The 64,904-nt window shown below is 45.9% G+C and overlaps 4 protein-coding genes and 1 long non-coding RNA gene across 6 annotated transcripts in view; 2 read left to right on the top strand and 3 right to left on the bottom strand.

Annotated features, from left to right (window-relative positions):
- Positions 1-4,488: 4,488 nt before the first annotated feature.
- LOC310713213 (ly6/PLAUR domain-containing protein 2-like) lies at positions 4,489-24,513 on the bottom strand. 2 transcript variants are annotated; one of them, XM_083517103.1, is made up of 3 exons: positions 24,297-24,513; positions 7,980-8,099; positions 4,489-5,914 (listed from the first exon to the last, which is right to left on the bottom strand). In XM_083517103.1, exons 1-3 carry the CDS (start codon positions 24,343-24,345, stop codon positions 5,703-5,705), a joined length of 381 nt encoding a protein of 126 aa, XP_083373229.1. In that variant the 5' UTR covers positions 24,346-24,513; the 3' UTR covers positions 4,489-5,702. The 2 variants fall into 2 exon arrangements, with proteins under 2 accessions (XP_083373229.1, XP_083373228.1); XM_083517102.1 differs by lacking the exon at positions 24,297-24,513 and adding an exon at positions 11,912-12,218.
- Positions 22,823-23,340, top strand: LOC310713752 (small nuclear ribonucleoprotein Sm D2-like). Its single transcript, XM_083518244.1, has one exon. It carries the CDS (start codon positions 22,913-22,915, stop codon positions 23,267-23,269), a length of 357 nt encoding a protein of 118 aa, XP_083374370.1. The 5' UTR covers positions 22,823-22,912; the 3' UTR covers positions 23,270-23,340.
- Positions 24,514-29,190: 4,677 nt separating the features above from the next.
- LOC310713235 lies at positions 29,191-35,543 on the top strand. Its single transcript, XR_014529126.1, has 3 exons — positions 29,191-29,589; positions 29,836-30,057; positions 33,434-35,543. It is a non-coding gene; the product is annotated as an uncharacterized lncRNA (long non-coding RNA).
- Positions 35,024-44,733, bottom strand: LOC310713217 (lymphocyte antigen 6E-like). Its single transcript, XM_083517107.1, has 3 exons — positions 44,457-44,733; positions 38,115-38,234; positions 35,024-35,937 (listed from the first exon to the last, which is right to left on the bottom strand). Exons 1-3 carry the CDS (start codon positions 44,506-44,508, stop codon positions 35,729-35,731), a joined length of 381 nt encoding a protein of 126 aa, XP_083373233.1. The 5' UTR covers positions 44,509-44,733; the 3' UTR covers positions 35,024-35,728.
- A 17,323-nt stretch (positions 44,734-62,056) lies between these two features.
- LOC310713215 (lymphocyte antigen 6E-like) overlaps positions 62,057-64,904 on the bottom strand; it is a 14,979-nt gene continuing 12,131 nt past the window's right edge. Inside the window, exon 3 of the mRNA XM_083517105.1 lies at positions 62,057-63,294. Within this exon, the coding sequence (XP_083373231.1) occupies positions 63,086-63,294 (209 nt within the window). The 3' untranslated portion in view covers positions 62,057-63,085. The remainder of the gene's footprint in view (positions 63,295-64,904) is intronic.

Genomic DNA, 64,904 nt, shown 5'->3' with positions numbered 1-64,904 from the left:
CCAAGGAGTGTGGTGGAGTCTCCTACTTTGGAGGTCTTTAAGCAGAGGCTTGACAACCATATGTCAGGAGTGCTCTGATGGTGTTTCCTGCTTGGCAGGGGGTTGGACTCGATGGCCCTTGTGGTCTCTTCCAACTCTATGATTCTATGATTCTATGATTCTATGAACTGCTGTAATAAACAAAAATCTGCCCTTATTCCCTTATGGGGGACACAAGAGCCCTTATAGAGTCCTTTGCAGGTTCTCCATCGGTCGGAGAAAATAAGAGAGGCCAACCAGAGAATATTGAGAAGCAAAGCAGCTAGTAAGCCTGATCTTTATTAAACTGTTGCAACAGGGTGCCCCCTTCACACGCAGGAGGAGGACAACCCCGAACAAAGGTGTGCCAGCCCTTATATAGACATTTTAAATTGCCAGCCCTGGAGTCCAAGACCACCCCCAGAAATATCAAACATACATCACAGAAAGGGCGGTCTACAACAGAAATCTGAGTGCGTTGTTTACCTCCTGTCTGGCAGGTTACCTGTTAATGCTTACTTGATTGGATACCCTGGGGAGCCTGGGTAAATACTTAGTTCCTGAGCCAGGTCACAGGCTCACCCTATTCATACACAGACATACCCTTAAGACAGGATTTGTGAATGAAAATGAAAAGACAATGGGGAGGCTTTTCCATTTTCCTTGACCTTGCAGAGAAATCATTTGGTCAGTTTGAGTGACAAAATGGTTTCAGGGCTGCTTCAGACATGTGGTTTATATATTTAAGTACGTGTTTGCTTGGTACATTTATGAACATTATATATATATATATAACCTTAATTTTTTTATTTCACTGCAAAGTGCAAAGATCATTCTATTGTAAAGTTGGAAGGGACCTTGAGGGACAATTCAAATTGTGGGTGCTAAGCTTTTCTGCTTAGACACTGAGGTCCAGCTCCAAAGGCCTTCTGGTGGTTCCCTCCCTGCGAGAAGCGAGGTTACAGGGAACCAAGCAGAGGGCCTTCTCGGTGGTGGCGCCCTCCCTGCGGAACACCCTCCCATCAGATGTCAAGGAAATAAACAACTATCTGGCTTTTAGAAGACATCTGAAGGCAGCCCTGTTTAGGGAAGTTTTTAATGTTTGATATTTTTTCACTTTTAAAAATTATTAATAATATTTTGTTGGGAGCCGCCCAGAGTGGTAGGGGAAACCCAGCCAGAAGGGCGGGGTATAAATAAATTATTATTACTATTATTATTATTATTATTATTATTATTATTATTATTATTATTGTTATTATTATACTCCCTGCAATGCAGGAATCTTTTGCCCAACACAGGAATTGAACCCACAACCCTGTGATTAAGAGTCTTATGCTCTACCGACTGAGCTGTCCCAGGTCATCAGTTCTTCGGTGCAAAGCAGACAGTGGCATCTTGTCAGAGCTGAACAGCAGTTTACAGGCAACTAACCTATTGAATTAAAGAATTGTAAAAGGGACCCTAAAGGGTCATCCAGTCCAACCCACTGCCATGATACCTTCTTTATCACAACTCTGGCTCACGTTAGCCTTATGGAGATGCAACATAGGATTAAATAGAATAAGTTCCCTTATACCAAGTCAAAGTACTTCTCCATCTAACTCAGAACTGACTGGCAGCTGCTCTCCAGGATTACAGACAGCGGACATTCCCAGTGGATCTATTACAAAGGAAATCTCATCTCCAACTATGTACAGATATCTAATTTCAGGCTTTCTTGGTAATCCTGCTGTCTTGGACTTCATTCAAACCAAATAACAGCTTTCTCAATGGCCAGGAAGTAACTTCAGCGTTTTTGTGGGAGATTAGAAGCCAAATCTAACAATGCATATTTTTGCTAGTTAGCATGAGAAGGGGTTAAGACAAAAGATCTGTGTTGCTGATAGGCAGGCACTCTGACCATAGAAATGTTGGTAGAGAGGGCTCTGTGTGATGTCATTTCCCCTCCTATCTTGAGCGGGAGGAATCAGATAAGAAATTACTGTTCTTCTTTCCTCGCTCTCTTTTACCAGCCAGACACCTGCTCCAGTCTCAGGCACATACCTGAACAGCTTATACTGTAAATATAAGTATTTTGTCTCCATTTAATTTTCTGCTGTTGCTGTTAATAATAATAATAAATTTTATTTATACCCCGCCCTCCCTGGCCAGAGCCGGGCTCTGGGCGGCTAACACCAATAAAATCACAGTAAAAAACATGGGGGGGGGAGCCCCAATTTAAAATACAGGTTAAAATGCAATTTAAAATGCAACCTCACTTTAAAAGTAACCGATAAATCAAAACCGTAAGGGGAGGGAAACATAAGGGTCAGACTGAGTCCAAACCAAAGGCCAGGCGGAACAGCTCTGTCTTGCAGGCCCTGCGGGAAGATGTCAAGTCCCGCAGGGCCCTAGTTTCTTGTGACAGAGCGTTCCACCAAGTTGGGGCCAGTACTGAAAAGGCCCTGGCCCTGGCTCTAGCCACCTTGTGACTTGGGACCTCCAAAATGTTGTCATTTGTGGACCATAAGGTCCTCCGCGGGGTATACCAGGAGAGGCGGTCCCGTAGGTATGTGGGTCCTAGGCCAATGCATGAGAACCAATGCATGATTATGAGTAAGTAAATCATAATTTAAACTTACTTCGCAGTCTGTTGCCTGATTCTTTGTTAAGCGAGGCAAGAAAAGAGGGAGCCAGCATGCTTTGCAGCTGGGGTTACCGGTACTTTAAGGAAAGCTACACAGCCTATTTCTATATACTTTCCATTTTTCTGCTAAGGATGGGAATTTAAACTCTGCTCTGTTTATGTTCAACCCACACACGGGTGCCTGGAGGGATTAATTGCAATTAATATATCCTTTCAAACCTATTAAACCCATCTCACAATTTTAAGGCGCAACGTTTTATTGCTGCTAACTTTGGGGTTTTTGCCAGAGCAGGGCGGTGGCTGTCAAAGGGATCAGGGCACGACCCATGAATGAGATCTTCTGTACCTCAAAGTACATGTGTTTGGAAGTTCATCTCCGCAGATACCCAAATAAACACAGATGATTTCAAAGTGATTTAAGTCCCACAACCCCACTGAACACCACTCAAGGCAGCTGCTTTGACCACCTTGTGATGTGTCTTCAATACGTCCCCCCAAAAACACAGAGATTATTTGCAAGGCTCCGAACTTAAAAATGGAAAGCGTAGTGCTGGTGGTCAACAAAAGAGGTTTAAAGACTCAAGACAAATCTAAAAAAATGTAGTATAAACACAAACAATTGGGAAACACTGGCCTGCGAGTGCTCCAGTTGGAGAACAGCCTTTGCCAAAGGTGTCATGGGCTTTGAAGACACTCGAACTCAGGACTCAAGGGAGAAATGTGCTAAGAGGAAGGCTTGGCAAACCCTCACCAGGATCAACTCCCACCCAGAAACCAATGTCCCCACTGTGGAAGGACGTGAAGATCCAGAATCAGCCTCGACAGTCTCTTATGGACTCATTGTTAAAACTGTGTTTATGGAAGACAATCTTACTCGGCTACGAGGGATCGCCAAAGAAGAAGAAGATTTGCAAGGCACTAAGCCATGAGTAGGCAAACTAAGGCCCAATCAACTTCTCAATCTGGCCTGCAGACAGTCCAGGAATCAGCGTGTTTTTACATGAGTAGAATGTGCCCTTTTATTTAAAATGCATCTCAGGGTCATTTGTGGGGCCTGCCTGGTGTTTTTACATGAGTAGAATATGTGCTTTTATTTAAAATGCATCTCTGGGTTATTTGTGGGGCATAAGAATTCGTTCATTCTCCCCCCCCCAAAAAAAATATAGTCCGGCCCCCGAAAAGGTCTGAGGGACAGTGGCCTGGCCCCCTGCTGAAAAAGTTTGCTGACCCCTGGGATAGGCTCAGTAGGGAAAGCTCAGAGGGCAACAACTGAGCCGTGGAGAAAGTGAAAACTGCGAAGGACATGACAAAACACGAAACTTAGATCGCCTATGGACTGTCAGTGTTTTGCGCGATGGATCAAGTCTCAATCTGGGAATGAAGTTCTCTGCAATTAAGGTGGAGTATTGTGCTCTGATGCAACAAATCCATCAATACGCCAGCCATCTTCAAATATCTCAAGGGCTGTCCCGTGGAAGATGGAGCAAGCTGGTTTTCTCCTGCTCTGGAGGGTAGGACTCGAACCCATAGCTTCAAGTGAAAGGAGATTCTGACTAAACATACGGAAAAGCTTTCTGACAGCAAGAGCTGTTTGACAGCGGAACGGTCTCCCTTGGGAGGCTGTGGACTCTCCTTCCTTGGAGGTTTCTAAACAGAGGTTGGGTGGCCATGTGTCCTGGATGCTCTAGCTGAGATTGCCAGGGTTGGACTAGACGGCCCTCAGAGGTCCCTCTATTACAATTCTATTAAATTCTCTACAATTCTATCCAGTCCACTTTTACATATAAAAAAAGATTTTGTCGTTAGGAAACTGATGAAATCACGCACAAAACAGTGTGGGATAATTTACTGATCAATGGGAATTTTTTATTATTTATTCGGTTTCCATCCTGCCCTACCTCCCAAAGGAGACATATAATCTATCTACACAAGTAAATCAGGATGGATTGCTCATTGTTGTATAAGCTGCCTGCAAACAGATAGTGGTAGGCGTTCGACAAAAACGGGGGCATCGTGTAATTTCAGCATAAGCTTCGTGCAACAAGTTAGGATAAATGATTGATAAAGACGAGAGGGTTTCTGGAAGGGTACTTCATGCATAAAAAGAGAATCATGCAAAGCCCGTCCCCAGTGTATCTACATGCAACAGATCCATTTCGGACAGCCTCACGTTGAGAAGGAAGATTTTAAGGGGATTTTAAGAGGAGTTCTGGTGACTGCTCTCGGAATCCTGCCTGGCTATTGGGAGCCGTGATCAGGTGTGCATAAGGGAACATCTTTAAGACTAAGTGTACAGCCACATTTCCGCTTGACCTGCATTTTTATTGCATTCTGTAGCGATTCCTTTCCCCAGGTCCGGGAGATTTTCTCGTTGCTCCACAGCTGGGCCTTGCGAAACTCCGATCCTCGGATTCACAGGAAATCTGAAGAAGGGTTTTGCTGCTAAAGGAGCTTCAGTGCAGCAGGCAAGATAGCGTTTTCACAAGGCACAGTCGTGGAACAATGAGAAAAACTCTCAGACCCGGGAGGAATTAACTAGAAAACAATATGATAAAAATACAAGTCATGTGAAAGTCTCGCTGCCTTTCCCTGGGGAAAACTGCTCTTTAGTCCTCAATCGGAAACAACAGCCATTTGGGTTTTCCATGAATTGCTGTTTGTTCTGATTTAGAGCTAAAGAGCAGGTTTTCCCTGGGAAAGGAGTGGGACAAGGGCGAAACTGCTTGGAACTGTTTTCTAAACATGGGATGAGCCACGAAAGGCAGAATCAGAGACAATGAGCTGAGCAAAGGTCTGATTGGCACCCCCAAAATACTGAAGCATCAGGTCTCTGATTCTCTTTTCGGCCAGGAGGAGCAGGCCAGCCAGCATTTTTCATAGCGCAAAGCATTTTCACCCCCCGTTTTCTTCGCCTGATGAGAAGAGGAGTCTACAATTGCAGGAGGAGAGAGAAACTGAGATAGCGAAGCCAAGCTGGGGCTTGATCAAGGAGTTGTTGTCATTTCCACACACACACACCCACACACCCCAAGATCTTCTGCCTTTGCCTTCTGAATCACAGTCCAGGCCGGAGGAGGATGAAGAAGGAAGCAGCTGAGGTCCCCACCGTGATGTAGCTGATCTGCACGCTGGCTGCCCCATCGTGGTTGCAGAGATCCGTGTTGCAGCAGGTCACCGGGCGAGTCAAGCCAATCCCATCCACATCGGACGGAATGCACCTCGAAGAACAAGACCGTGTGACGGTTGAATCGCCCTGGAATGGGTACACTGCAAATGCAAGTGGCAAGACAGATCAGTCCCTGTCGTCCACCCCTCTCCGAAATCCACCATGGTGCAGCAGGTACACGGTCCTCTATGCCTCCCCGGTGCAGTTGTGAATTTTTGCACAACTGGGAAGTCGAGGCTGTGGATACCCTGCCAATGGGGTAAGGGAACAAGGAGGTTCAGAATCTCCAAATCATGCATTGCAGGGGATCGGGGCCCTTCCAACTCTGCAGTGCTAGGCTTCTCCGCAGTTGGGGAAAGACCTTGGAGATCTAACCCGACTCTTGCAGAGATAATAAAGCACCTCTTCAGAGGAGGTGGTTTGGAGGCTGGGTGGGTATGTTGGGAATTAGAAGACTGTATGTATGAGAAACCCACCTGAGCACAGCAGCAATGCAGACCCCCCACCCTCATTCCTCACAGCTGGTAATACTGGCTCCAACAGTCAAGGTAGGCCATTGTGGCTAGTAGCTACTGATATCCTGCACCAGATGATTGTAGGTCCACCACATCCTTCTCCGCCGATAGTCTTATGACTAGACCATTTATATAGGAAGAAAGCTCCCCCCCCCCAGTCCAGCACAGCTGAATGTTGGAAGATTCAGGGCAGATAAGAGAAGGTCATTCTGCACACAGCACAAACTATGGAACTCATTTCCACAGGAGGCAGTGATGGTCACCAAGCTAGATGGCTTTAAAAAAGGATTCGGCAAATTCATGGAGGTTAAGGTAAAGGTAAGGGACCCCTGGACGGTTAAGTCCAGTCAAAGGCGACTATGGGGTTGTGGCGCTCATCTCGCTTTCAGGCCAAGGGAGCCGGCGTTTGTCCACAGACAGCTTTCCGGGTCATGTGGCCAGCGTGACGAAACTGCTTCTGGCGCAATGGAACACCATGACGGAAACCAGAGCGCATGGAAAGACTGTTTACCTTCCCGCCACAGCGGTACCTATCTATCTACTTGCACTGGTGTGCTTTTGAACTTCTAGGTTGGCAGAAGCTGGGGCAGAGCAACGGGAGCTCACTCCGTCATGGGGATTCGAACCACCAACCTTCCGATTGGCAAGCCCAAGAGGCTCAGTGGTTTAGACCACAGCGCCAACTGCATCATGGAGGAGAAGGTTGTTGATGACTACTAACCATGATGCCAATGTCCTGCCTTCACAGCTGGAGGCAGCAATGATTCTGAATACCCCTTGCTGGGAACTGAAGGAAGGTAGATTACTCATGTATGGCTCAGGGCCCTCTTATTTACAGGACCGCCTCTCCTGGTCTGCCCTGCAGAGGACCTTAAGGTCCACAAATAATCATAGTTTAGAGGTCCCGGGCCCTAAGGAAGTCAGATTATCCTCCCCCAGGGCCAGGGCCTTCTCAGTGATGGCTCTGACATGGTGGAATGCTTTGTCCCACGAGACCAGGGCCCTTTAGGATTTAACCTCCTTCCGTCGGTCCTGTAAGACAGAGCTATTCCGCCTCAATTTGAATTTAGCCTGATCTTTTATTCCCCTTCCTTCCCTCCCCCTCCCCTTTTTATGAAGATTACCCGCTCTGGGATCCCACAGCTAATTCTCCCCTGGTCTCCTCGCTGGCCCAAATAGGACTAATTTAGCCAGCTAGCCCTGGTGATCATCTAATGTTTATTGGGTGGATTCCCCCCCCCCCAATTGATTTTTTAATTCTGAATTTATTGTTATTCATGTTTTATACGGTTTTTTGTTGCATCAATTAAGTGTTTTAAATTTGTTGTTAGCCGCCCTGAGCCCGGTTTTCTGAACCGGGAAGGGCGGGGTATAAATAAAAAAATATTTATATTTATTTATGTGTTCGAATCCTGCTTACAGGTTTCTCACGGGCAACTGCTCAGCCCCTGTGAAAACAAGGATGCTGGACTGAGTGAGCCATTGCCCTGGTCTATCAGACTCTTCTTATGTTTTTAGCCAAATGCCAACATGAGAACTCCACAAACAGGACTTGAGATCAACCACACTCTCCCGTTTGGGGATCCCAGCCCAGGTGTTCAGAGGCAGGTTCTCTCAGAGAGTGGAAGGAGAACGCAGCCAAGTCTCTCACCTTCTTCACGCGAGTACATGGTAGTCTTGCACATGGTCTCATTCTGCAAGCAGTTGTCCACCTTCATGCATTTTACAGCCGTTATCGGCTCCGGGCAAGAATAACACCGCAAAGCCTGGGCTGTAGGGGAAAGGGTGACAGAAAAATCTTTACTAACACGAGTTGCCCGCAGGTCTACTTTCTTGCTCAATGCTCAAACCTGTTTCCAATTTTGAAAAGCTGAGAGCCAGCTTAGAGGTCCCTTTAATTGTGCGGTTTTCTTCTATTTAAAGATAAGCCTTTGGGAAGGGGGTGCGTGAGAACCAAGGTAAGACAAGGTAAAGGACCCCTGAACGGTTAAGTCCAGTCAAAGGCGACTATGGGGTTGCGGCGCTCATCTCACTTTCAGGCCAAGGGAGCCGGCGTTTGTCCACAGACAGCTTTCCGGGTCATGTGGCCAACAGGACTAAACCACTTCTGGTGCAATGCCGTGAAGGAAACCAGAGCGCATGGAAATATCATTTACCTTCCTGCCGAAGCGGTACCTATTTATCTACTTGCACTGGCGTGCTTTGGAACTGCTAGGTTGGCAGGAACTGGGACAGAGCAACGGGAGCTCACCCCGCCGCAGGGATTCGAACCGCCAACCTTCTGATCAGCAAGCCCAAGAGGCTTGGTGGTTTAGACCACAGGACCACAGAGCATGAGGAGAAGATATTTAGCTCTTCCCTCTCCAGCCACGTTTCCAAGGAAGACTCCCAACTTCCACTTCTACCTGTGCTGTGTTTAGCCTTAGGGGAGGAAATTCCCATTGGAGCAGAAGTGAATGCCCATTTCAGGATATTAGGCAAAGAAGACATGGCAGTCAACGTAGGATGTTACCCTTTCCAAAAGACAAAATAAAAGACAAGAAGAAACGCTGGGTTTTGGGGTGTTACCAAAAAGAAAGAAAAAAACCTCCAAAGCTTACAAATTTATGTGCATTTTCAGCATTTCAACTCCTAACTTCATAGGAACATACGAGCCTGCCTTACACAGTCAGGTTAGTGATGGTGTATCTAGTTCTGTATCATCAACAGGCCAGGAAAAGGGAACCTGCGGCTCTCTACCAGATTTGTGGGACTACAACTCCCATCATCCCTTGCTGGCCAGGCCTGATGGGAGCGTTCGCTACATAGCTGTCAACTGTCCCTTATTTGGCGGGAAACTCCCTTATCCCAGCGCCGTTTCCCACTGCTGTCCCGGATTGATGATGTCCCTTAAATTTCCCTGGTTTCAAAGGAAGCAGCTCCTCTCCCTCCCTCCCTGCCGGCCCGGGAGGAGGGAGGCTCCAACTGTGTTGCTTGGCTGCGTTGCTCACCCAATAAGGAGTCTAAGAACGACTGGGGGGTGGAGCTTGCATGCCTTATGCCAATCAAATCGCCGCATTGCCTGGGGACTCGCCTTTGCTCAGCGCTTCCTAGTGGAGAGGTGACGGTGGTTTTCCTTGCTGCATCCCCTTTGCCGGGTTGCTGCGCTGTGGAAACCACCGCTTGAGGCTTCATTTGGCTGCTGGCTGAGCTTTCTGCCTTTGGCTCGGAGGGGCTCAGAAGTTGAACATACCTGTGCCTGGAAAATCCCTTATTTTGGCTGCTGATTCCTTATTTTTGAGGCTGCTGGTGCCTTATTTTGAAATCTGTAAGTTGACAGCTATGGTTCGCTAATGAAATGCACGTTTTATGCACACCTGTTGCGTAAGATGCTCTTTTTGTGCATGCTTTTTGAGCACTGTACATGCACTGCAAAATCCAGAGAAATGCGTAACTTGACTTCAAGTTGCATTCTAGTCCACAAGCACATTTCGGAGCATTGGATTGGACCAAATGAATCCCTCCCTTGTTCTGAACACCAAGACCCCGTAAGGTGGACACAGATGAAACTTAGCTTAACTGGGGCCGGGTATGGTTTGGATATTGTTAAAAACAAACTTTCTTTTAGCATTCCGTAGCATCTAAAGGTAATTGCGGAGAGATCAGGTGTTTCTTGGCCGCCTTAGTGAGGATTTCCAGCTGGCCAACTCTGTCCACAGCACCTGTGCAACCCAATGGTTCCTTGCAGATTTACGTAACAGCTGACACCCAGCAGAAAATCTGTGTGCCAAGCTCTGAATCAGATCCTTAGAGCTGCTTAGTTTGTGGTTTGTGTGGACAGGATTTTATTACTCTGCTGGTTTTTATTGTTCCGTAAGCTGCCTTGCACACTGGATGAACCAGAGACTCCTAAGAACGTCAAAGGAAAACGCTACCCAAATCTCACACAAAATGCAGCATAAAACAATTTAGTGCTAAGGAGGAGGGGGAAGTTGCATTTCAGTTCACATTTACAGACCCTCCTAGTGCCCCTATTTTCCGGGGACAGTCCCAGATTCACAGAGTTTCTGATTTGAGGCAAAAAATAAAAATAAAAATAAAGGGCTGTATCTGAGGGGCAAGGAGAGCATCTTCCTCAAATACAGAAGGGTCCCACGTTCAAAATCACCAATAGTCTGCTCTGCCTACTAAAACAATCTCAGCAGCGTAGATGCAATCTCCGTTCAGAGCAGCAGCAGAAAGATATTGTCCGGCCTCTATGAAAACACTAAGGGATCTGCAGGGCCAGATCAAGACATTTTGCTGCCAGAGGTGAACCAGAAAAGGCTTTCCTCCTCTTAGCCGAGGGTTCCCATATTCCAAAAAGTGAATATCCAGGCGCAAAAGTTGTTGTTGTTGTTGTTGTTGCCCAAAGTGGTTGAGCTTTTTCTTGTTTTTTGCAAACTCTCAATCAAAAGCCATTGAAGTTTTTGACCTATTTTTAAGAAAATTCACCAAAATCTACACTTCTGACATTCCCCTAACCCAGAAATAATACCTCGGGTTAAGAACTTTGCTTCAGGATGAGAACAGAAATCGTGCAGCGGTGGCGCTGGGGCAGCAGCAGGAGGCCCCATTAGCTAAAGTGGTGCTTCAGGTTAAGAACAGTTTCAGGTTAAGAACAGACCTCCAGAACGAATTAAGTTCTTAACCCGAGGTACCACTGTATAGGATCGGTCTGCAAACCCTATTTAACTTAATGGGACTCTAAACCACTAAACAACAAAGTTCCAAGGGAATGCAGTCTGACTCTTCTTCCAAGGAGAGCCCACTGCCTTGTGAGGGAGTCCGTTCTGCAACTCTTACCCTCAGAAAACTCTTCCTGGTGTTTATTTATTTTTTTTAAATGATATTTATTAATTTCACAAACAATAAAAACAAATTCCAACATTTAAACATTTAAACTACAAAAACAAGACAAATAAAAATACACAGTAGAAAAACAGTTGATAGAAGAAAGAGAGGAAAAAAATAAAAAATAGAGAATAAAGAACAAAGAGAAGAGCCAAAAATCAAAACTAAAAATAGATTAATATTTTCAAATCTTATATTTCCTTCACTAGTTTCTTGACCTCCTCACACCTCCCATTTTGTATTCCAGTTCAAATATTAAATTCAGCAAATCCTTACCCTCTAACATTTATCCTTACTCCATATATTAACCTATTATTATAAATATCCATTTCCAATTATCAATCCCTATTTACATTTTCTTAAGCATCTCTTTACCAGTACCACTTATTTTCAATCAAACGTCATTTCAACATTCCTTAATTTTACAGTGCTTCTGCAGGTAATCTTTAAATTTCTTCCATGAAAACTCTTCCTGGTGTTTAGTCTGAGTCTCCTTTCCTACGATTCGAAGCCATGGGTTCAGGTCCTGCCCTCCAGAACAAGAGAAAACAAGCTTTCTCCATCTTCCATGGGACAGCCCTTCAGATATTGGAAGATGGCTCTCCTAACACCTCTCGGTCTCCTCTTCTCCAGGGCTAAACATCCCTCAATTTAACTCTCAGCCAACTGAAACATCAAAAAATGGATCTGCGTAAATAAAAGGGGCCTTACCATACTCAGCACACCAAAGAGTAGCCAGCAATGCAGTAAGAAACACCTTCATTCTGCTTCTTGAGCAATGCCTCACTATCTCAGCATTCCAGTTTTGCCGGTCGACAGCCCAAGGTAGAATTTTGATTCTCTGCCTTTTACTCTCTCGGCAACGGTGGGTTGTTGTTTTTTCCCCAACCTATCATGTCCCTCCTCTCTGAAACAATATTGTGCCGAAAAAAACAAGTTCCCTTTCAGTCTGGAGAGGATTAAGCTACCTGAAACCAAAAGCAAACACACCTGCCTGGTTTATTCTGCCCCACATCTGCTAGGAATTTGCTACCTAACCCCCCCAGGGGTCTCTCTGAGTTCCTGCTCCGCCTTGGGACCTTGGTTTCTTTGCCTTTCGGTGATCCACACAGACATTTGTTTTATGCTTTGATCATCCCCCCCCATTTGCTTTATTAATTTTAAGAAGAAAATAAGGGAATTTGGGGATACAACAAACTCTCTTTTGTAAAAAACTGGAGCATCACTGCCTCCAATTGTGGAGAAAGAAGATATTGTTATAGATTGGGGGACTTCCCCCCCAAACCCTAGAAATTAATAAATGGTAGGATTTTGACTAGCTGGGAGATGGATGAATGTACAACCTGCAGAACTATGCCAAACAAGGAATCCCTAGGCTGGCTTCTGCAAACCAGCTAATCTGTTTTGTTTTGTTTTTTAAAATGATTTTTATTGATTTTCCAATAAAAACAGCCAATCAACATATCCGAATCATAATCCAATTAAAAATAATAAACTAATTTTTTTTGAAATGACCAATTATAGTCCAAATTGTAATTATTAATTTTTCTGGGCTCCCCATAGTCTGGACCTTTCAAGCATATCTCCAAATCTTCATTCCTGCCTCTTCTCATTGTTTTCATATTATCCGCTTTCTGATCTTAACGCTTTAAACTTCTCCGTCCCTGGCTCTACAATTCTCAGTAATGGCAGAAATCATATATCCTCTTGTCTGTCGAATACAGCTTTATTTGTGTATATATAGTTTTTCAACTGTCTATTTGCCAGCACAGCTTTCCCTGACTCCATTCCAATCTTCCAATCCAGGCTGTTGTCAAAGCTTTTCGTTTGAGATTTAATAACATAGTAGCTTCCACATTGTTAATAATAATAATAAATGTTTATTTATATCCCGCCCTCCCCAGCCGAAGCCGGGCTCAGGGCAGCTAACAACAATAAAATAATACAACATTCTAAAATCATTTATTATAAAATTAATTCAAATCAAGCCACTGGCAACCATTGGGCTAGAGTTCTGTGAAGATTGCCAAAGGAGGGGGTCAGACTGTGCCCTGACCAAAGGCCTGGTGGAACAGCTCTGTCTTGCAGACCCTGCGGAAAGATGTGAAGTCCCGCACGGTCCTAGTCTCTTGTGACAGAGCGTTCCACCAGATTGGGGCCACGGCCAAAAAAGCCCTGGATCTGGTTGAGGCCAGCCTAACCTCTCTGTGGCCTGGGACCTCCAAGATGTTTTTGTTTGAAGATCGTAAGGTCCTCCGTGGGACGTACCAGGAGAGGCAGTCCTGTAGGTACGAGGGTCCTAGGCCGTATAGGGCTTTAAAGGTCAAAACAGCACCTTGAACCTGACCCTGTACTCCACCAGGAGCCAGTGCAGCTGGTAGAGCACTGGGTGAATGTGATCCCGCAGCAAAGACCCCGTAAGGAGTCTCGCCGCGGCATTCTGCACCCGCTGGAGTTTCTGAGTCAGTCTCAAGGGCAGCCCCGCGTAGAGCGAGTTACAATAATCCAGTCTGGAGGTGACCATTGCGTGGATCACAGTGGTTAGGTCAGGGCGAGAGAGGTAAGGAGCATAGGCGCAGACTCCATGGGGCCTGAGGGGGCCCGAGCCCCCTCAAAAATTCGTTTGGGGGGGCTCTGCCCCCCCCAATAATTTAAGAAAATTATTAGGCACCTTGCCAAAAACCGCGCAGGGGACTCCGGTGCGCGCCTCCCAAAGTGACCGGGAGCACCTGAGAAGGAGCGGGCAGGTCGGTCAGTCAGAGGAAGACCCCCAGCGGCGGGACTTTAGAAAGGAATGGAGCCGCGGGGCCGAGGAACAGCGTATTCATCGCCGGCGAGGGACAGGGTGAGGGGAGAATGGAGGGGACGGGAGTTCCCGCCGCCGGAGCGGGGCTTTTTTTCTGGGTTCAGCTAAGGTGACGTTGGTAGGAGGGGGTGGCCGCCTCCCGGCGCGAAGCCTGGGGAGGGCAGGCCGGTTCTTGCATGCAAAAGCACCACTGCCATCCTGCCGCCAGTATGGACCCCGGTATGGGCCCCCCCCCAATATTTTTTATAAGTCGGCGCCCCTGGTAAGGAGCCAACTGCTTAGCTTGGCGGTGATGAAAAAATGCCGCCTTTGTTATAGCTGCAATCTGCGCCTCCATGGAAAGGGAGATTAAGTTATTACTGTAAATTGTTAAGCATGCTGTTTGCAATAATGCAATGAATATGAGCTGTATTCCACCGATATAAGTCATTTGGCAATCGTTCAGCCTCTCAGAGACCACACAATCCCCCCCTCCGGGCCCTAGAGAGCGGGCTGCTAGACATCCATTCAGCCTTCTCTCTTGCTCATAATGAAAAACATCTGCAAACAGCTGTGATATATGTGGTCCCAAATTGTTATCTCCAGTCACTGCAAAGTCAGCCAGCAAATATTCCCTGCTTCTCTCGAAAAGGGAGGAATTCTCATTTTTCCGTGCTGTGTCATATTAACAAGCGTGATCTTTGTTTCTTCTTTTATCTTTATCAAGTCTTTCAAGTCTAAGTAAACCTGCACAGTTGAATGCTTAATTATAAATAAAAGTCCATCTGTACTCTTTAAAAAAAAAAGTTCCTTAATGAGGCTTGGCATTGAAAACCAATTGTAGATGTTAAGAAGAGAAAAAAGACATACCAAACACCTCCATAATCCACACGCCATGATAAGAATCTCTTTGAAATCCGAGCTTAAACACCAGGAACTGTACAGTTCTGCAGGTTTTTGCTTAGTCTTCTTCGGTCCAGGCTGTGTCTGTTTATTGTCCAAATCCAATCATTTTAGCAAACAGATATTTCCGGCTATGAGAATGACATCAGAGAGTGCCAGCCGTGTCGTGCTCTGGGACCCAGTGTCCTGCCGCTTGCACCTTGATGCAAGCTGACAATCTCGGACAATCTGCGGATCTGCGAGACAGTCTTCCCCCACCCTGGGGAGTCTGCCAGGGCTAATTACCCCCATATCAGCCCTGAATTACCGGCATGGCTGGGATCCAATATTATGGGAGTCAGCCATTTCCCACCGCCAGAAACAGGAAGCCCCACCAGCTAATCTGTTGGTTGATGGGCCATCCAAGAGGAATCCGTTGGCCTGGGGAGACAGAGGTTTCCAAGGTGAAGGGGTGTTTCTTTAAAGTGACAGGAAAAGAGAGTTTTTAGCAAGGTGTTCTGGGAAGGAGGAGGAGGAAGAGAGACCAAGATCCATCTTGGGCAGGCTGGCTGAAGGCTGGCTGGGAGATATGCCTTTGACCCCAAGGACTGCACAAGCCCTTCTGGAAATGACCATGCTGTAAGATCTGGACTTCCTCCGTGCAACTGAAGGTGTAAATAGGGGAATAAATCATATTTCTTAAAGCCACGACGTCTCTGCCACATCTTCTGTTCTCCAAAAGAACACAGACCCTGGGTGAGTGCCTGGAACTCCCTTGGATATTGCAGAGTGTGGGGATGGCACCCGATTTTGTAACAATATTCATGGGGTTAGTTGATGATCTGACTCAGTCTGCAGCAGTTTCCTATGTGCCTAAAATTCTTACTGGTTTCTTTGAGAGGTTTTCGTGAGCATCCTCAGCACTGCAAAAGCAAACACCAAGCACTCGCTTTCCCTTTTTGATGTTTCTCGTGAAAAAGTGACTTTGTTTTAAATAGCCCTCGGTGGTCCAACTCACTTCCAGTTGCCCTCATTTGCGTTCAGTCGTCGTCATGTAGCCAAATCGGATTAAATATGTGTACTGAAATGTGGGGGCAGGGAGCCACACCATCAACTCAGGTATTTGAAATTCCACTACCTGCCTTTGAAGAAGGAATGGACGCTACTAGGGTTGAAAAGTCAAGAGCATCCCAGATTCTGAGATTTCAGGGCCAAAACCTGAGAACTAAGGATGCCCCAGGCAAGGGAGGTTAATTGAAAAAGAGGAGCGGTGGAGGGCAGATTTCAGAGTGCCTATACTATAATTTGTCCATGGAGTTTTCTTGGCAGGGATACTGGAGTGGCTTGCCGGTTCCTCCTCCAGGTGGATCACGTTTGGTCAAAACTCTCCACTATGACCTGTTCATCTTGGGTGCCCTGCTCGGCATAGTTCATAGCTTCTCTGAGTTATTCAAGCCCCTTCGCCACGGCAAGGCAGTGGAAGACAGAAGTGCCTGGCGTTCTCTGGTCCATGGGGTCATGAAGAGTCGGACACGACTAAACGACTAAACGACAACAACATACAATAATTTGCTGCTGGTTCTTCCTGGAATGATAATTCATATGTGGTGGGGTTGCAAGGAAATAAAGAGGTTTTGGGGAATATTACATGAGGAACTTAAGAAAATGCTTTAAAAACCCTTGATAAAAAATCCCGAAGCTTATCTGTTAGGGTTGGTGGGCAAAGACATACCACATATGAAAAAAAATCCAATCTTTTTATATGCAGCAATAGCTGCCAGGGTAGTGATTGCTACTAAATGGAAATCTCAGGACATACCAACAAAGGAAGAGTGGATTTGTAAATTAAGTGAGTATATAGAATTGGCTGGACTGCAAGAAGATCAAACCTATCCATTCATAAGGAAATCAGCCCTGAGTGCTCACTGGAAGGACAGATCCTGAAGCTGAGACTCCAATACTTTGACCACCTCATGAGAAGAGAAGACTCCCTGGAAAAGACCCTGACGTTGGGAAAGATGGAGGGCACAAGGAGAAGAGGACGACAGTGGACAAGATAGTTGGATAGTGTTCCTGAAGCTACCAGCATGAGTTTGACCAAACTGTGAGAGGCAGTGGAAGACAGGAGGGCCTGGCGTGCTCTGGTCCAGGGGGTCACGAAGAGTCGGACACAACTAAACAACTAAACAACAACAACATAGAATTGGCAAAATTAACTTCAATTATAAGATATCAATCAAATCAAAAGTTAAGAATGGAGTGGAAGTATTTCGAAGATTATATGTAAAAATATTGTTCTAAAAATGACATGTTAACAGGCTTAGAATAAAAAATGTAAGCAATAACAAAACAAATAAAGAAAGAAAAACCAGAATTTAACAAAAATGATTTATTATAGAATGCAAGGGAATAAAGGTAGAAAGAAATATACAGAAGTCAAATTGCTGTAGAGGGTGGGTGATGTGTTTTGTATTTAAGTGTATAGTTATGCAACTGTTTTAGTTTAGATATTATATTTTATGTGAGGGAATCATTGGGAATTTTGTTTATTATGTATATACGTTAAGTTTCAATAAAGATCTTTGAATATATATATATATATATATATATATATATGCAGGTTTTGGTGTCCTCGGGTGTCTTCCCGTGTAAAAGTTGGGGTGTCTAGGCGACGTTTCGACGAGGTCTCACTCGTCATCTTCAGGCTGGTGCTTTCGGCTTCTTGTTACTGGAACAGAGCGGGATCTCAGTGTTTGAGTTCCTATAAATACTGTAGAGGGGTGTGGTGTATTGCCTCAAAAGTTCTGGGCAGAGGGGAAGTTCCCAGGCTAGTGTTCTTTTCTTCTTTTGTTCCTTAATTACTTGAGGGATATCTTGAGTGATTTCTTGAGTGATATTCTGAGTACCACTTAGGTGGGTCATTAGGTGTGGATTAGTTGCTAAAGCCTTCGTGTCTTGACCTCTTGAATTTGTGAAGAGTTTTTCTGGGAAGATGGCTGTACTGCACTTAGTTGTGCTTTGGCTTGGCTTCGTGTATAGGGGCGAGCTGTGGTTTTGTGCCCTGTGCCAGCCAGATCTGTGTAGGGATTGCAGGGGGGTGCAGCATCCGGAGTTGCCACTATGGTTTGGTTACTGGATGGTGTCTGTAATTTATCTGTGGAGAGGGTCTGGGTTTGGGTCTGGTGTGGTTGATTGGTGGTGGCGTTCTGTGTGCCTCTGGATCTGGTGTCGGTTTTTGTGGGGAGGGCTAATTTCCAGATGTCTGGCAGGCGGGACGTGTCGTCACGCTTGTTCATGTTGTGAGGGTGTTTCTCTATCTCGATGGCTTCCATGATTATTCTCTTGTGGTGATGTTCCATGTTAAAGAGCAATTTGGAATCTGCAAAATTAATTTCGTGTCCTGTTTCTTTCATGTGTTGGAAAAGAGAGGAAGATTTTTCTTCTTTTTTGACGGCATTCTTGTGTTCTGCGATACGTGCATTTATTCGTCTGTTTGTTTGTCCAATGTACGTGGCTGGGCAGACTTTGCAGGGTATTTCATAGACCCCTTGGTTTTCCAACTGGATTTTATCTTTGGGGTTTCTGAGGATATTGGCTATTTTTTGGTTGGTGCAAAAGGCTGTTTTGATATTGTGTTTATGGAGGATTTTGCTAATTTTATCTGTAGTGCCCTTGATATAAGGAAGGAGGGCCATGCCATTGTTTTCTTCCGTGTCTTGGTTTTTGGGGGGTGTTTCTTTTTGGATTAGCTTCTTAACCCTGTTTTGCTGGTATCCATTGGCGATTAACACATTTGAGAGATTCTGTAACTCAGTTGTCAAGTGGTCTTTGTCAGCCAGGCGTTTGGTTCTGGAGATGAGGGTCTTGGCTACGGAGTTTATTTGTGCAGGGTGGTGGTGTGATTGAGCATGTAAGTAGCGGTTGGTGTGTGTTTTTTTCCGGTAGATAGTGTGTCCTAGGGAGCCATCAGGTTTTTTGTAGATTAGGACGTCAAGGAAGGGAAGCTGGTTGTTGGCTTCTATTTCCATAGTGAATTGTATTTTGGGGTGTAGGCTGTTGAGATGTGTGAGGAAGCTATCTAGTTTTTTCTTTCCCGTGTGGCCAAATTACAAAGGTGTCGTCAACATATCTGAGCCAAAGTTTGGGTTTGTGTTCTGACTTGTCTAAAGCATTGGTTTCAAAGTGTTCCATGTACAGATTTGCGATGACCGGTGAGAGGGGTGATCCCATAGGTGCTCCTTCTATCTGTTTGTATCTTTGTCCATTGTGGATGAAGTACGTGTTGGTTAGGCAGTGGTTGGTCAGGTCCAGGATGTATTCGGGGGGATTGTATTTGTTTTGAATGGCTGTCAAGGCTTCATTAATGGGCACTTGTGTGAAGAGAGATACAACATCGAAGCTCACAAGTAGGTCATCGGGATGTAGGTTTTGCTTCTTTATTGTTTCTATGAACTGGAAGGAGTTTGTAACGTGTGAAGAGATGGATTCTGCATAGGGCTGAAGTTGCTTAGCGAGAAATTTAGCGAGATTTTGTAGAGGTGAGCCTATGGAGCTGACTATTGGTCTGAGTGGTGTTCCTTCTTTGTGTATCTTGGGGAGGCCGTAGAGTTTGGGGCATATATATATAAAAATTTCTGCTGGTTCTTGCCAAACTAAAACTTGCAAGCTACATGCACAATCTTCTTGTTAAAATAAAAAAAATCCTTCCAGTAGCACCTTAAAGACCAAATAAATTAGTTCTTGGTATGAGCTTTCGTGTGCATGCACACTTCTTCAGATACACTGAAGTTGCCAGATCCTTCTATATAGTGAGAAGGTGGGGAGGGGTATTACTCAGAAGGGTGGTGGGAATGTTAACTGTTTTTATTGTTAAAGGCTGTCTTGCTCACCTGGATATTTAACCCTCCACTTGCCAGGAGGGAGCCAGGCAAAGATGGAGGCTTCAGTTCTTGACACTAGGCAATAATTTGATGCCAGCTCCTACCTGTCTGAAGCTTGAAAGCTTCGGGCACTGTCTTCTTATTTTTTTAAAAAAATAAAGAAATACAATGTGTTCTCTTCTACCTGGGGATTCAAGCCCTCCCGCTGCTACCTGGGGGCATCAGTTCGGCCCTAGAGGGGAGGTCTGGCAACCCTACTCTTTCAGGGTTGAAAAATGTTTCCTTCTGTGGCTGAGTCAGCCTAAATCTCCTGTGCCTTTACTAAGAATTTTCAGAGATTTGCCCTTTCTTGTTCTGCAACTGCCAAAGGGCAGCTTTTTGCTGCACCGTGATCATGGTTTCATAACATTTACCGGTAGCCTAAGGCTTTTATCCTGTGCACCCACGGTTTGGGAATAGCACCTTGCAGTGTAAAGCTACTTTGCTGCATCTCATGCCCAGCGATAGCTTCCTGGAATCCTGTTAGTGGATACGACGAATCATTTTTACTGAGGTGGTACGGAAAGATCAGAGCGGATCAGTGGCTTCCCAGTGCAAAGAGAGCTTCAAATTTTGCAGAGGGATTTATTGATCCCTGGTTTATTTATTGAGATTTGATGCAAAGCTTTGTGCCATACACTTTGGCTGTTTTCGTTGCTCTTTCTATCGAAATTGTTCTTTATTTGTTTATATTATTATTCATTTACTTAAATACTTATATTTTTGTGATGTAGTGGCATAGATCAAAGTGGTTTACAACAGGATCAGATAAAATAAACTGCAGCAGTTCTGTAACAAAGAAGGTCATGCAGTTTAAGAGGAACGTTAGAACCTGAGGAGAGCATTATAACCAGAGAAATTTACGCAATAATCCACAAGTCCATTCATAAGCACCAAGCCCGCCACCTCATAGACAATGTGGAATATCACAGAGAATCATAGAATTGCAGAGTTGGAAGGGACCCCAAGGGTCATCTAGTCCAACCCCCTGCAATGCAGGAATCATAACTGAAGCATCCCTGGCAAATGGTCATCCAACCTCTCTTTGAAAACCTCCAATGAAGGAGAGTCCACCACCTTCCAAGATTTCCAAGATTGTTTGTTCCACTGCCATTGAAGAGCTCTTGCTGTCAGAAAGTTCTTCCTAATGTTGCACTGGAATCTCCTTTCTTAGGATTTGAATCTGTTGGTTCAGGTCCTACCCTCTGGTACAGAAGAAGAAGAAGAAGAAGAAGAAGAAGAAGAAGAAGAAGAAGAAGAAGAAGAAGAGGAGGAGGAGGAGGAGGAGGAGTGCTCCATCTTCCATGTGACAGCCCTTCAGAGATTTGAAAATGGCTATCACGTCGCCTGGCTAAGCTGTCAGTGTTTGAAAAAGAAAAGGTTCTGACCTCCTTTTTACTCCTTTGCCTAGTCCTCAGACCTTAGTTGGCACAAAGGAGTCTTTTTGAAAGTGTATTTTTGCAGAGTATTGCTGCTTTTATCTTAAAAAGTCTTCTTCTCCAACCACGACCGACAGCTTTTACACACACCAAACACAACCAGCTTTCTACCATCCAACCAACCCACACCCAACACTAACATTGGTCACTCCATATATACAGGTACAATTTGGTGAAAGTTTGCATGAGTCATTGTAGGCCGCTGACTCATGCTGACTTACAGTAGTTCTTTTAGCATTACAGAAATAGTGGCCAATTTTTAGCCGTGACATAAGCATCCCCAATTCCCTCAACCATTCCTCATCAGGCTTGGTTTCCAGTCCCTTGACCATCTTGGTCACCTTCCCTGTGTGGGATGTGATACATAAGTAGCAGTCAAGTACAACATTCCTTGTTTTCCTAGAGTGGACATGCGGGGGAATGTTTGGTCCAGCCAGTCGAAAACTTCCTGTTTCCTCCTGGCTGGGATATACTTCTTCTGCATGTGACTAGAGGTGGGCGTGACCTTACCTGTCCAGGTAACAAAAGCACAAGGCATGTAGCTCCCTCTCTCTCTCTTTGACTTCCTCTATCATTGAAGCAGCTTTTTAGCTAGAGATGCTCTGTTGGCTTCTAACAGAGGACACTGAGATTATCTCCATATGGGATAGATCCACATTTATATCCTTTGTAACTGTCTGCCTTCAGGGATCCAAATGTGAACTGAATGTGAGTAAACTTCTTTTAGATACTTTAAACAAGATTGTGGAGTGTTTATTCTTTTAAGCAGGATAAAAAGGAACTTACCAGGAACCTAATAGTAAGAGGCTTACACAAGCCTGCAACCAGTTATTCGCTGTGCGTTTAAAGAAGAAGAGTTTGGATTTGATATCCCGCCTTTCACTCCCTTTAAGGAGTCTCAAAGCGGCTAACATTCTCCTTTCCCTTCCTCCCCCACAACAAACACTCTGAGGTGAGTGGGGCTGAGAGACTTCAGAGAAGTGTGACTGGCCCAAGGTCACCCAGCAGCTGCATGTGGAGGAGCGGGGGCGCGAACCCGGTTCCCCAGATTATGAGACTACCGCTCTTAACCACTACACCACACTGGCTCAGGGGAATGTGAAACTCTGCTAGGTAAAGGAACTTGCTAGCACAAGTTAAGAAGGATATTAATAAACAATATATCCTCTCCTGCCTCCCTGAACATTCCCACACCCTGCACAATTTCCAGCTTGTCAATATTTTTCTTAGACTGTGTTGCCCACAACCAGACACAGAACTCCAGGTGAGGTCTGACCAAGGCAGAATAGAGTAGTGCAATGAGTTCCCTTGACCTGGACACTGTACTTCTGTTGATGCAGGCTAGAACAGCATTCACTTTTTTTTTGCTGCTGCATCACTCTGCTGACTCCTGTTCAGTTTGTGGTCTGCTAAGACCCATAGATCCTTTTCACCTGTGCTACTAGTAAGCCAGTGTGAGGACCTCTTTGATTTGGGCTTTGTTTTCTTGCAATGAAAATCCAGATATTAGTCCGAGACACCATCTAGGATACGGTCCGTGTCAACTGTTCTTAACACGAAGGGCCGGCCAGGCAGGTTTGGAAATGCCCCGGAAGCGGAAGCCTGGGAAGGCGCTCACATTTGCAAACCCGTGACGGAGCAGTTCGCCGCGTGAGTCGACGGCTAGGAAGATGAGAAGGGCCCAGCCATGAGCCTCTTAAACAAGCCCAAGAGTGAGATGACCCCAGAGGAGCTGCAGAAGAGGGAGGAGGAGGAGTTCAACACGGGGCCCCTTTCTGTTCTCACCCAGTCTGTAAAAAACAATACTCAGGTGCTAATCAACTGTCGAAACAACAAGAAGCTGCTTGGCCGGGTCAAAGCCTTTGACAGGCACTGCAACATGGTGTTGGAAAACGTTAAGGAGATGTGGACAGAGGTGCCCAAGAGTGGGAAAGGCAAGAAGAAATCGAAACCTGTCAACAAGGACCGCTACATCTCCAAGATGTTCCTGCGTGGAGATTCAGCCATTGTGGTGCTGAGGAACCCCCTAATCGCTGGCAAATAATAGGCTGTCAGCAGGCTGTAGGTGCTCGAGAGCCTAGTCCAGCAAAGAGCTGTCTTCTGGGTAACCACCAAGAGGCCTGGAGTACTGTGTCCAGTTCTGCACACCACAATTCAAGAAGGACACTGACAAACTGGAACGTGTCCAGAGGAGGGCAACCAAAATGGTCAAAGGCCTGGAAACAATGCCTTATGAGGAACGGTTAAGGGAGCTGGGCATGTTTAGCCTGGAGAAGAGGAGGTTAAGGGGTGATATGGTAGCCATGTTCAAATATATAAAAGGATGTCACATAGAGGAGGGAGAAAGGTTGTTTTCTGCTGCTCCAGAGAAGCGGACACGGAGCAATGGATCCAAACTACAAGAAAGAAGATTCCACCTAAACATTAGGAAGAACTTCCTGACAGTAAGAGCTGTTCGACAGTGGACTTTGCTGCCAAGGAGTGTGGTGGAGTCTCCTACTTTGGAGGTCTTTAAGCAGAGGCTTGACAACCATATGTCAGGAGTGCTCTGATGGTGTTTCCTGCTTGGCAGGGGGTTGGACTCGATGGCTCTTGTGGTCTATTCCAACTCTATGATTCTATGATTCTAGGCCGTTATGGTGCGCTGATGGCTTTAGCCAATAGCATCTTCTTATCATTTACAAGTATTTTTGTCCTACGACTGCTCACTACCCCAATGAAGGAAAGTGCAAGGCTTCTTGCTATTCATAGAGCTGGCTGATGAATTTTCCAACCCTCAGTCACCTGGTTATGTTCATATATGTTGCCCGATGACCTTTTCTTTTGTAATAAACATTTTGTTAAAATCCTTAAAAAAAACACACAAAAAAACCTGTTCTGAACACACCTTTCCACAGACAGGCAAATTCGCCCGCAGAGAGCTTTAGAAGGCCCACAGAAACAGCATCTCTGCTGTCATTTTCTTTTACCAACAGTGCAAACTGACATGTGCGGTCAGGGTATTTTTCTCATATTGAATTGCCCAGAACAATACGATAATGGTAAGACTTGGGCGGTTTCATGCAACTTACCTGAAACTGGCTGAACGGTGAATTCCTTTTTCTTTCTTCTGCTTTGCATGCCTGTTGTTCTTTTCCTCTTCTGATTGACAGGAGCTTTACTCCTCTCGCTTGTGATTAAATACAATAAGCAAGGTGGAGACACCTGGGCAAAAAATGGACAATTCCCAGAGTTCCCTGTGATTTTAGAACCACTCCAAGAATGGTGCTTCCTTGAAGGGAATGGAAGTCCCCTAAGGACTCGGAACACCCTGAACAAACTACAGCTCCCAGAATTCTTTGGGGGAAGCCATGACAGTTTAAAGTGGTATAATGGTCAGGGCCAGATTGGGGTCTGATGAGGCCCTAAGCTCCTGAAGGTAATGGGGCCCTTTATATGTCCAGCTGTCCTATGTCAACAACAAATTGCCGCTTTTTGTGTTGAATATATGCTATATGGTAATTTATGGACCTGAAAGGTATCTAAAGTCATTTGCACATGCAGAATGTAGGCACCCTATATATAGAAATAAGCAAACTAGTGATATTTTAGGGAGCAGGCTAGCAGGTGGGGCCCATTACTTATATCATATACCATTGTGCAAATTAATTGAAACAAAGCATGTTTTCTCTCTTACTTGTCATCCTGTACTCAAAAGAAACACGAAAAGTTAGTTGATCATTATGGTGTCAGCAACCTGCACTCAATAGAAGGAATGATGCGCTCGCCACAATATATTGAGGTTATACGAAAGAGAGTTATTCCAGGGCTGGAAAAGAGGAATCTTGGCAGTGCTGGGATATTGCAGCAGGACCTAGCCCTCTGTCACACATCGAAAGTGATGAAGAAATTCATGACAGAGCAGCAGATACAGGTACTTGATTGGCCAGGGAATTTCCCGGACGTAAATCCCATTGAGAATTTGTGATCTATATGCAAAAGTCACTATAGACTGTACGACTATGGAGAAGCTCATTCAGGCGCTGATTCAAGTGTGGTACAGGGATCCAAAAATCAACAGTGACTGTTTGAAACCACGGTGGTACCTCAGGTTACATACGCTTCAGGTTACATACGCTTCAGGTTACAGACTCCGCTAACCCAGAAATAGTACCTCGGGTTAAGAACTTTGCTTCAGGATGAGAACAGAAATTGTGCTCCGGCAGCGCGGCAGCAGCAGGAGGCCCCGTTAGCTAAAGAGGTGCTTCAGGTTAAGAACAGTTTCAGGTTAAGAACGGATCTCCGGAACGAATTAAGTACTTAACCCAAGGTACCACCGTACTAATCCAGAATGTGGCAGCTAGACTGGTGACTGGGAGCGGCCGCCGGGACCACATAACACCAGTCCTGAGAGATCTGCATTGGTTCCCAGTCCGTTTCCGAGCACAATTCAAAGTGTTGGTGCTGACCTTTAAAGCCCTAAACGGCCTCGGTCCTATATACCTGAAAGAGTGTCTCCACCCCCATCGTTCAGCCCAGACACTGAGCTCCAGCACCGAGGGCCTTCTGGCAGTTCCCTCATTGCGAGAAGTGAGGTTACAGGGAACCAGACAGAGGGCCTTTTCGGTAGTGGCCCCCGCCCTGTGGAACGCCCTCCCTTCAGATGTGAAGGAAATAAGTAGCTACCTTATCTTTAAAAGACATCTGAAGGCAGCCCTATTTAGGGAAGTTTTTAATATTTAATGCTGTATTATTTTTAACACTCCATTGGAAGCCGCCAGAGTGGCTGGGGAAACTCAGCCAGATGGGCGGGGTATAAATTATTATTATTATTATTATTATTATTATTATTATTATTATTATTATTTCCGTAGCCGCAAGACCACTCAGAAATCAGAACTGGGAAGAAGCAAAAAGAAGCCCCTCAGATATATGTGACAAAAAGCTTTTATTAGCAGTTTCTGAAAAACTCACACATCATTTAAAAGTACAAAAAGGCGATGCTGGTTCCAGAAGAGTTTGCTGATATTTTGTGGCCATTCATTTCCCGAATGTCCAGCGATCCCCACAAAGCTCAGGTACTGAGCCATTTAACTTTGGCTTGGGGGTGTTTATCATTTATCTCTCCTTTCTTCTGAATAACGATTAAAATCTCCCTGGAAGGGTTTCAGTCTTTTCATTACTCTTTTTTCTTTTGGCATCTTTGAAAGTTCTCAATACGAAAAGTTAAAAATCGAAAGTAGCCATGAGCTATCAGACATGACTTGATGGCCACAAGCTAACCCAAGCCTCCAAACTGTCCGCAGAAGTCCAGCTTTTGGTACATCAGTCTGCCACTGGTGGTACTAGACTTTACTCCCTGAAACAGAGTGTCCAGAACGCAACACAGCAATAATAAAAAAATATAAGGTACAGGGCCTTTTTGGTGGTGGGATTACTCTGTGCGCCTTGGCTAAAACTGGCCGCCGAGATAGACGACTTGCTTTCTGGGCAGGGGCTTCGCCTTAGTTCCATTCTGCCCACCCGGGGTCTCAGTTCCTGGTCAAATCAAAGCTCTGATGACAACCAGCACCACCAGCATAAGCATGCCAAACCTTACATTCGCTGTGCCGTTGCACCTGTCCTCTTGACAGCAGGTGAAAGTATACAGCGCCGGCCAACTAATCCTGGCGATCAAGCAAGTGTTGGAGCAGCGTTGCTCCACAGCATAGCCGGCGGCAGAGGTTGTTTCTAAAAGGGAAAGGATGGGAAAGGGCCAAGGTTAAAGGTAAAGGGACCCCTGACCATTAGGTCCAGTCGCGGACGACCCTGGGGTTGCGGTGCTCATCTCACTTTATTGGCCGAGGGAGCCGGTGTACAGCTTTCGGGTCATGTGGCCAGCATGACTAAGCCCCTTCTGGCGAACCAGAGCAGCGCACAGAAACGCCGTTTACCTTCCCGCTGGAGCGGTACCTATTTATCTACTTGTACTTTGACATGCTTTCGAACTGCTAGGTTGGCAGGAGCAGGGACCGAGCAGCGGGAGCTCACCCCATCCCTGGGATTCGAACCACCAACCTTCTGATCGGCAAGTCCCAGGCTCTGTGGTTTAACCCACAGCGCCACCTGCGTGGGCCATGGTTAAAGGTAAAGGGACCCCTGACCATTAGGTCCAGTCGCGGACGACCCTGGGGTTGCGGCACTCATCTCGCTTAATTGGCCGAGGGAGCCGGCGTACAGCTTCCGGGTCATGTGGCCAGCATGACTAAGCCGCTTCTGGCGAACCAGAGCAGCACACGGAAACACCGTTTACCTTCCCACCAGAGCAATACCTATTTATCTACTTGCATTGGCATGCTCTCAAACTGATAGGTTGGCAGGAGCATGGACCGAGCAAGGGGAGCTTACCCCGTCACAGGGATTCAAACCGCTGACCTTCTGATCGGCAAGTCCTAGGCTCTGTGGTTTAACCCACAGAAAGCTATAATTTTATTGTTTCATTGACTTTCGAGGAAAGGCAAGCAAAAGGCAACATAATAATGCATAACCTGGAGAACGTGGAGAGAGACAGTTTTTCTCCCACTCTCCTAACCCTTGAATTCATGGGCATCCAGGAAAGATGAACGCTGGAAAACTAAGGACCAAATAAATAACATACTTTTTCATGCATCCATAGTTAAACTATGGAACTCACTTCCCCATGAAGCAGTGATGGCTACCAATTTAGATGGCTTTGAAAAAGAATTAGACAAATTCATGGAGGAGAGGGCTACTGATGGCTACTAGGCGCAATGGCTACACTCAGCCTCCCCATGCTTACCAGTGTAACGCGTGCAGAAGCGATCTGTTTCAGAACAGTTTACAACAGTTTCACAACCAGAATATTTCGTTACATTGCAGGTATAACATTCCAGGGAAGAAGCTGCAAGGAAGAAGCAACGTTTTAAAATAAAATAAAACACACACAGTAAAGATGGGGGAGAAATCTGTCTTTGCTAGGACTTTCAAATGAAACAGGCTAAGTACCAGAACAACCTACCGTATTTTTCGCTCCATAAGACGCACTTTTTTCTTCCTAAAAAGTAAGGGGAAATGTCTGCGTCTTATGGAGCGAATGCCTCCTTTCTTTTAGCAAATATTTTGTTACACTGGGGAAGTGGTAATTCTGTATTGATTTGTTTTGGATGTTGCATGTGATGCCAATAAAGGTTTTACGATACAATACAATGTTCATGGCTACAGCCTTCACCACAAAAATCACGTATCCACTGTTTCCTGGGGCTGCAATGGTGCAAAAATGTGGTTACAAAGCACAGATCCACGTGGATCCTCAGGATCTTTGCATTGGGTCACCCCAAATTCACCATCAAATCACATGTCTGTGGCCACAGCATGAACCACAAGAATCATACATCCACTGTTTCATTCAGAATATTTTTTTTCTTGTTTTCCTCCTCTAAAAAACTAGGTGTGTCTTATGATCAGGTGCGTCTTATGGAGCAAAAAATACGGTGACCAGGGATCCCCAGGTCTGTCCCCAGTAGGTCTCTTAAGAGGGCATCTGAGCAACCAACCATGGGTGGCTGGCTGCTGGGTCAAACCATGTCCATGTGCTCCTTTCCAAGATGCCCACAAGAATCACAGAATTGTAGAGTTGGAAGGGAACCCCCAAGAATCATCTAGTCCAACCTTCTGCAATGCAGGAATCGGGGCCAAAGAATTCTGGACCGAGACCACATAACACCGGTCTTGAAAGACCTACACTGGCTCCCAGTACATTTCCAAGCACAATTCAAAGTGTTGGTGCTGACCTTGAAAGCCCTAAATGGCCTCGGTCCAGTATACCTGAAGGAGCGTCTCCACCTCCATCGTTCTACCCGGACACTGAGGTCCAGTGCCAAGGACCTTCTGGCGGTTCCCTCCCTGCGAGAAGCCAAGTTACAGGGAACCAGACAGAGGGCCTTCTCGGTGGTGGCGCCCACCCTGTGGAATACCCTCCCGTCAGATGTCAATGAGATAAACAACTACCTGGCTTTTAGAAGACTTCTGAAGGCAGCCCTATATAGGGAGGTTTTTAACATTTGAAATTTTACTGTGTTTTTAAATGTGTTGTAAGCAACCCAGAATGGCTGGGGAAACCCAGCCAGATGGGTGGGGTATATATAAATTATTATTATTGTTATTGTTATTATTGACAGATGGCTTCTCCAACCTTAAAAACCTCCAATAATGGACAGTGCACCGCTTTCTGAGCTGGTCCATCCCACTATTGAATAGCTTGTACCCTCAGAAAGTTCTTCCCAATGCTTAGTTGGAATCTCCTCTCTTGTAATTTGAATCCATTGATTCAGGTCCTGCCCTCTGGAGCAGCAGAAAACAAGCTTGCTCCATCTGAGCCAGTGTGGTGTAGTGGTTAAGAGCGGTAGTCACGTAATCTGGTGTCTCCGCTCCTCCACATGCAGCTGCTGGGTGACCTTGGGCCAGTCACACTTCTGTGAAGTCTCTCAGCCCCACTCACCTCACAGAGTGTTTGTTGTGGGGGAGGAAGGGAAAGGAGAATGTTAGCCGCTTTGAGACTCCTGAAGGGGAGTGAAAGGCGGGATATCAAATCCAAACTCTTCTTCTTCTTCTTCTTCTTCCTCCATGGGACAGCCCTTCAGATACTTGAAGTTTGCCATCCTTTCACCTCTCAGTCTTCTCCTCTCCAAGCTAAGGAGGCTGTTCCAGGAGCAAATGACCGTCATGTCAAAGACTCACCCGTTTTAGTCCACAAGATGGTGGTCAACAGTAGGACAGGAAGAACCTTCATCATTTCGCTTCTCCCTCCGCCGCTAGGATGAAGCAGCCTGCCTTGAGGAGTCCCTGTTCCCTTTAGTGCACAAAACCATCGCATCAACAATTAAGCCAGGAAATACAGTGGTACCTCTGGTTGCGAACAGGATCCGTTCCAGAGCCCCGTTCGCAACATGAGCGGAATGCAACCCGCGTCTGTGCATGCACAGGTCGCAATTCGCTGCTTCTACGCATGCGCGTGACATCATTTTGAGTGTCTGCACATGCACGAGTGGCGAAACCCGGAAGTAACACTTTCTGGTACTTCTGGGTCGCCACGGGACGCAACCTGAAGCAAACGTAACAAGAGGTATGACTGTACAGTGGTACCTTTGAAGTCGAACGGAATCCGTTCCAGAAGTCTGTTCGACTTCCAAAAAGTTCGGAAACCAAGGTGCGGTTTCCGGTTGGCTGCGGGAAGCTACTGCAGCCAGTCGGAAGCAGGGCCAGACGTTTGGGTTCCAAAGAACGTTTGCAAACCAGAACACTCGCTTCCAGGTTTGCGCCGTTCAGGAGCCAAGGTGTTCGGGATCCAAGCTATGAGTGTACAGTGGTACCTCGCGTTACATACGCTTCAGGTTACAGACTCCGCTAACCCAGAAATAGTACCTCGGGTTAAGAGCTTTGCTTCAGGATGAGAACAGAAATCGTGCTCCGGTGGCACAGCGGCAGCAGGAGGCCCCATTAGCTAAAGTGGTGCTTCAGGTTAAGAACAGTTTCAGGTTAAGAACGGACCTGCGGAACGAATTAAGTACTTAACCCGAGGTACGACTGTACACAGTTCTCTCCTTTGTGATTCATGCAGCCAGGGCGGTTGGAATGTGAAAGGAGATGGTACCATTTAAAAACATTCTGCTGAGACCAGGATGCTGAGGCAGATGGGACCTGGGTCTAATTCTACCATCAGACCAAAGGCCTATCACGTCTCGCAGTGTCAGCTGGGGGCCCTTGGGAAACCCAACAATGCAAAAGTGCTCTTTCCCCACTTCTTCTCCACCCCCACCCTCCATCAACAGAGATTCAGAAGCTGTGGGATGTGATCCATGAGAGGCAGTCAAGTCCAACATTCCTTGTATTGCTAGAGAAGACATGCGAGGGAATATTTGGTCCAGCCATTCGAAACTTCCTGTTCCTCCTGGCTGGAGCATCCTTCCTTTTGCATGTGATAGATGGTGGGTGTGACCTAACCTGTCCAGGTAACCAAAGGACGAGTCACGCAGCACTCTCCCCCTCTTTTTGACTTCCTTCTTCGTTTGACCAGTTTTTAGCTAGGACTGCTCTGCTAGATCTCAGCTAGCAGAAGCACTGGGATTACATATTCCCCCACATGGAGTAGATCCACATGTACATATTTCTAACTAAATCTGCCTTCCGGAATCCAACTGTGAACTGATGTAAGTAAACTTCTTTTATTGACTTAGATTGTGATGTATTTATTCTTTTAAGAGGGATTCAAGGGAACTTACCAGGAACGTACAATTCAATCGGATACAGACTGAATTGTATAATTGCAAGAGGCTCACACAAGCCTGCAACCAACTATCTGCTGTGAATGTAAAAGGGGCTTGTAACTCTGCAAAGTAAAGGAACTTGCTAACGCAAGTTAGGAAGGATATTAATAAACAAGGTATCCTCTCCTGCCACCCTGAACATTCCCACAGAAGCGTTGCCTTCATCACCGCAGGTGAACGCTGTATCACGTTGCTGCTGCTTCGTTTTACCTGTCCTTATTACGCAGATTCAGTTTCTCAGCAATCCCCCTTTCCCTCTTTTAAAGGTAAAGGGACCCCTGACCATTAGGTACAGTCGTGACCGACTCTGGGGTTGTGGCACTCATCTCGCTTTACTGGCCAAGGGAGCCGGCGTACAGCTTCCAGGTCATGCGACCAGCATGACTAAGCCACTTCTGGCAAACCAGAGCAGCGCACGGAAACACCATTTACCTCCCCGCCGGAATGGTACCTATTTATCTACTTGCGCTGGTGTGCTTTCGAACTGCTAGGTGGGCAGGAGCAGGGACCGAGCAACGGGAGCTCACCCCGTCACGAGGATTTGAACCACCGACCTTCTGATGGGGAAGTCCTAGACTCTGTGATTTAACCCACAGTGCCACCCGCGTTCCCTCTTTTAGCACACCTTAACTTCCCTCGTCATTCAAAAGTCCAACCACCTCCCTGGCTGTTTTCCTGCTTCTCATGCATCACAATAATTTTTATTATTGGAGATTACCAGTTGCTGCAGACACCAAAAGGGGTGGATATTTCCATCAAGCTCCAAGTTTCCCTGCCAACCCCTGGACAGAGTCAGCGCATAAGAAGTGGGAACAGGCAATTGCATATTCTGAGTTAACAGTGGATGCCCGAAAACTACCTTTTAGTCAAACAACCACCCCACCTAGTGGTCCCTTTGATGAGTTCTTCACAGGGACAAATTCTGCTACAGAATATTTCTTTAAAGTTCAGAAGTATTCCTTTACAAAAATTACACAGAGTTTTATTCCTTTACAAAATTGCTCTCTTGTGGAAAGAGAAGAGTTCTTCTCGCTCTCTTGAAGACATCCAGTGAAGCTGCATGTTTAGAAGATTCAAGACAGGGAAAAGGGCTTAAGCTATGGAACTCCCTGCCACTGGAGCACAGCCACTAGGACAGCTTTCAAAGAGGATTGGTCAAAATTGTGGAAGAGAAGGCTTTCAATAGCCACCATCTAAGATAGCCATGCTGTGCCTCCAGTTTTAACAGAAATGCTCCAGGAAGCTTGAGTTCTAAGCTGCTGGGACAATTGGATTGAAGGTAGGCTACAAGTTCCAATAAAAAAAAAAGTTGGTATATAATATTATAATATTAAAAGTAGAGACATCACCTTGCCAACAAAGGTCCGTATAGTAAAAGCTATGGTTTTCCCAGTAGTGAAGTATGGAAGTGAGAGCTGGACCATCAAGAAGGCGGATCGCCGAGGAATGGATGCTTTTGAATTCTGGTGCTGGAGGAGACTCTTGAGAGTCCCCTGGACTGCCAGAAGATCAAACCTCTCCATTCTTAAGGAAATCAGCCCTGAGTGCTCACTGGAAGAACCGATCCTGAAGCTGAGGCTCCAAGACTTTGGCCACCTCATGAGAAGACTCCCTGGAAAAGACCCTGATGTTGGGAAAGATGGAGGGCACAAGGAGAAGGGGACGACAGAGGACGAGATGGTTGGATAGTGTTTGTGAAGCTACCAGCATGAGTTTGGCCAAACTGCGGGAGGCAGTGGAAGACAGAAGTGCCTGGCGTGCTCTGGTCCAGAGGGTCACAAAGAGTCGGACACAACTAAACAACAAATATAATATTAAAATGGGTAGCCAGAGATCAACCTACAGACAGGTTGAAATCTCCCAGGATTGCCTCTGCTCCCACCCCAGCCCTCTTACCGGTCAGTCAGCCGTGTCTTTTCTGAAGACAGCCACCGCCAACACGCCCTGGAACAGGACTCGGCAGCTAACGTCCTGCTGGAACCTGGGGGACGGTAAGAAAAGCTCTGCCTGTTCCAACTATGTGTGCGTTTTAGCATCCTGGACAATGAAAGCGCAAGGGGAATATTACCCTCCTGCCATCGTTGCAAGATGCTGAGGCACAGGGGGAGAAGTACAAGGGTGTCACAATGGAGACGGAACTATAGTTGGTGGAATGTTTGGAATGAATGTTGTCAGGAGGCAGCCTCAGTGGGGAAACGTCAGAGGAAAAGATCCTTGACAGATTCAGTTTTTATTTTGACAAATCATCATAAATAAAGAATAAAAATGTGCACCCCACCACTGAGACCATTCCATTGGAACTACCCAACCTCCCAAAATTTCAACACCTCTTGCGATGGTTTGACGCCTTTCCGTTTTTAACAGTACAAAATTCTACAAACATTCTCCATTATCTCCTCAAAATCACTTCTCCTGCATATTCCCCGTCTTACCTTAATGGCACATGTTAATTTATCATTAATAGCTATACCCCACACCTCTTTATGCCATTCTTCCATTTTATATTCTTCTTGCCCCTTCCAATTCCTGGCTTATAATACTTCGTGCAGCCGTCAATAAATTTGGGAGCAAGTCCTTCGTAGCCTGCGAACCTTCCACACCCATTGTAAATTGATACTAATACTACCTCTGGACTTTTGGTCAGCCTTAACCCAGTGATTTCTGTTACCTCCTCAAACACCGATAGGTTATATTTATTTACTTTTGTAGACAAGAGTGCCTGGCGTGCTCTGGTCCATGGGGTCACGAAGAGTCGGACACGACTAAGCGACTAAACAACAAAGGTTCTCTAAGCCGCTTCCTCATAAAGAAAACATCAAGAGAGTTCTCGGGAACTGTACATGAAAAAGTATAATAAAAAGCCATTATTTAAAATGGCCGCTACTGGCCAATGGGCCTTAGATTGCCAACCACTGTTCTACTCCCAAACTCAAAAAGTTGCAAGTGAGCACAAAACTAGCCCTGCTTCCTTCGTTGCACTACAGCTAAGACACATGTTTCTAGTACTCTTTTTTAAAGAATTGAAACAATCTGCTCTACAGTGGACAAATCTTAATTGTAAGGCTGACTTCAGCATGTAGCTTTCCCTCCCTTTCTCTCTCTCTCACAAACTGGACAAGGCAATAACTGGCAACTAAGTTGTGACATTTGGTTGGTCCTAAGATATTGCCAGACCGTGATTTTGAAGTTCTTCCCAACGATCTAGCTGAGATTCCTTCATGGCAAGGAGTTTGAACAGAGGATCATTGCTGCCTGCCTGTTCCAACTCTGCAATTCTGGTTATATGAAATGTGGGAGATAATGGCTTTTGACACTTGAGGTGTATTCTTTTTAGGACCCAACTTATTTTTGTGATGGTTTTCAAAACCGTACATTAATGTTGTAATCCACCCTGGAACCTAAAGGTGAGTAATTAATAATGTAAGTTATTTCAGGAAAACACACGACATGCAACTGGAGGCATGTTGTGACAGGAAAACAGAAGGGGGGAAATGAAGTAAGGTAAAAACCAAAATGTATTTATTAAAGTTCAGAAATCACAAGAGAACCGTGTGTTGAAAACCCACATAGCTTGCAAAATTGTCTAGACAGTGTTCAGTTTTTAATGTAAAATTTTAACAGGCAAAGCAAAAAAACATAACCAAATCCCTGCTCCAAATCCAAACACTTTGTGCATGTCACATTGCTCTTTATGTGAAATGTGGCAAGCAAAACACTGGATCTAAATTCAGAATATACAAAAAAAAATAATGATTTCATCCGAGGTGTTTTCCCGCCCCCGCCGCCAGTCGATTTTGCCTCCTGGTGAGCCATCAAGAGGAAAACACAGTTTAAGGCCCCCGTTTAAAGCCCCACCATAGGGATTAGGAATGTTTTGTTCAGCGGAGTTTTTGGCTTCTATTTCGTGCAAAATTATTTCCCCAACAAACTGCAGCGCCTCACCAGGGTGTGCAAAAATCCCAGCAGCCTCAAGGGGGCAGTGTTGCCATACAAAACATCTCATTCCCCCTCCCCCCACCCCAAAAAATGAGAAGTGGAAAAGGTCTCTCTTCTCTTCAAGACCAATACAAAGTGCAGAGACACAGATTCATTTGGGTTAAAAAGCAATGGAATTATATGCCATTGAAAAACACATTATTTTTGGGCTTCTCGGCGGAGATGGCTAAGCAGACTCCTTCTGCGTGCAAATATTTCTCAAAAAATCACAGCCTGGGTCCAAAGAGGTAGAAGAAGCTGGCGGCGATCCCAGCAGCCAAGATCAGGTGGTTTGTTTTGACGCTGCTGGCTCCGTTGATGTTGCATAAGAAAGACGAACAGCAGCTGACGGACGTGGCTACGAAGCCAAGGTTGACCCCCATTTGTGGGCAAACCGGAACACAGCCTTTGGTGATGGACTGCGACGAATAACCAGCTGGAAGGAAGGAATCGAGTCAACAGAGAGGATGCCCATCAGTAATAATAATAATAAAAATTTATTTATCCCGCCCTCCCCAGCTGAAGCCGGGCTCAGAGCGGCTAACAGAAAAAGTAACACAGTTTACATAAAATCACAATCAATTAATTGAATTGCATTCTAAAATCAATTCATTCTAAAATCAATTCAGAATCAAATTAATGGCAACCATTGGGCTAGAGTTCTATGAGGATTACCAAAGGAGGGGGTCAGACTGTGCCTTGGCCAAAGGCCTGGTGGAACAGCTCTGTCTTGCAGGCCCTGTGGAAATATGTCAAGTCCCGCAGGGTCCTAGTCTCTTGTGGGAGAGCGTTCCACCAGATCGGGGCCACAGCCGAAAAAGCCCTGGCTCTGGTTGAGGCCAGCCTAACCTCTCTGTGGCCCGGGACCTCCAAGGTGGTTTTGTTTGAAGACCGTAAGGTCCTCCGTGGGACGTACCAGGAGGGGCAGCAAACTGGGTGGGGTAACTAATGGCAGGGAGGACATAATTGGGATTCAAGATTAGATAGCTGCGCCGTAACCAATAAAACGAATTTCAATAGGGACAAATGTCAGGTTCTGCACTTAGGCAGGAAGAACCAAATGCACAAATAGAGGATGGAGGGCACCTCGCTTACTAGCAGTGCATGTGAAAAGGATTTAGGGGTCTCGGTGGACCACAAGCCTAACATGAGTCAACAGTATCTGAAGAAGTGTGCATGCACACGAAAGCTCATACCAAGAACTAACTTAGTTGGTCTTTAAGGTGCTACTGGAAGGAATTTTTTATTATGAGTCAACAGTGTGATGCAGCAGCAAAAAAAAGTTAGCGCTATCCTAGACTGCATCAATAGAAGCCTAGTATGTAGATCAAGGGACGTCACAGTCCCACTCTTATTTTGTCTTGGACAGACCACACCTGGAGTCGTGGGTCCAGTTCTGGGTGCCACAATTTGAGAAGGATATTGACAAGCTGGAATGTGTGCAGAGGAGGGTGACCAAGATTATGAAGGGTCTGGAATCTAAGCCTTATGAGGAACGGTTGTAGGAGCCGGGTATGTTTAGCCTGGAAAAGAGGAGAATGGGAGGAGATAGGATAAAGGTAAAGGTAAAGGTAAAGAGATCCCCTGACCATTAGGTCCAGTCGTGACCGACTCTGGGGTTGCGGCGCTCATCTCGCTTTATTGGCCAAGGGAGCCGGCGTACAGCTTCCGGGTCATGAGGTCCAGCTCCGAGGGCCTTCTGGCGGTTCCCTCACTGCGAGAAGCAAAGCTACAAGGAACCAGGCAGAGGGCCTTCTCGGTGGTGGCGTCTGCCCTGTGGAACGCCCTCCCAGTTGATGTCAAGGCAATAAACAACTATTTTACTTTTAAAAGATAACTGAAGGCGGCCCTATTTAGGGAAGCTTTTAAGAAGAAGAAGCTTCATTGTGAAAAGGTGGCACCTAGACATTCCATTGTGGCAACCGTAACCCAGGTATAAGGTGCCATTTGGCTATTAGAGTGTATATCTGAGTTTCTGACACAGGCTAAACCCCGCTGAAACTGTCAACCCACAACATGTGGGGTACTTGACAGGTAAAAGGTAAAGGACCCCTGGACGGTTAAGTCCAGTCAGATGCGACTATGGGGTTGCGGTGCTAATCTCGCTTTCAGGCCGAGGGAGCCGGCGTTTGTCCAGACAGCTTTCCGGATCATGTGGCTGGCAGGATTAAATCGCTTCTGGCACAATGGGTCACTGTGGCTTAAACCAGAGCGCACAGAAACGCAGTTTACCTTCCCTCTGCAGTGATACCTATTTATCTACTCGCACTGGTGTGCTTTCGAACTGCTAGGTTGGCAGGAGCTGGGACACAGCAACGGGAACTCACTCCATCGTGGGGACTCGAACCGCCGACCTTCTGATCAGGAAGCCCAAGTGGCTCCGTGGTTTACACCCGCATCCCTTGGGCTTGACAGGTTGACCCATGCCAGCCAAAATAAACCAAGACCCCGATCCCAGACTAGATGGGCTTGTGGTCTTCATCGGGAGATACTTGCCTATCCATCAAGTGATGAAGACTGTAGCAAATGACAGAAAACCCCGCAGCCTATTAACCCAAGAATCTCCTTGCCTGGTAAAGCAACCCTTGTGCCCCTAGTTTAAAATATACCTACCCAGTCCTGCACCAACGTAGACGGTAGCACAAGCGGTTTCTGAATCAGAGCAAATCTGCCACCTCCAGCAGCCCCAGTTTGATTCCGCTCCTTCGCAGTACCAGCACACCAGCGACGAAGCTGAAAAACAGTTAAAACCGTCCCCAAAATTAGACGCAACAGTTTCCCGCTTCCAACTCGGTCATATCCTCTCGTTGCCAGGGCTTACGCCTGAGTAAGCAAACCCACGATGAAACTGTAGGCCAGGCACAGGCAAACTCTGGCCCTCCAGATGTTTGGGACTACAAATCCCATCATCCCTGACCACTGGTCCTGCTAGCTAGGGATGATGGGAGTTGTAGTCCCAAAACATCTGGAGGGCCGGGGTTTGCCTATGTCTGCTGTAGGCGCTTTCACTCATCCCACAACCCACTCAGCTGTTTTGACGTTTATACACCTTTTTAACTTCCCCTTCCATCCAGGGTGGATTTGATTAAAAATCAAATCTATTTAAATCACCAGTCCATAAGACTTGATTTAAATCATTTTTTTACAGAAAGACTCATTCTTGCTGGTATCATCTTAATATTTACAACCAGATGAAGGTTTCGTTTTCGGAAGAATAAATTTTCAGAGTAGTTTTTACACATCTATAAAAAATTACTGATTTGGTTATACTATTATAAATACATAGACAGATAATTAGGAAATTATTGTGAGGTTTAATAAGTTAACTTTGCATTTGGACAACTCTGCTGTACTTTATTGGAAGGAGAAAAATAATCATTTCCTTAATAAGCATCTAAACAGTTTATTTAACTAAAACAATAACATTATAGTATCCATGTTTGTTAACTGATGTGGTTAAACAATTTAAAAAAAAACAGAGTTTTAGCACACATGAAAAACTTAAAACAAATCCTTATTTCCTAATGAATAGCCTTTGGACTATAATGTAACTTAAATAGAAAACTATCTTTAGGAAGATTTTTCCTCCAAAAGCATTTTATTTTAAAAATCCAATTTAAATTAGGAAAAATCCAATTTATTTATTTTTTAAAAATCATTTGATTTTTATCCACCCTGATTGCCAAAGTATATCACCAGAAATACACCACTGACACAGAAGCCGTGTTCAAAATTAGCCAGGTGTATTTTGCAACTGGTGTGGGTCCAATTGTGGCTGGTCCCTCCAGTTTTCTTAGGCAGGTAAGAAGAGCTTATTCACTGCATTTATCTCCAAGGAGTACATAGTTCACCCCTTTCCCACTTAATCCAACAACGACCCTGCGAGGAAAGTGAGGAGGCTGTGACTCACTCCAAGGTCCCGCAGTGAGTTTCATAGCGGAGTGGGGATTTGAACCCTGATCTCCCAGCTCCTAGTCCAACACGCTAACCACTACACCACACTGGCTTCCTAGATTATGTCTGCCAAGGGGCAGCTCTATAAATTAAGCAGGTAGATAAAAATGGGGGGGGGGATGCCACTGAAATATTTTCCTTGAATCTTGAGTTTTATTCTAGATTTGATGTTTTAATGTAATGCGAACTACTTTTGAGATCTCCCCCCCCCCCTTTAAAATCTGGCATAGAAATGAAATGAACAATAACCGTTTCCTTTGGGGTGAAAAATGGTGCCCTAGACCAGGGGTAGACCAGTGTAAAGTAAGCAGCACATAAGTGGCACACAAAACGCTACCAAACCATTCTACGTTCCAAATCTTATATTAATAATCCAAAAATTGAGAGAGCTGTGTACAAGATCTACTACAGAAGCCACAAACAGAAAACTCATTCAAATTGTGTCCAAAAGCAAGATTCAGTCTTTAAAGTTCTTTTAGCCAGGCTCCTGTAGATATCAACAAAGGTAAGTTTGATCAAGCGAAGTGTTGGTGATGTTGCGCACAAGAGTTAGACAGGGTGCCGGCGTTTGCCACCTGCCTCTAAACCAGGGGTAGGCAAACTAAGGGCTGGGGGCTGGATCTGGCCCAATCGCCTTCTCAATCCGGCCTGCGGACGGTCCGGGAAGTGTTTTTACACAAGTAGAATGTGTCCTTTTATTTAAAATCCATCTCTGGGTTATTTGTGAGGTATAGGAATTTGTTCATTTCCCCCCAAAAAATATAGTCCGGCCCCCCACATGGTCTGAGGGACAGTGGACCAGCCCACGACTGGAAAAGGTTGCTGACCCCTGCCCCAGACCTTCTACTGTGGTGGCAAAAATCTGCAGTGGGGAAACAAAGCTAAGGGGAGGGGGGACCCCCCAAACCACTCCATTAGTAACTCAATGGTATGGAAAGTTGAGAGACTTGGGGGGGGGGGCAGAATGAAGTGGCTGGACCAGGTAGACAGAGAATATAGGTACCAGGCTTTGGCAACCTTGTGCCCCCCAGATACTGTAGACTGCTAGCATGGGCAGGGATGATGAGAGGAATTTCAGCAACATCTGGCAGGCAGCTCAGGTGCTGCTTCTGTGTTTTCCACCCCCATCCAGTAAACGATTATAAAGGTAAAGACATCACCTTGCCAGCAAAGGTCCGTATAGTTAAAGCTATGGTTTTCCCAGTAGTGATGTATGGAGGTGAGAGCTGGACCATAAAGAAGGCTGATCGTCAAAGAATTGATGCTTTTGAATTCTGGTGCTGGAGGAGACTCTTGAGAGTCCCATGGACTGCAAGAAGATCAAACCTATCAATTCTTAGGGAAATCAGCCCTGAGTGCTCCCTGGAAGGACAGATCCTGAAGCTGAGGCTCCAAGACTTTGGCCACCTCATGAGAAGAGAAGACTCCCTGGAAAAGACCCTGATGTTGGGAAAGATAGAGGGCACAAGGAGAAGGGACGACAGAGGACGAGATGGTTGGACAGGGTTCTCGAAGCTGCCAACATGAGTATGACCAAACTGCAGGAGGCAGTGGTAGACAGGAGGGCCTGGCATGATCTGGTCCATGGAGTCACGAAGAGTCAGACATGACTAAACAGCTAAACAACAACAACGGGACCCCTGACCATTAGGTCCAGTCGTGGCCGACTCTGGGGTTGTGGCGCTCATCTCGCTTTACTGGCCGAGGAAGCCGGCATACAGCTTCTGGGTCTTGTGGCCAGCATGACTAAGCCGCTTCTGGCGAACCAGAGCAGCGTACAGAAACACTGTTTATCTTCCCGCCAGAGCGGTACCTATTTATCTACTTGCACTTTGACATGCTTTTGAACTGCTAGGTGGGCAGGAACAGGGACCGAGCAACGGGAGCTCACTCCGTTGCGGGGATTCAAACAGCCGACCTTCTGATTGGCAAGTCCTAGGCTCTGTGGTTTAACCCACAGCGCCACCCGTGTCCCAGTAAACTATTATATTTCCCCTTTATTTCCTCCCAGTTCTGCTAAACTGTCTCAGGAGAAGGTGTGCGGCATGTGACTGGAGTCCAAAACTACGCCCCATCTTTACACACCAGTGCTTTCCTCTTGTTTCACTTTCTCTCTCTCTCTCTCTCTCTCTCTCTCTCTCTCTCTCTCTCTCACACACACACACACACACACACACTGTTTTGCAATGAAAACTACTCTTTTTACATCCTAAATATATCAATGACTTCCCTTCTTATCTTTCCATGGTTCCTTTTTGCAAGCCTACTCAAGATTTAAATACCATCTGTGAATCACTTTCCTAATCACAGATCAAAATTAAGAGACCTGAAGCTCTGGGGACCCTTGGAAGGAACGGTGGGTCTTAATCTCAAACTAATGTCATAGGGAACCTGGCGTTCCTCAATGAGCAGGTAAGTGATGGTAGGTAAATGAAGGTAAAGGGACCCCTGACCATTAGATCCAGTCGTGACCAACTCTGGGGTTGCGGCGCTCATCTCGCTTTACTGGCCGAGGGAGCCGGCGTGCAGCTTCCGGGTCATGTGGCCAGCATGACTAAGCCGCTTCTGCTGAACCAGAGCAGCGCACGGAAACGCCGTTTACCTTCCCGCTGGAGTGGTACCTATTGATCTACTTGCACTTTGATGTGCTTTCGAACTGCTAGGTTGGCAGGAGCAGGGACCGAGCAACGGGAGCTCACCCCGTCGCGGGGATTCGAACCGCCGACCTTCTGCTCGGCAAGTCCCTGATGGTAGGTAATCTCCCCCAATAAACAGCTGGATTCCCATCATCATTCCCTTTGCCTGGTTAAGGAATGCAGCTCCCAAAAGGCCTCTTCTGCCTTCCGTGTAAAGCGAGAGAAGCGGGCTTGCCAGGACCTGACCTCCATTATAACAAGTAAAATAAATACAGAATACTTCCATTGTTTGCCAGAGGAACCCGATTCCTCTTGAGATACAACTCTACAGCTGTTCATTCAATTACGGAGCGTAAGAATGTAAGCAGAGCCTGCTGGATCCGGCCATTGCCCCCTCCTGGACTCCAGGATCCTGTTCTCACAATGGTCATGCAAATGCCTGTGGAAAAACCTGTAAGCAGGTAAGCCATAGTGGCTACTGCTAGCCATCCATATCCTCTCCGCCAGGAAGGACCAGAATGACTGAAGGACTGCAGGTAATTGGGTTATTGAAACACAAAAGCTTTTTAACAGTAGGAAAAGGCAGGTCAGGGCTTGTGGGAAGTACAAGCAGGCTTGGTTTTCATGATCTCTGGGTTTTTTACAATGCTGTTTTGAATAGGGCATAAATCACTTGGGGGGATGGGGAAGGGATATTCACTGAGAGGGAAAGGGATGGTGCCAGCAGCCCAAAAAGGAGTGGCAGAATTTTACCCTTCGCAAAGGACTAGCTGGGACAGGCACTGAGCCACAGAATCCTGGAACTGGCATTCCCAGAAGAAGAAAAAAACCATAAATGTTTTTGTTTTTTTTTAAAGATATTTATTGAAAGTTTTTAAGATATAACAAAAAAAGAAAAATAAACATACAAAATAAAAAACCGTTAAAAACACACATTAATTTTCAATAACATAACTTCCATACACTTATTTCCTCGGACCTCCTCATACCTCCCTTCTTTGTATTCCAGTTCTATTTGTTAGTTCAGCAAATCCTTACCATTAAACTTTTACCCATTTGTGAAAACTTTTTTTTTTCAATATCTCTTAAAGGGGAAAAAAACCATAAATGTTTCTGCTCTAAAATATTGCTCTGATGCATCTCTGGCACATCCGTTTAATTCAGTGACGGACTACAATTCCCAGCATCCCTGACCACTGGTCCTGTTAGCTAGGGATCATGGGAGTTGTAGTCCGAAAACAGCTGGAGGGCATTCCTTCCCATTCCATCCCATCCCAGCTTTTACATCATGCCAGAAAAATTCCACAGCACCACAATGGGAGCGACTACAAAACCCGGAGTTTTTTGCAAGAGGCTTGCAAGAGTCCCTGGCAAAGCTCCAGACCCTCAGACAAAGGGGCTGGGAAAAACCTCGTGCTTCCCCCTTCCCCCCATTCCTGGATTTTTTTGGCACTCTGTAGGGGTTGCCACCTTCTCTTCCCGGCCCTGCTCCCATGCATGAAAGAGTTTACAGAAAGATAAAGCAATAAAATCAAGAAAAACTCACATCCATACTTTTAAATTTTGTATGTTTCAAAAGAATACATCAGATTAAAATTAAGTCAGCTCTTTCTCCATACAAAAATGACATACCAGGAGTGCCATTGGGGTTTTTTTTTGGGGGGGGTACCATTCCCAGCAGCCGCCCCTCCCCCGACTCTTGCAAAGCCCTTGCACCGAGAACGTCTCTGAGCATGTGCTGAGTGCCTCCCTGCTCATCACCCCAGGTAGACGTGTCTGACGTCAGAGGGGGCTTTTCCTGCCTAATCTTTTGGCTGCCGGCCCAATCCGCATCCCACCCTTCCTCCCCAACTCTGGTCTCCAGGATCCTAACCCAACACTCTAACCACTACGCCACACTGTTTGAAGCGCACATTGACTCGAAAGCAGACCCAGGTGTGCCCAGTGGGCCTCCTTTCTCATTTACCGCGTGCACAGAACCGCAAAACAATCCCAGGCAAATGGGGTCAGGGCGGCACCCTTAGGATCGAGCGCAACCCTAAGCCACGCCTACCCAGAACAAATTCCTGTTCAATCCAGCGGCGCTTCCTCCCAGAGGTTTAGGATCGCGGCGTGCGTTGCGCTCTTTTAACGAGCCCCTGCAACGCCCATTTTCGCAAACCAGACTCAGGGCGGCCGCAAAAGCAAGCTATCCTCCCCCCGCTTTGCAGAGATAAAGGCAGACGCGGCAGCTACGCCTGCTGGCAGCTAACGGGCATCCTTAAAAATAACCTAAATTGATATTGGGCGGGGAGACGGGGGGGGGAGAAAAACTTAATTTTGTATTGTGGGGGGGTCCTGTCTCGTGAAAATGGAAAGGCCTTACCTCTTTGCACGCAGAGACAGGCGGCCAGGAGGATTGCAAAAGACGCCTTCATCTTGGATGCAGTCTTGTCCGCGCTTCCTTTTTCTTCCCTTATCTTTTTTTGCAAAGACGGATCCCACCTCCGGGGTGGAGGGGCGGCGAAAGCTCTTGCGCTGGGTTGCAAAAATAAAAAATAAAAACAGCGGAGTAACAGCACCGAGGGACAGTTCCGTCTTGCAGCAGCTGCCCAGCGCGCAGCAATTTAGGCGCAAGCTGCTTATAAACCGCCGGAGGGGCCGGATGAGATCAACCCACGTGTAGCTTCTCCTCAAATCCAAGGTGGCTTGGCGGAGGCTGCAAAGCTTTTTTCTAATTTTGTTGTTCCTCCCCAAACCCACCTCCTGGGGCTTCGCATCTCTCTTTCGTTTCTTACTGCCGAGGTGTCCTTTCACCAGAAACGAAAGCTTTCCAAAATGGCCCTGGGAGCAGTGCCGGATTTACGCATGAGTTATAATAATAATAATTTGTTATTTATTCCCCAGCCACTCTGGTCTGCTTCCAACAGAACACTAAAATGCAATAACCTAAACAAGCTCTAGCTTAGGGCCCCACTCTCTTGGGGGCAAAAAAAAAATTAAAGGGGGGGCTGGATGTTCATTTCCAAAATTAAGATTAAAAAACAAATAAAATAAAACCTACATAACGGCAACGGTGTTTTGTGTTGTGTAGCCTCCTATGATGTAAGTCATGGGTAGGCAAACTAAGGCCCTGGGGGCCGGATCCGGCCCAATCGCCTTCAATCTGGCCCACAGACGGTCCAGGAATCAGCATGTTTTTACACGAGCAGAATGTGTCCTTTTATTTAAAATGCACCTCTGGGTTATTTGTGGGACATAGTAATTCGTTCATTTCCCCCCTAAAATATAGTCTGGCCCCCCACAAGGTCTGAGGGAAATTGGACCGGCCCCCTGCTGAAAAAGTTTGCTGACCCCTGATGTAAGTCACGGCCCCGTCTGCTAGACTGCTCCCTAAAATATCACATATAAAGGGTCCTATTAATTTCATTATTTTTTTAATGATATTTATTGAAAAAAGAATTTTTAAGATCACAAATAAAAGAAAAAGACAAAATTACAGAAAAAAAGACAAAAACAGGAATAAAAAAGAAAAAATAAAACCATCATTTTCAAATTCTCCACTTTCTTTACCTTCTTTCCATGACCTCCTCCTCCTCCCATCTCTTGTACCTTGATTAATAATTGTCACAGCAAATCCTTTCCATAATTCATAATATTCTGTCATTGCATTACCTTGCTCTATTTTCATCTTATCTTATATAAAACCTTAAAACTTAAAATTTAAATCTTATTTTTACCAGCTTCTCATAACCATTACCTTTTTACCTAATTCTTTAAACATTTTACAAGAGCCTAGTAATTTCATTTCAACATTTTTGCAACTTTCATAAAAACATTTCCCTATTACTTTCAGTAGCTTAAAGGTAAAGGTACCCCTGCCCGTACGGGCCAGTCGTGTCCAACTCTAGGGTTGCGCGCCCATCTCGCTTAAGAGGCTGGGGGCCAGCGCTGTCTGGAGACACTTCCGGGTCACGTGGCCAGCGTGACGAAGCTGCTCTAGCGAGCCAGCACCAGTGCAGCACATGGAAACGCCGTTTACCTTCCCGCTATAAAGCGGTACCTATTTATCTACTTGCACTTAGGGGTGCTTTCGAACTGCTAGGTGGGCAGGAGCTGGGACCGAACGACGGGAGCTCACCCCGCCGCGGGGATTCGAACCGCCGACCATGCGATCGGCAAGTCCTAGGTGTTGAGGTTTTACCCTCAGCGCCACCTGCGTCCCTTCAGTCGCTTAGGGCCTCATCAAACCTAAAACCAGCCCTACCTGGGAGATGCTATGGGGAAGCAAGCAACGCCCTATCTGGGGGGCAAAGAGCATCTGGTCCAAATCGGGACTGGAGATCAGAAATGCTTTAGCCTTTCGGAGTGCTTATAAAAACCCTTCTTACATAAGTGTTGAATATTATTTGAACAAGTATTGACTGCAATATTCCAAGTCTCCTTTGGATACTTATTCTGAAGGTGTTGATACTGATTTGCCACTGATTACTTAATCTTAATGGAGGGATGCTGGTGGCGCTGTGGTCTAAACCACAGAGCCTAGGGCTTGCCAATCAGAAGGTCGGCGGTTCGAATCCCCGTGACGGGGTGAGCGCCTGTTGCCCAGTCCCTGCTCCTGCCAACCTAGCAGTTTGAAAGCACGTCAAAGTGCATGCAGATAAATAGGTACCACTCCAGCGGGAAGGTAAACGGCGTTTCCGTGCACTGCTCTGGTTCGTCAGAAGTGGTTTAGTCATGCTGGCCACATGACCCAGAAGCTGTACGCCAGCTCCCACGGCCAATAAAATGAGATGAGCGCCGCAACCCCAGAGTCGGTCACGACTGGACCTAATTGTCAGGGGTCCCTTTACCTTTACCTTTACTTAATCTTAATGATATGGGAGAAAAGCGATATGTAATAAGAAACAAAATCGTTATTGAGGGATTGCTTTTGTTTTTACCTTTTTGGAATGACAGTTTAAATGATGACGTTGCTACAGGTTCAGGGGTGCTGGACCTCTCCAAATTCCTGGATCCAGTTAGTGTTAGAATTTAATTGAGACTTGGGGTGTTAAGCTGAGTGCCAGGCACTGCGATTCTCTGGATACAGCAAGTGTTAAAACCTAATCAAGTCAGGCTAGCCTAGTGAGGTGTCAAGAGAACAAAGGAAGGGGGTTCTGTGGAAGAGGGAAACAGCAAGGAGGACAAAAGTGAGAATTGAGGGGTTATGTGAGCTATATAGTGGAGTAGGAGAGCTGAAAATGAGGCCAATATATTTTGTGATTTTATTCATTTATTAGATTTATATATATTTCACAAGATTCAAGGACAATCAAAGAAACATTTCAGTGTAGTGTAATATAGTTATTATTATTATTATTATTATTATTATTAGTATTAGTATTAGTATTAGTATTAGTATTAGTATTATTAGCTATATAACCAGAAACAGTACCTATGTCTCTTTTCAAGAGCACTGGCTATTCTCAATGATATATTGTTGTGAACAGGGATTTTCAACTCTGGCAAATATGAAAGATCAGAAAAGAGAAAGTTATCTTGGTGTTGATGGAAGAGATGAGTAATTGTTTTCTCTCAATAGTAGATAGGTAGCCGTGTTGGTCTGCCATAGTCAAAATAAAAAAATTCCTTCCAGTAGCACCTTAAAGACCAACTAAGTTAGTTCTTGGTATGAGCTTTCGTGTGCATGCACACTTCTTCAGATACCAAAGTGTGCATGCACACAAAAGCTCATACCAAGAACTAACTTAGTTGGTCTTTAAGGTGCTACTGGAAGGAATTTTTTTATTTTGTTTTCTCTCAAATTAGAACAAATATAAATGAGATTACCCATATAAGGAATCTCATGCCTCTCACTGCATTTGTATACATGCTTAAGGTACATATGTAAGAAGCTTGTTTGTGATTATATTTTGGGGGTGATTCTCATGAAGCTGTATTGTTTTATACTTTCTGGATGTCCCACGATTGTATTACAAAGTAGTTGTGTTCTATGTTATAAATCAAGCACTGCTAAAAGTTGGGGTATCCCCCCCCCCCCAATGCATTTCTTTCCACGCTAAAAAAGTGGATGTTGTTTGCTTTCTGGGAAACTGATGCAACTCTGCAAACAGGGCCGTCTTAAGCAAATACGGTGCCGGGGTGCAAATATCCACCCGGCACCCACCCACCCCAGGTTGCCCAGAGTTGTAGGGGAAGAAACCTCAACATTGTTGATCTTTTTTAAGGAAGAGTTCCCCAGAGCTGTCAACTGACACCGCGCTTATCTCTACTCAGGACAAGAAAACAGGAAACAGGTGCCTAGGGCCACTAAGAGAAAGGAAACTGACAATGTGGTGAGTGGGATTAAAATCCACACTCACACGTGGACAGTCTAGGAATCAGCGTCTTTTTAGAATGAGTAGAATGTGTGCTTTTATTTAAAATGCACCTCTGGGTTATTTGTGGGGCCTGCCTGGTGTTTTTACATGAGTAGTGAGGCATCAGGCATAAGCCTGCATTTTATTAATGTTTGATCAGGACTTGTATATTAGAGAGAGCCTAAAAGATTTTCAAATGTTTCAATGCCAGGCAGAGAAAACCTTGGCCATTCTCCTAAGACAAGGGGCCCCTTTTGATTTATAGCAGAAAACAATTCTCAAAGTCATAAAAGCTGAAATTACAGACTAAAAGCAGGACATTGACCCTACATGTTACAGAAGATAACAAAGGCAGAGATAAATATAATTAGGAATGGGCAAATAGTAAAATGATACCATGGGCCTCTCTTAAACCTTGAGCTGTATTTTCTAAGGCCAGAGGCTTTTTGGGAAGTCTTTTTAAAGCATCTAGCTGGGAAGTCTTTTTAAAGCTGTTTCTTCCTTAAACAGATAATGGGAAAAGCAGCTTGCTGAAGGGGAGGAGGCTTCTTCTGAAACTGTTTTAAACTGAGTCCTTTTCTTTCTTTCTCTCTCTACTTTAAAAAGGCCTTATTCCTTTTAAGAGGCTATCTGTGTTGTGTATTAAATATGTTGGCTTAAATGTAATTATGCAAAGGATTTAACAAATGCTAGAAGAGTTGTATTTATCTTGAAATTAAGTCAGCCACCAGTCCAGCCTCTTGCCAGACAAGAAGACGCCATCAAATGCTGTCCTGATATATTAGCTGTCAGACATTTGTTTAGAAACCTTCAAATGAAGGATATCTTTCAATGTTGATGTGAAACTCAAGATCCTTGACATATGTTTAAGATAAAAATTTAAGATTAACCATTTGTTTTAGAAGGCAATAGGGCAGGGAGGGCAAGAGGTGAGCTGGTAATTAAGATTCCTTGTTGAGACACATGTAAGATATATTACTACTTATTTGTCATTTATAGATGTAACAATATATAGCTGTTTGTCTTCCATATAAGGACAGAAGGATATGGGTGTATCTTTTTGTGATTGGTTATAGCAATCAGCCAATAGGAAATCCAACCAGGCTGATTGGACAGAGGCAGCCCAAGGAGGAGCAAAGGGGGCTGGATTAAGGGAATATAAGTGCTGGCCATAATGGCAGGGGCCAGGCCAGAGCTTGGTAACCATATACCACTGTGCCTCTCATTTATTTGTCTGACAAATAAATAATTATTTTAATTTCTCTATTGCTGCGTTGAATATTTCATTCCAGCTAAGCGTTAACCACAAGCAGGGTGCTACATTTTATGGTGCCGTGACTCGGATAAGTGGTCTGCTGGAACGCAGCCCCTTCGCCTCACTGAGCGGGGTACAAGAGAGAGGACAACTGTGCCTACCCAGCGCGCACTGGAAAAATTTTTCCAGGGGAACGCAGCAGTCTCGTCTGTCTGATACCCTGCTCACTGGCGGCGACGGACCGGGGGGAAACGGAACCAGCTAAGGGTAAGTGCACTAAGGGGTTTTGGCCCTCCAATTAATTGGGAGGAAGAGAAGTCTTGATCAAACTTCTGCGTCTCAGTAAGTGGGAACTGAGTACGCTAGGTGGTTGGGTATATCAGATGGTGGTCTGGTGGGGGAAAAGGGGAAGTTGGGAGGTAGTGTGTGGTGAAGTATCCAGCGCATTGTATGTGTGAGAAAGTACAGAGCAATCTGTAGCTGACCTGAGTGTGGAGTGGGTAGTACTTCGGTTCCCAGTGAGGCGACTCCATCTGGGCAAGAAACCCCACGAAGCGTGTGTGTGAGTGACTGAGTGGATACTTCACAGGGCCATACAATGGGAGTTGGGGGTTCAAAAGGGGAAAATACACCTCTTGAATGTATGTTAAATAATTTTAAGAAAGCCTTCTCAGGGGCATATGGAGTCAAAATGACGCCAGAACGCTTGAGAACGTTATGTGAACTAGAATGGCCAAAACAAAATATTGGATGGCCATCTCAAGGAACCTTTGATATAAATTTAGTAAGCAAACTTTGGTCTAACATCGCCAAAGAAATTGGAGGGTGCCCAGAACAATTTTCATATATAGATTCCTGGCTGAGCACATTAAATAAAAATCCTCCATGGATAAGGAAATGCAAAGTCCAACGATGCAAATTATTGGCTGTAAAAGCCGAAGCTAGGAAAGGAATCTTGCCAAATAAACTCAAACCCATTTTTGAGGGACCAGAGGAAGAGCTGCTTCCACCTCCACCTTATGCTCCACATCGAAGGGAGCCTAATCCAAACCCTCCACCAGTTGTAACCCCAAGGCAAGAAAGTGGAATGAATAATGGGGCTGGAGTCACAGAACTTGATTCCTTGATAGATTATGATAAATATCTTCAGGAGGCATTGGAGGCCTATAATAAAGCCCAAGCAGAAGTGGTTATTCCATCTGTGAGTCCCAGTAGAACTCCATCTACAGTCTCTTTTAGTGAAACAACTGATTGCCTACCCCAAACTCCTGTACATCCAAATCCTAGAGAATTATTACAGAAGTTACAGGGAGACCTTAATCGGTCAGCAAGCAATACAGCCAGGCGTATAAAGCTGCTAAAAGAACGCCTTGGGACAAATACCATCCCCTATGATTTGAGGTCCCTAGAGCAAAGCGAAGAAAAAGGTCACGTAGTAGCCCCTCCAGTACATTCCATTCACAACTACGGATCTGATGAATTGGAAAACACCCCATCTTTCGCAGAAAAACCTCAGGCTATGATGGACTTGGTGACCTCAATAGTAAATACTCATAGTCCTACTTGGACAGATTGTCGCCAGCTCCTGAATACTCTCTTCACCACTGAGGAAAGGAGAGACATAATTGAAAAGGCACAGATATATTTGCGTGAGCAGGCCAGAGTGGGAAATATTTATAATATTGACCGTCATCTCCAGGAAAACTTTCCCTTGGAAGATCCTAATTGGGATCCAAACAATGCAATTCACCTGGCCAGGCTTACCACCTATCGCCAGACGCTTGTGCAAGGTATCTGCAGGGCATGCCAGAAGCCCACTAATATGTCTAAAGTCTCAGGAGGGTAGACGTGTTACCCATAACACTGTTTCGTGTTCGGTGCACACCCACAAAAAGACTTAAGTTGTCACCTTTTGAGCTCCTGTATGGGAGGCCGCCCTCCTTTGTTCAGGATATTCCAACTGACCTCAAACAAATAGGAGAACATGTGACACAGGGACAAGTGCAATCTCTCTCCCGTGTTTTTGTTTCTCTTAACAGGTGGGCCCTCGAGCGCACGCCGTGCAGCATTGCCAAGCCGATTCATCAGTTCCAGGCTGGCGATAGCGTATGGGTGAAAGAGTGGAAACGTGATCCACTTGCACCTAAGTGGCGTGGACCTTACACCGTCTTGCTCTCTACTCCAACAGCGGTGAAGGTAGCTGAGGTGACCCCCTGGATTCATCACTCTCGTTTGAAGAAGTCCGAAGGCAGTTGGACGTGCAAAGGTGACCCCTCTAATCCTCTTAAACTGACTCTCTCCAAAAACCCCTGTATCTAGCCCTACCGGGAACGGGCTAGGTCACGGGCAACATTAGACGACCGGCCTGCTGCAGCCACAAACCTGGAAGCTGGCTGACCTGCGCACGCCTGAAGCTTGAGGAGCGTCTGAACCAGCGGCTGTGAAAGGGAAGATTCTCTTATACAATTGATTGACTGCCCCCTTGTGGAACAATTATCAGAGATATTACACATTGGGGATCCTTGGGATATATGTTTTGGTCTTGGTGGTTCCCCATTCCTGTCACTGGGGGAATTATATTGGGACTAATATTTATGCTATCACTATTACCAATACCATTAAATGCCATTGGTATGGTAAGCGAAATACCACACCAGACAGAAGTACAGAATTTTCCCGGATGGAACTCAACTAAACCATTACGAGTTATACCTGTACAAGGGGAATTCTGTGTACATAAATCATCAGATGCAGCTGATTCTACCATGATAGGCTCTTCTCATTGTCACTATACTTGGGATAATATTAAGAATACCTGGGCACACGATACTACCTATCGAACTCGGGATGCCTTGCCCTGTGCACCTCCTTTTATTCATGCATGGAAAGTGGTATGGAACATAACTGTGACAGAAGAAAGGCAATCTAACATACTGCACTGTGAACTCTATACCTCTTGTGATATTTCGCCTTATGCACTCCACATACCAAAACCCTCAGACCCGATGGTTGTGGTGGATATGTGGAGAATGGGCATACAAGAAACTCCCCTCCAAATGGAGTGGGACTTGTTTCCTGGGATGGGTATTACCACCAATGTGGATTATGCCTACTAATTTGCCCAAGCGAACACGAAGAAACGCTGATATTTCTCATATAGCAGGAGGAAGTACCCAAAGTTGGAGCGGTACTGATGATTGGCCACCAGAGCGCATTATAGCCTATTATGATCCTGCCTCCTGGAATCCTGGTGAGCTCATACAAGGGGCACGGGATCCTATTTATAATCTAAACAGAATAATTCGATTGCAAGCAGTAGTGGAACTTGTAACCAATGCAACAGCCCGGAGTTTGAGACTTATTGCACAACAGTTGGATGAAAGTAGAGCCGCCATTTTGCAGCTGAAAATGGGAATGGATTATGTACTTGCCAAGCAGGGAGGCCTATGTGGAGTCTTGAACTTGACAGGGAATGCCTGTTGCTTTAACATTTCAGATAATGGTGAGGCAATCCGTGTGTTGGCCACAAAGATGGAGAATATAGCACATGTCCCAGTACAAACATGGGAAGGATGGGATATGGGATGGCTCACCAATTGGTTACCTAATGTCACAGGACTCAAAGGGATACTATTGTCTTGCTTGTTTTTCTTGACAGTAGTGGTAATGGTTTTATGTATGATGCCATGTATCATTTCATGTTTTAGAAGTACAATTAGCAAGATGGTTTCAAATGAAACTCTACCTCATATCATGGCCCTATACAGAGCTTTACCTCAGGAATATGATGAAGGTCAAGCTATCAAGGACACTTGGGACGAAGGTCCTTGAGCTTGAAAGGGGGGAATGAGGCATCAGGCATAAGCCTGCATTTTATTAATGTTTGATCAGGACTTGTATATTAGAGAGAGCCTAAAAGATTTTCAAATGTTTCAATGCCAGGCAGAGAAAACCTTGGCCATTCTCCTAAGACAAGGGGCCCCTTTTGATTTATAGCAGAAAACAATTCTCAAAGTCATAAAAGCTGAAATTACAGACTAAAAGCAGGACATTGACCCTACATGTTACAGAAGATAACAAAGGCAGAGATAAATATAATTAGGAATGGGCAAATAGTAAAATGATACCATGGGCCTCTCTTAAACCTTGAGCTGTATTTTCTAAGGCCAGAGGCTTTTTGGGAAGTCTTTTTAAAGCATCTAGCTGGGAAGTCTTTTTAAAGCTGTTTCTTCCTTAAACAGATAATGGGAAAAGCAGCTTGCTGAAGGGGAGGAGGCTTCTTCTGAAACTGTTTTAAACTGAGTCCTTTTCTTTCTTTCTCTCTCTACTTTAAAAAGGCCTTATTCCTTTTAAGAGGCTATCTGTGTTGTGTATTAAATATGTTGGCTTAAATGTAATTATGCAAAGGATTTAACAAATGCTAGAAGAGTTGTATTTATCTTGAAATTAAGTCAGCCACCAGTCCAGCCTCTTGCCAGACAAGAAGACGCCATCAAATGCTGTCCTGATATATTAGCTGTCAGACATTTGTTTAGAAACCTTCAAATGAAGGATATCTTTCAATGTTGATGTGAAACTCAAGATCCTTGACATATGTTTAAGATAAAAATTTAAGATTAACCATTTGTTTTAGAAGGCAATAGGGCAGGGAGGGCAAGAGGTGAGCTGGTAATTAAGATTCCTTGTTGAGACACATGTAAGATATATTACTACTTATTTGTCATTTATAGATGTAACAATATATAGCTGTTTGTCTTCCATATAAGGACAGAAGGATATGGGTGTATCTTTTTGTGATTGGTTATAGCAATCAGCCAATAGGAAATCCAACCAGGCTGATTGGACAGAGGCAGCCCAAGGAGGAGCAAAGGGGGCTGGATTAAGGGAATATAAGTGCTGGCCATAATGGCAGGGGCCAGGCCAGAGCTTGGTAACCATATACCACTGTGCCTCTCATTTATTTGTCTGACAAATAAATAATTATTTTAATTTCTCTATTGCTGCGTTGAATATTTCATTCCAGCTAAGCGTTAACCACAAGCAGGGTGCTACAGTAGAATGTGTGCTTTTATTTATAATGCATCTCTGAGTTATTTGTGGGGCATAGGAATTCCTTCATATATATATTTTTTCAAAATATAGTCCGGCCCCCACGAGGTCTGAGGGACAGTGGACTGGCCCCCAGCTGAAAAGGTTTGCTGACCCCTGGACTAGATGACCCTTAGGTACCTTCCAACTCTACAGTTCTGTGTTTCTAAGCGCATGCACACACACACACACACACAGTTTGCAGTCATGACCTAGAGATGTTGCTTTTCATCTCTTGCAGTCCTTAGACATTGTTATTGGAGGGGATTGGAGAACTGCCTAAGCATGCTCCTTTGCAGAGGAAGACCACGGGGGACCACTTTCAGTGCTGTGCCTCCCTTCAAAGGGCTGAGCTGGGTTGCAATTAGCAATTAGGTGAGAAACGACGACGCCAAGGGGGAAATGGGGAGAATTGCTTTGGGTGAGTCAACTGGAAGAGCTAAGAGAGATGCTTAAGTAAGGTAGCTCTGTGCTGGACCAGGAAGGGTTTGAATCTAACAGAAGAGGCGGTGGGACCAGTCAGACAAGTTTCTTTGTAGGACAATGACCCGGGCAATGCTCTCATCAGCATCTCAAAAGATGAGCTTGGCTGCAAGACCTGATGGAAAGCAATATCCGCCCTCCCTTCCCCACAGGTGGGCGGGGTTTGCAGCACCGATTGAGGCTCACCTGGGCAGGTAGCACCTACCTGCTTGGGCCAGCTTTTGACCCACCCTCAGCCAGGGAGGACAATGGGCAGCCGGCCAGGGGTGGGCCTAAGGCCAAAAGAAAAGAGGCTGACTCCTTGACTCAAGCCTCTTTTGCTTTTCTTCCTTCCAGGATCACCCACCCACCCTCCCTCAAATTAATAATTTCTTGCCTTAATAATTTCATCCTAAGTCAGTGATCTTCAAGTTAATGATTCTTTCCTTACAGCTAATATTTTGCGTTCCAGGTCAGCAGGCGCTGCTGCGGTCGTAAGATGGTTGCTGTACAGTGGTACCTCAGGTTACATACGCTTTAGGTTACATATGCTTCAGGTTACAGACACCACTAACCCAGAAATAGTGCTTCAGGTTAAGAACTTTGCTTCAGGATGACAACAGAAATCGTGCTCCGGCGGCGTGGCAGCAGCAGGAGGCCCCATTAGCTAAAGTGGTGCTTCAGGTTAAGAACAGTTTCAGGTTAAGAATGGACCTCCGGAACAAATTAAGTACTTAACCCGAGGTACCACTGTATTCAGAACTGGGAATGAATTTTCCCTGCATTGGCAGGTTTCGCCTTCCCCAAAGCAAATTCGTCATAACTTTGGCGGTTTTTAGGCCTTAGCAAGGTATCCTTTAGTCTAACATCAAGTTGGGGGGATGCAGGGCCCGTTAAAGGGCAAAAAGCGGGAGTCCCTGGCCCTAGAGCGGTGGCATGTAGGTCAAACTCCTGGGACGAGGTTGGTGGAAGGGCATGCTGTGTAACTTTGCGCTTTGCAGTCCCCTCTCACTGGACCTCATCTACCTGCATATCCTCAGCCAGGCGGGCTGAGGGTTACCTGCCAAGGCCTGTGCCAAGTTTCCCACTTCTGAAGGTCAATAAAGTTGTGGCCCATTTGAACCCATACTCTGGTCTCTTGTCTCATCATTTGGGGAAAAGGGGTAGGCACCACAGACAGGGTTAACACGTGTGCCCGCAATATGCTGGGACAGAGCTGTGTGGGTGAATGAGTTGAATGCCAGAAGCTGCAGACATGCTCTGACTAATGGGAAAAGCGAGATCTGTTGTGGTGTTAATGCCCTGGAGCCCTTCAGCCCATGCAGAATGCAGTTGGCACCTTTCTCTCTATAGAAACAGTGGAGTGCGCCTCCGGGGGTGAAGCCAAACCTCTGCCTTAAGGTAAAGGTAAAGGGACCCCTGACCATCAGGTATAGTCGTGGCCGACTCTGGGGTTGTGGCGCTCATCTCGCTTTATTGGCCGAGGGAGCCGTCATACAGCTTCCGGGTCATGTGGCCAGCAGGACTAAGCCGCTTCTGGTGAACCAGAGCAGCGCACGGAAACGCCGTTTACCTTCCCGCCAGAGCGGTACCTATTTATCTACTTGCACTTTGACGGGCTTTCAAACTGCTAAGTTGGCAGGAGCAGGGACCGAGCAACGGGAGCTCACCCCGTCACGGGGATTTGAACCACCGACCTTCTGATCGGCAAGTCCTAGGCTCTGTGGTTTAACCCACAGCGCCACCTGCGTCCCTCTAACCTCTGCCTTAGCAGCACCCAAGTGACCTCCTTGGGGCGCAAGCCTGGGCACTGTGTCTGGAGGCCCTGGGCTGCCCAGATGGCAAAGACAGACACCCCTCAGCCACACTAATGTGGTCCAAAGGAAAGCAGAGCAAGACGTTTGGCACCAGCTTGGCTGCAAGACTTGCCAGGAGGCATACAAGGCACTATCCAACTGCCTTAGGGACTCCACTCTGGATTTTTGTAGGGCAGGCATCCCCAAACTTGGCCCTCCAGCTGTTTTGGGACTACAACTCCCATCATCCCTAGCTAACAGGACCAGAGGTCAGGGATGATGGGAATTGTAGTCCCAAAACAGCTGGAGGGCCAAGTTTGGGGGTGCCTGTTTCTCCCGAATATATCCCACAAGGCAGCGGCGATTTAGGGTCAGAGTTTTCCTTCTTCTAGATGGCCCACCTTCCCAGGTAGATGAGCCCCATCTGCCCCTCACTTCCCTCTACAGCAGCCATTCTCAACTTGTGGGTCCCCAGATGTTGTTGGACTACAACTCCCATCATCCCTGAGCTCTGGCCTTGCTAGCTAGGGGTGATGGGATATGTAGTCCAACAACATCTGGGGAACCACGGGTTGAGAACCGCTGCTCTATAGCATGTTCAAAACCTCCCTCTTGACCGTTGGACCCACTCTTGGTTTCATCTGCTAAATCTGCCAGAGCCTGTCTTTGCACACAGGCGAAGCCCCTAACTCACTGAGGGGTTGAGACCCAGAATGCAGCAGCTAGATAGGTGACTGGGAGCGGCCGCCGAGACCACATAACACCGGTCTTGAAAGACCTTCATTGGCTCCCAGTACATTTCCAAGCACAATTCAAAGTGTTGGTGCTGATCTTTCAAGCCCTAAATCAACTATTTACAGAAATATTGCAAAATTAATAAATGTTAGAATGATGTTTGAATGAAGTTAAGCGGTTTCTAGCTGTAATGATATAAAAGAATATGGAAAATTGGATTTTTAAATAGGTAAAAAATTAATGTTATAATATATTAAGATCAAAGATCAGGATAATAAGGAGGGAAAGAAATTGCTGAATTAATTAACTGAATTGGAATACAAAAAAGGGAGGTATGAGGAGGTCAGGGAAACAAGGATATGAATGTAAGATATGGAAAGGTTGAATTTTTAGTTTTAATTTTTTTATCTGTGTACTTATTCTGTATTTTTCTTGTATTTTTATTTTTGTCTTTTATTCTTGCATTTTCTGTTTTAATGCAATTCCTTTTTCTGAAACTTTAATAAATATTTATAAAAATAATTTTTTTAAAAAATGGCCTCGGCCCAGTATACCTGAAGGAGCGTCTCCACCCCCATCGTTCAGCCCAGACACTGAGGTCCAGCTCCAAGGGCCTTCTGGTGGTTCCCTTCCTGCAAGAAGCAAGGTTACAGGGAATTAGACAGAGGGCCTTCTCAGTGGTGACACCCACCCTGTGGAATGTCCTCCCAGCAGATGTCAACTATCTGACTTTTAGAAGACATCTGAAGGCAGCCCTGTTTAGGGAAGTTTTTAATGTCTGATGTTTTATCACTTTTTAATTTTTGTTATCATTACAGTGGTACCTCAGGTTAAGAACTTAATTCGTTCTGGAGGTGCTTTCTTAACCTGAAACTGTTCTTAACCTGAAGCACCACTTTAGCTAATGGGGCCTCCCGCTGCCGCACGATTTCTGTTCTCATCCTGAAGCAAAGTTCTTAACCCGAGGTACTATTTCTGGGTTAGCAGAGTCTGTAATCTGAAGCGTCTGTAACCTGAAGCATCTGTAACCCGAGGCACCACTGTAATTCTGTTGGGAGCTGCCCAGAGTGACTGGGGAAACCCAGCCAGATGGGTGGAGTACAAATAATACATTCTTATTATTATTGGCTCCCCTCACCTGGTTTAGCTGATCATTTGAAGCCGTTTGCAGGGTGTGGCAGCTGTCAGCTCCTGACAGCTTCTAGGAGCCACAGGTGAGAGCTGAGGACAGGGTGGGATTGTATATAAATGTAAAGAGACCATCTTGGCTGAGAGTCCAGTGAGACCAGCTGCCTGTTTTGCTAGCCTCCTTCTACCTTGTTGGGGAGGGCGAGGCTCTGATTGATTGATTGATTGATTGATTGATTGATTGATTGATTGATTCCAGCTGCAATTGCCGAGGCTGCTTAAGAGGTCAGAGACCATCCCTACTTCTCAGGAAGCCTATAGACTTTTATGGGGCGATATTGTTTAGGTTGTTTTGTTGGGGCCAAGATTTAATGTTGGCAACGTTAATTCTGCTGTTACCGTTTTTTGTTTCTTTGTTTTTATACTGTGTTATCATGATAAATTATAGGGATGCGGGTGGCGCTGTGGGTTAAACCACAGAGCCTAGGAGTTGCTGATCAGAAGGTCGGCGGTTCGAATCCCCACAACGGGGTGAGCTCCCGTTGCTCGGTCCCTGCTCCTGCCAAGCTAGCAGTTCGAAAGCACGTCAAAAGTGCAAGTAGATAAATAGGTACCATTCCTGCGGGAAGGTAAACCACGTTTCCTTGCGCTGCTCTGGTTTGCCAGAAGCGGCTTAGTCATGCTGGCCACATGACCCAGAAGCTTTACGCCAGCTCCCTCGGCCAGTAAAGCGAGATGAGTGCCGCAACCCCAGAGTCGTCCACGACTGGACCTCATGGCCAGGGGTCCCTTTACCTTTACTTTATCATGATAAATAAAATGATCTATCCGAAAGGCGCCGTGCTCTCCGCTAGCATCATTCCAAGGAAGAACCCTGGGAGTTGGGGTCGTGTGCAAGGATATTTTTTAATAATTGCAAAATCAAACCCTCGTGAAAACAAACTGCATAGGTAAATCGACCAAGAGACACAGATAAATTGCATGTGCGGTTTGGATCGTTTATTGTTGTTGTTATTCAGGTTCAGAGAGCTTTGTGCAAAAAATATACACTTCATAAAGAGGAAAGTGTTGTTACGAAAATTACGGGGGGGCCCACATCTTTAAAATTGTTAGATGTTACAAATATTATGCATAAATGTATCCTTTCGACTTGACAGCTCAGGGAAGTGACCTAGCTTTAAAAACCACATAAAATCAATACCTTTGCCAGTTTCCTTCATTCCACTGCCAATTTGCTGCATTGGCCAAGGACTTGGAAACCACTCGGTCCCTGCCATAATCCCTCAAGTGAGAGGTCATGTACTCACAGGTGTCAATCGCTGGGCAAAGGCAATCCTCTGGACTTGCCCAGGTGGCAGACTATGCAAACCAAAGTTCTATTGTCCCTTTGTACAGTGGTACCTCGGGTTAAGTACTTAATTCGTTCCGGAGGTCCCTTCTTAACCTGAAGCACCACTTTAGCTAATGGGGCCTCCTGCTGCAGCCGCGCTGCCGGAGCACAATTTCTGTTCTCATCCTGAAGCAAAGTTCTTAACCTGAAGCACTATTTCTGGGTTAGCGGAGTCTGTAACCTGAAGTGTATGTAACCTGAGGTACCGCTGTAGTAGGTGCTTAGAATGTACTTCCCAATACATATCCTGTATCCGCCTGTTGCCCCAACACATTCCGCCTATGTTAATTATGTATAAGGTAAAGGTAAAGGGACCCCTGACCATTAGGTCCAGTCGTGGCCGACTCTGGGGTTGCAGCGCTCATCTCGCTTTATTGGCTGAGGGAGCCGGCGTACAGCTTCCGGGTCATGTGGCCAGCATGACTAAGCCGCTTCTGGTGAACCAGAGCAGCTCACGGAAATGCCGTTTACCTTCCTGCCAGAGCAGTACCTACTTATCTACTTGCACTTTGACGTGCTTTCGAACTGCTAGGTTGGCAGGAGCTGGGACCAAGCAAGAGGAGCTTACTCCGTCGCGGGGATTCGAACCACCGACCTTCTGATCAGCAAGCCCTAGGCTCCGTGGTTTAACCCACAGCGCCACCTGCGTCCCTGTTAATCATGTATAACCCTCCCCTTTTCTGATGTAGCAATGATGTAGTGATGATGCTTAATGAACTGTATGCTGGGATAGATAGAAACTTTTAAAAGTCCTTGTCACCCCATCCTCGGGGTTGAAAATTCCTCTTTGAACCTGTTGCGCAATAAACTTTGGTCTACAGCTATTTGCTCCGGTAGGTGGCTGGACTCCTTCCTTTATTCCACAGGGACCCGCGGGCTCTGCCTGATGAGCTGGGTGACTGAGCAGCCTCGCACCTAGATTTTTCTGTAACAGTGTAGAATATAAAATGCCAGAGAAGACTAATTTCATTGAATAACATGATTCTCCCTTGGGCCAATTGTGTTTGTGTGTCCTCAGGTCACCGTGGAGAAAAACAGCTTTTCCTAAGCAGCCCAACCTGGTCCACATTGAAAGCTGCAGGACTTACTTCTGAGTAAACCTATTTAGGATTGCCCTGCAAACATTCCTGGTGTGATGCAAAGCAGAATTAACGATGCAGGGGTGTTTTTTAAAAAAAGAAATCTGGGAATTAGAGGTGCTTTGATTTTTTTTATTTGAGGTTGGCTGCCTACACTTTGCCCAAGAGGGATTTATATGTATTTATTTCACAATCTCTTTACAGTGGTGCCTCGCAAGATGAAATTAATCCGTTCCGCGAGTCTCTTCGTCTTGCGGTTTTTTCGTCTTGCGAAGCACGGCTATTAGCGGCTTAGCGGCTATTAACGGCTTAGCGGCTTTAAGAAAAAGGAAACAAACTCGCAAGACATTTCGTCTTGCAAAGCAAGCCCATAGGGAAATTCGTCTTGCAGAACAACTCAAAAAACGGAAAACTTTCGTCTTGCGTGTTTTTCGTCTTGCGAGGCATTCGTCTTGCAAGGTACCACTGTATTTCCCACCAAGCTGTGCATATATAAACAGAGCCTCAAGAGGGCAGAACTCTTCAGGGAAGAAACTTACCCTTCCCAAGCCAACCCCCCAAAATCCTTCCTGGAGTCTGTGTCTTGTCCATATTAGCAGTTTTTCTCAGGATATGTTCCAGCGAAAAGGTTTTCTTGCACTTTCCCCAACCCTCCCCACCCCCCAAAAAAACATACAATGTTCCTGCCATCTATATGTGTACATTAACATATTTATTAGATTTTTAGACCACTTTTCACTAACTGTCCCCAACAGTAAAAATAAAGATTAATAATTATGTGCCGTATCATCCTTGCAAGCTTGGCATGTGATGGGTGTTTACTCTGGAGTAAACCAACCTGTAGGGAAAGCCCACAAGCTGCTTTACTCGCTGCCCCGGTTTCTAGTGAGAGGCTAGGTTGCCTTTCCCCCTGCAAATGGGCCTACTCGTGAGGAGGAAGCACCCACCAACCCACCCATGTTCTTCATTGAGCTGCAGCTCATCTTTCCAGCTTGAGGAGACCAGAGGGGGCTTACTCATGAGTAATCCCTGCCCTGACCATTATGTGCGCGGGCCGTAGATGTGGCGCCAGTGGAATGAATGCTCCTTGACTCCAAGTCAGTGTGGACAGAGACAGGGCCGTCTTAAGCATATCTGGCGCATTGGTGCAAAGATCCCTCCGGCGCTGGCGCCCTTGCAACTCCAAAACAAGGGAGGGGGTGGTGGAAAATGTCCTCTGCCTCCCCCACTGCCCCGATCCCCGGCGTGGTGGCGGTGATCGAGCAGGAAAACGTGCTGGCAGACGTCCAGGAATCAGGAGGAGGATGACCACTGGGATCGGGGCCATCTTCAGCAGATGCAGAGGCTTGGGAGGAAAGCTGTCTGCCCGCCATATATGTGGGGCGCAGCGGGCAGGCAGGCAGGGAAAGGGGAGGCCATAACTGTCAACTTTTCCCTTTTCTTGCGAGGAATCCTATTCGGAATAAGGGAATTTCCCTTTAAAAAGGGAAACATTGGCAGCTATGGGGGGAAGCTGCCAGCAAAACTGCGCAGCTCCCCGACTCGCAAGGGCGCCCGTGAGAGGCCGGCACCCTGGCGCAGCGCACCACTAACACCAATGGGAAAGATGGCTCCGGGCAGAGAATAAAGTTAACAGGCATGCATTATAAAGCACAGTTTTGCACGTGGGGGGAAAGGTTGGGTTTCTCCCTGGAGGAGAAGTCCTTCCCGCCTTCTGCATCTACAACTTGGCTCCAAAGATGTACAGCAGGCTGGCCAAGGTGCCCGCAAACAAGATCAGGGAGCTGCTTTTCACGCCGGAAGCGCCGCTTAAGTTGCACAGCTCGGAATCGCAGCATTTAATGGAAAAGGCCATGACGCCGAGGTCGATCCCTCCTTGGGGGCACATGGGAGAGCAGTATTTGCTGATGGACTGCTTCTTGTTGTCACCTGGAAGGAAGGAGGGAAAGAAAGAAAGAGGTCCAGTTATTTTTATATTAAAATAAAGATTGCCCAAGGAGACAGTTCAAACAGTCAGAATATTTAAAAACTCCTTTATAGTGTGGCAGCATTAATCCTAAATGGCCTCGGTCCTGTATACCTGAAGGAGCGTCTCCACCTCCATCGTTCAGCCCAGACACTGAGGTCCAGCTCCGAGGGCCTTCTGGCGGTTCCCTCACTGCGAAAAGTGAGGTTACAGGGAACCAGGCAGAGGTCCTTCTCGGTGGTGGCACCCGTCCTGTGGAACACCCTCCCTTCAGATGTGAAGGAAATAAGCAGCTATCTTATCTTTAAAAGACATCTGAAGGCAGCCCTGTTTAGGGAAGTTTTTACTATTTAATGCTGTATTGTTTTTAACGCTCGATTGGGAGCCGCCCAGAGTGGCTGGGGAAACTCAGCCAGATGGACGGGGTATAAATAATAAACTATTATTATTATTATTATTGCCCCCATGGGAAACCCGCAAGCAGGATTCGAACACAAGAGCCCTCTCCCCTCCTGTAGTTCCCAGCAGCTGGAATTCAGAGGAGCACAGCCATTATGACTAAAGGTAAAGGGACCCCTGACCATTAAGTCCAGTTGCAGACGACTCGGGGGTTGCGGCGCTCATCTCGCTTTAAAGGACAAGGGAGCCTGTCGATACCACCTTGTAATGCACAGGTGTGACTTGGGCTGGTGAAACGCTATTTTATGCCCTAAACAAGGTTAATTGCTTGCGCACACACACACACACACACACACACACACACACACCTCTAAGGAAGGAGGGGCCACACCTCCCTTAGGTAGTCAAACAGCTGCCAAACAGCTGTTACTCCTCAAATAATTTTTTATTGAGGTTGATATAAAGGTAAAGGGACCCCTGACCATTAGGTCCAGTCGTGACCGACTCTGGGGCTGCGGCGCTCATCTCGCTTTATTGGCCGAAGGAGCCGGCGTACAGCTTCCGGATCATGTGGCCAGCATGACTAAGGCGCTTCTGGCGAACCAGAGCAGCAGACGGAAACGCTGTTTACCTTCCCGCCAGAGCGGTACCTATTTATCTACTTGCACTTTGACATGCTTTTGAACTGCTAGGTGGGCAGGAGCAGGGACCAAGCAACGGGAGCTCACCCCGTCGCGGGGATTCAAACCGCCGACCTTCTGATCAGCAAGCCCTAGGCTCTGTGGTTTAACCCACAGCGCCACCGATATAGCGAATGGCAAAGATTTAACTGGATGATTTAATTTAAAGATTGAAGACTGAAGATTGCTTGCTTGCTCATGCACACACACACACACACACACACACACACACACTAACTTCTTCTTCATCATCATCATCATCATCATCATCATCATACCCCACCCATCTGGCTGGGTTTCCCCAGCCACTCTGGGCGGCTCCAATTTTCAATTTCCACAAACTGATAGAAATGATTACATTCTTCAAAATGAAAGTAAAATATATCAGGAATTTGTAAGAGAGAACAAAATCGAATCTGCATAAAACTGGCCCCCTCAAAGGTCAGTATTGCACCCCTCTGAGGTCTGTGCCCTAGGCAACTCACTCAGATGGG

The sequence above is a fragment of the Podarcis liolepis genome (genome assembly GCF_965112155.1).
Source record: "Podarcis liolepis genome assembly, chromosome: 8".
Classification (NCBI taxonomy): Eukaryota; Metazoa; Chordata; class Lepidosauria; order Squamata; family Lacertidae; genus Podarcis; species Podarcis liolepis.
This window is presented reverse-complemented; position numbering and strand designations above follow the sequence as displayed.

Bases quoted from the DNA above. Each gene is read 5' to 3' on its own strand.
- LOC310713213 (XM_083517102.1), bottom strand. From the start codon at position 11,963: ATGAAGGTGTTTCTTACTGCATTGCTGGCTACTCTTTGGTGTGCTGAG. The intron at 8,100-11,911 runs GTAAGGCCCCTT...TTTCCCCTACAG, and splicing joins TCTTTGGTGTGCTGAGTATG to CCCAGGCTTTGCGGTGTTAT. The intron at 5,915-7,979 runs GTGAGAGACTTG...TTGCATTTGCAG, and splicing joins CATGTACTCGCGTGAAGAAG to TGTACCCATTCCAGGGCGAT.
- LOC310713752 (XM_083518244.1), top strand. From the start codon at position 22,913: ATGAGCCTCTTAAACAAGCCCAAGAGTGAGATGACCCCAGAGGAGCTG.
- LOC310713217 (XM_083517107.1), bottom strand. From the start codon at position 44,508: ATGAAGGCGTCTTTTGCAATCCTCCTGGCCGCCTGTCTCTGCGTGCAA. The intron at 38,235-44,456 runs GTAAGGCCTTTC...ACTGTTTTTCAG, and splicing joins CTGTCTCTGCGTGCAAAGAG to CTTCGTCGCTGGTGTGCTGG. The intron at 35,938-38,114 runs GTAGGTATATTT...CCTTCCTTCCAG, and splicing joins CTACGTTGGTGCAGGACTGG to CTGGTTATTCGTCGCAGTCC.